The sequence below is a fragment of the Ambystoma mexicanum genome, chromosome 7q (genome assembly GCF_040938575.1).
Source record: "Ambystoma mexicanum isolate Mex_15411 chromosome 7q, UKY_AmexF1_1, whole genome shotgun sequence".
Lineage (NCBI taxonomy): Eukaryota > Metazoa > Chordata > Amphibia > Caudata > Ambystomatidae > Ambystoma > Ambystoma mexicanum.
The window spans coordinates 969,937,207-970,009,295 of NC_090941.1; positions in this window are offsets into that span (position 1 = coordinate 969,937,207).

Consider the following 72,089-nt stretch of genomic DNA (forward strand, 5'->3'; position numbering starts at 1 on the left):
TTAAGCTGGAAATTACACACGATAATCACAAAGCAAATAGAGATTTAACTCTGCACTCCTAAAAGATTAATTGTTCACACCTTTCCTAATTAATGCACACCATAACTTTTTTACTTATAATAAGTGTGAAGATACTTCCATTACAAACAAATAATTGGGACTGTTATAAGGCTGTATCAAGAGGACAAATGATCTCATATGTGGCTAGGGAAATAATTAAACTAAAACATGAAACGGAAACTATCCTAAAACAATTTTAAACTCTTGAAAGGCGATATATTCAGAATTCTGCTCAGAATATCCTCAGTAGCATTTTAAAATTAAGAATTCAATATAATAAATTAACCTGAGAATACTCTTGTGCTACTTTACTAAAGTGTAAAGCTAAAATATATCAATTCTCCAATGAAGCACGCAAATCACTTGCTTCTTATTTTAAGATTAGAAGAGAAAGAACAACAATAGCAGTGGTTAATGATATTTTGGGCAATAGAACATTTTTAGAAAAAGATATTATTGATCATTTTTCCAAATTCTATCAGAAATTATATTCTTCAAAATCAAACCCCAGCAATCCTTATAGTCAAAATCAGTGGCGGCTCGTGATTTTTTGAAAAGGAGCGGCGTAAATATTTGCCACAAATATGTAAGAGCGACCGAGCGCAGCAAGGGTGCCCAAGCCAACTAAGGATGTTTCGTTGGGTTCTGCACCCGCAAAATGATTTTGAATTATAGGTTAAAATGGTGAAGTATGCAGCACATTTTCTTTGGAAAATTGGGTAAAAAGGTAAGTTTCCCATCGGTTTTGGCGAGTAACTCATGACCAAAAGAACATAGGAGCATTTCCCAACACATTTTCACGATGCTTTCCCCCACAATATATGCCAGCATAAAATAAGTTAACACTGGCTGTGCACATACATTTCCATGCTAGCTGTACCAATATATGCCAGTATTCCCCTAAAAGAACATATACACGTTTGCTTTGCGCATAATGCCAGTAATGATACCATAAGAAAATGTACAAGCTAGTTCTGCCAATATATGCCAATATTCCCACATAAGATAATTTTCCTATTGGCTTTGTTATTAAAAAGGCCATGTCACAATAAGAGAACATATCCACATTGGCTGCACCAATTTAGGGCAGTCTAGATGTTATCATGTAGAACACATCATGTTTGATTTATTATGCTGTAAAAAATAGCATGCCACAGAAATATATTGTGTATGGTATAATGTACACCCTACTATACATTATAAGGATATTGCAAGTCACCATGCAGTTTAGGACCAAATGGAGGAACAAGGCCAAACTCCAAGGTGACTTGCAAATATTTATGTGTGGTTGGGTGTATTTTATTCTTTGTACATTGTAAGTTATAGTACATGGCCAGACACTGTCATTCCCTTTAATACCTTGTTTCTTGCTTGATATAATGTAAGAGATCTTCGTTTGCTGATCGATATAATCAATATAGAATATGTTTGGATTTAAAAAAGGAAAAATGCAGCTGCTAATGGGTTGCAGAAAAACAGTTTAAGCAATTTAATAAAATGTATTAAAACAACGTTCATTTGTGATTTAAATAAGTAATAACATGAAGATCATTGCTCATACAGTTCATTGTCAATTAGCACCTGCAATGTGTCACAGAAAACTACTCTGCAAGCAAGGAATTTGAAAAGCTTTTTGCAGCTTTAATTAAGTTCTGCAGTGAAAGCAGAAATTCTCTCTGCCTGCTCAAACAAAAAGACATTTTGATATCACAACTGAAGAGTAATAACTGATTACAGAGCAGTTGTGATGTCATTTTCATATTGCAGGCCAGTTGTCATGTCTCAACTAGCCTTTAGTAGGAAAACTTTTTCCAGGTTTTTGTACAGATGTTGCAGGCTGCCTTGCAATTATAGCTAGGCTAGCTGCACCAAAATACCGGTCTAGCCAAGTGATAAAACATATCATACTTTCTTTATCATAGATAACAGCTACAGATAGTCAAAAGGCATAATCCTCGCTTATAGTGAGGCAGCCCAAAAACAGCTAGAGACCAGCTCTGTAGCTTGACATCGCTGGGGCACAGGGCAACATCATTAGCCACCTAGAAAACCTGTACACAGACATAACACAGACTTGTTGAGGAACATCAATTAAGTGTAAGGTTGAACATTCACGTGATCCCCCTTCAAAAAAAGGAAGCTCATAAATTATGTGACACTCCTTTTCTCACAAGGGAATCACACAACTGCAAGTTGTACTGCTTAACGCATTTACATATCACACTCAAACAATTTAAACTTTTATGAGTCAGAGACGGTTCGACTCATTAAAGTTCAATTTAAGTGACTACAAGGTGTAAATACATTGCACTTTAGATCTCTTGCAATTAAATAATTTAACCTTTTTAAAGCAGCACCAGTCCAGGAGGTTTTTCTTGACTCAAGAAAAGCATCCCGAAATGGCCACGCTGCTTTAAGAAAGAAAATTATGTCACTGTGAGATGTAATGAGCACTGACAAATGTGCATTTACATCTTGCAAGGGCTGACTGACTCAAAATGTTCAAATTATGTGACTGCAAATCTGCATGACTGTCACTTAATTTAAAATTTGAATCAGTTGTCAATTAAAAAAAAGTATCACAGACTTGTGATGCATAGCTTACCAGAGCAGTTAATCATTAAATAAATGATTACTTGTCCTCGGCTCGTGCGAAACATCTCAGGACTTCCGCATCTGCTGGGCACTGGACTATGGACTGCCATGTGCAGTGGGTGGTGAATTTTCCGCCAGCAGCCTGTTGTAATCATAGCACCAGTCAGTCACGAGCTGAGGGAAGGTGGAGGCGTGGACTGTAAACCAGATCCGGCCTAAGCCTCCCTCAGCATGTGCCATCACATCAGCATCATTTTACCCCACCACTATGCTGTCTCTAACATAGGCTTGTGGGATATATTGACCCACTCAACGGCATTGCCTTATATCACTGAGCTTCCTGTGCACCTGAAACAGTAACCTGGCTGTGCTGGCTCCTGTGCGCACCATGACCTCAAAACCGCTTTTGGCAGCAACAACAGAAAAATGGCTGCACCATTTTTCCTCATACACTTCGGGCAAAATGGAACAAGGGGACACACTGCAAAAAGCCAAAATCCCCTTCAATAATAAAACCGTTTTCACCTTTTCAAAATGCTGCTTTGATGCCAATTTCATCTGTCATCCTGAGACCACTGTGAGTAAAAAGGCCCAGTTAAAACCAACACTCAGAGAAATCAAAAGCAACTTAATTTTCCCTTGCACGGGAAACACACATTTATTTCTTGACAAAATGTATCCAGGCGCAGCAGTTCAAAAATAATTTTTACCCTCTGAGCCAGGTCAAGGAAAATTGTATCTATACTTTAGATAGGAGTCCTGCTGCAAGGAAAATGACTACAGCTGCCAAGACAGTGGCAATCTGAGGAGCTGCAAACCGAATTAAAGAAAGAAATGATAGCAGTTTTTGACACATGTGGGAAAATGGGCTGTGCTGACTGAATAAAAAGATGACCTGTTTAAAACTCAATTGTTAATAAAATCCTGCTTACTTAGCAATGTAGTCAGGTTAGTGGTGACAATGCACACATAGGATATCTTCTGTCATAGGTTGGGTTAATTCTAGACAAAGTAAGAAAGTAAACATTTTAATACACATAAACTGGAGTGGCAAGCTCTCCGAAACGGTGGTCGGTCAAAAAACCGAAAACAAAATATCGAATCACAAAAATCCCGAATACAAAATCTCGAAAAAAAAAATCTCGAATTATTTATTTATTTATATGTATTTGTGGGTTCAGGTAAGTATAAAAAAAGGGTAAAATAAAAAAAAAAAAAGAAAAAAGGGGGGTTGGGGGGGAACCCCCCCATTTCGAAATAAAAACGTATTAAAAAAAAAATTTGAGATTTTTGTTTTCGATATTTTGGATTCGAGATTTTTGTTTTCGATATTTTGTCATTCGGTTTTTTCACTATAAACCCTCAGAAACCTTCAATTCCAGTTGCCAGCTATGAAACCCCTCCTAGGAAGGGGGATACACCCTAAATCCAGGACACGTAGGTGCAAAGTACCAGCTTGAAAAACTCTGAATGGGATAGGACAATGACAGTTCACATGCTCATCAGACATTTGTCTTTGCTCCAGGCTGGGACAGTAGCAGTCCTGGGACACTCATCTGTCAAGTGTGAAGGGCAATAAAACCTTTAATTAAGAGAGAGGCCCCCATCCTGCTTGGAAGAAACTGCCAGTTGGTGTTAGCTTGGAAGAAAGAAATGACAGACAATGACCCCCATTTGTCTTAACACTATTTTATAAAGAACTTTAAAAAGACTTATATCTGAGCTGTAAAAATTGCTAAAAATGTGGAATTTTCACAGCATAAAAGTGGAATTGTGGGCTGTGTTTGAAACTTGGTAGAATGTTGTGGCACACTCTGGACAGAAACAGTGATATATGTTGTATTACCAGAAAAGCATCCATGTTGCAAATGTCACATTTTGTACATACATCTCTGGGGACAATTTGCATCTGTGTATATAATTGGGGAATTGTGGGCCAAATTTTTCATGTGTAAAATTACCAAAATGTGTCAGAAAGACGAAACAAGGTCGCACAGACTGGAGGTTTGAATTAATTTGTGCTGCACACAATATGTAACCTATGTATCTGATTTACTAAGAGGTGGCAACTGCATAAATATCTGTGTTTGGCAAAATCAGATCTTCAGTAAAGGAAATGTGGGAGTTTCTAGATACAGTAAAAATCACCTCATAAACATGACATCACTTTTCTGATATCCAACCAATTGTGAGCAAGGCAGAGACGATGCCCTTGCCCAATCCTATTGTTAGGGGTGTGGGTAGTGAATCCTGCCCCTGTCATATACTGTAATGATGTCATTTGGCATTATAAATAAGGGCCCCTGACTAGCACTCAGGACACACACTGATTCTACACTGATTCCTGATTCCTATGCCGGCGTCCTGTTCCTGTCTGTTCCTGTCTTCATCTTGCATCTATCCATCTAAACTCCAGATCCCGACCACAAGGCCAAGCAATTGCTGATCCTGCTTCAGCTAGGCCTCAATTCTAAACTAATCCCCATAACCAAGGGAAGCGCTGTGGTGTTTTGGGGAAACATCCTGAATGTACCTGGCTTGCTGCCACTCACTACATACTGCTGTTATCCTGATGCCCTATGGTATCCAATCACCAGAATTGCCAGTCCAGAAGAACTATCCTTTGGTATCCAGTCCCTGCCCAACTGATTCTGCCCTGCTGAGTTTGTCTGGCTGCCCTGTGTTAGACCAGACCCGTGTGGCGACCAGAACCGCTGACTGTCCAAAACCCAAACTAAAAGTGGACTGTGAGTATCAATAGGAACCATAGAAACATAGTAAACCTTGCCTTGCTTTGTTCCATCCCAATCTCTGAGTCATCCTATCTTTATTCTGATAATTGTAATATTGTCGTAATCATTCTTGCTACCCTGCTTTGATTCCTTGTGCTTGCACCAATATCTTTAATAATTTTTTCTTGTGACATCCTAAGCCCTTAGTCCTCCCTCGAGTGATCGGAGTGTGTCCGCGAGGGCAGGCGCGGAGGTGCTAGGGTTGATTCCGCAGATCACCTCTGGAGCGTACTGTGTCTCAACATACATTCATATTTTTCTAATCACCCCATTGGTAAGTGCTGCCCCATGAATTAAAAAGTGTGGGATTTTCTTGAATTTCTAAATAAATAAATAAATATTACCTTTACCTACCAGCCTGGTTCCTGGTCCATTGTGACCCGGTGTATTTGAAAAGGGGGTGTGAGATGAGTAGTGTATCTCTCAAATATTGAACCTATATATATATATAATAAAATAAGCATTTCAATTGTGCGCTGCATACTGGGCAGAGACCAGGGTGTATCGCCTGATTGAAATCCTTGACAGGCTGGGGTGGAGTCAGCAAACTGTAACCCCGCCCTAACCTATATGAGAGACAGGATAGGAGACAGGGTGAGGTATGCAATCTATGCCTTGAGGGCTCTTCAACTTGAATGTCCCTAGGCCTCCACTTGAGCCCGGTTTGGAGACACTTTCATGTCTCAGCCAGGCTCAGACTGTAGTGAGCATGTCCATTGGGGATGGCTCTTGAGAGCACTCTCCCCGCTGCACTGCCTTTGTTAGAATATAAATCAAGCAGTCTGTATCACTGACTCGTGCTGAGCTGCTGCTTGCTGCACACGTTTCATTTTCACAGATGTGAGCTGCATCAATGAAAATTAAATGTGTAAACTCTGTTATTAGTGAGTGAGTCACTCAATTATAATAAGACATCTATTTGACGGGGCACCTCACATATCACCCCAAAGGACCAGCCGCCCCTGGTCAAAATGTCCTTAAGCACTTATCCTGATCTATTTACCCTTCACTTGATCTGAGCTTGTTAATAATTCCATTACTAAAGTGAAATCCATAAAGCAATTCGAGACCTCAAAAGAGGTAAAGCTCCAGGTCCAGGTGGGGTTTCCATTGATTTCTTTGCACATTTCAAGGATTTACTAGTTCTTAAATTGCATGAACTCTTCACTTATTTTGTTGCAGAGTGTAGATCTGAAGGAACCTTTTTGGAAGCCATGCTCATTGTATTTCCTAAGCCTAATAAAGTTCCTGAGCTCCCCCAAAGTCACAGGCCTAGTTCCCTTATCACTGCTGACTGTAAAATGTTTGCTAAGATTCTAGCTAATCGACTTTTTCCATTTTAGCTAATCTAATCAAAAGTGATCAGGTCGGCTATGTCAAGGATAGACTATCTTCCTCTAACATTAGGCTATTTTTGGATATTATTGAGCATTCAAAAGACCCATGTGCAACTGTAGCACTTGAAGCAAAAAAAACATTTAATAGGATGGAGTTGTTTTTTATGTTTGATACACTCAAGTGGCATGGGTTTGGCGACCTGTTTTTATACATGATTAATGTGCTATTTTCGAACCCGAAAATGGCTATTTTTATTGATAGACACATTTCATCACATTTCCCTCTCTTTAGAGATACAAGACAATGGTTCCCCCTATCTCCCCTTCTATTTATATTAGCTCTTGAGCCATTTCTAGATGCTATTAGACTTTACCCAACAATACAATTTAACTTCAGGGATGTGACCATTAAATTAGCTGCCTATGCAGAGGATGTTCTTCTACTTCTCAAAAATCCCAACTCAAGCATACCAAGTCTCCTGACTATCATTACATGGTTTTCATTAGATTCTGGCTACATGTTAATCATGGATAAATCAGAAGTATTCCCCCTTAATGTATATTGCTCTATACATCATATTCTTGCTTATGGTATGAAATGGTGCCCAAAGGGGATTAAATACTTGGCCATAAATATTTCCTGTTCAACAAAAAACATTATTTAGGAAAATGCAAGTATTGTATGGTCTAGAATTAAGGATCATACTGATTCATGGTGCCTGTTAGATCTGTCCTGCTGGGGTCCCGTTGAGACCATCAAAATGATGATATCTCTGATGACCTGTATGCCCTATATATGCTTCCTGTATCACTTCCTTCCAAATTTTTGAAATCAATTAAATCATGTCTGGCTACATTTTTATGGGGTAAGAAAAAACATCTAATTGGGTCAACTTAAAAGATCCACTCAGAATTGGCATGTAGGGTTGCCAGATTTTCGAAAATATCCCTCTGCTTTTGGGTTAAGACAAGCTCAAATGTGGTTTACACCCATTAACTATAACAATTAACTGGCTTGCTTGTGATTAGAGAATAATTTGTCAATCACAGATTGTGATATGTTTAGGGAAAAAAAGGGTTAATTAGATGTACAAATGCTGTTATCTCCGCCAAGCATATTAGAATGTACTTATACACTGCCTATTCATCCCACTTTATCTCGCAATATCTTTGGTTAATGTACATGGCAAAATGGTCTTCTGGAAAGCTTGGCTCGAAAAAAGCTATTACATGTGTACATCAATTATTCAATCAGGGAATGCCACTTACCTTTAATGAATTCAAACCAAAATCCTCAACTCCATCTACCTTTTGGCATCAATATTTCATTTTAATTAATGCTTTGATGGATGACCTTGAGACCCTTTCTATCAAGTATATCCTCACCTATTGATGAAAGACAACAACATATCCACAATCTTAATTTTACTGCCTCAATGTTCTAAAAAATTATTTCCGTAAGGCATGCCATCGAGCCTCAGTAGGGGTGTCAGTCAGCTTGGCAACAGGATTGTTCTTTAATAAATGAAGAATATCCTTGGCCTCTTGTTTGAAAGAAAATGTATTCAATTACCTCATCTGCCAGCTTGACTCAAACACTATATTTATTTCATCATAGAGTTTGTATTACTACCAGCATGCTCTTCAAATGTAAGTTTCCTTAAGATTATAAAAGCTGGAGTTGTGCTGATGTTGAAGGATACATTCAAACATATGTTTATGGAGTGTTACATTTTTTCTATTTGGGCATGCACTCTTGCAGCACATGTTCGAGATTAATACTTGTCATGTCTTTAATCGTTTTATCTTAGTGGCAATTCAATCTATTACTGTCAATTGGAAAAATTTCGATCATGTTAATCATACGATTTGGTGGAAATCTATATGTGATGTTCACAGATTAGAAGGATGTATTGCCTCTTCCACATGTCTACAGCACAAACGTATTGAAATGGAAATAGTTTCTTGACTTTCTTTCTACTGATGCCTCTTGTGCTAAAAATACTGTTTTGTATCATATTTTCCTGTTTCTTTTCCATCCCCCTCCTTTTGTGTATGTCTGTTTTTTGTTTGTGTTTTGTGTTTTTTGTCTTCCCTCTTATTTACAATTGGATATATCCATTACAGTTTACACAGATGGCTTGTTTTTTCTTTTAGTCCACCAATACTATGTTTTCATATTTAATCTTTGTCTCGCATGACTTATTCAGCCTTGATGATATATGGCTATATTTTACTATTCTTAATAAAATTCAATCAGACAAAAAGAAAATATTCATATCTGAAATGTGCATAATCAAGTATTCAACAAAACATCACTTTTTTAGTAAGGATGACCCCAAACTTATAATTGAAGCTCAGCACTGTCACAACAATGCGACCAATAGCGACGTCATGCCCTAGCATCGGATAAGGAAACTCTGCAGGACAGACCACCCACACTTTCAATTAACTCTCTGTCTGTCCACCTGACTCGCCATACACAAACTCAAATTAGCCACACACACATGCACTTTAAAAGACCCTCTACCCAAACTCTAAAAAACACAAATCTACACCTCTAACAGCCTCAGGCCAACGCATGCAGTAAGATTTGCATTTCACTTTGAATGTATAAATATCAAAGGTGGAGCCTGAGGTAGATTTAAAAGTACTTTAATGCTGCATACAATAAAGTTCCTACATTTTCCAAAACCAGACTGTTGTGCAATATTCATCATTTGATTGGAACCTGGGGAGTCGTGTGATCACATGTCTGTCCCCGTCCCACTCTATGCTGTCTCTCCATGCCACGCACTGTGATGGCCCAGCGGCATGATGTGGTAACGTGAAGCAGAATGCCTGGACGCCACAGGTGCGTCACTACATCATCCTCAATTGGTAATAAATAATAAAGCTCATACTGACTGAATCTCTCAGGCAGACGTTTTATTCGTTCTGGTCTTTCTTCTCCCAACTGGGTCTGCATTTATCTTCCATATCCTTTGGTGTTCTCTAAACCTCTCCTACTTTGTTCTCCATCTTGCATTCTTCCTCAGGTGATATGCCTATATGTTTGTCCTGCGTGGTGAGCCATTATGAGTTATCCCTTGTGTGCCCTCACCACCTGCTTCCAGTAATTTCTTTCTCTGGTAGATCGCTACCCTGTCCATGTGCCTTTTCTCGCCACCTTCGATAGTGATGATGTCCTTATGTACATTTGTGACAGACACTGGTTGACTGTTTTTGGAAGAGGTGTTCTTATCCTTGAGGGGCATTCATATTTTCACCATCTACCCCACCTTAATTTCTCTAGCTGATGTGGCTTTGCATGCGTTGAAGGACCCTCTTCGGTGTTGTTGGGTGTTCCCCCCTGCTCTCATGATCCTTGGAATGCACATTGACTAATCATTGTTCTTATGGTGCGCCCATTCTGGTTTCAGTTTTGTGTTGGCCGTTCGTTCTCTGATCAATTGAAATGTAGCAGAGTTCAATGTTACTCTGTGGGCTGATAAGGATTTCTGGTCTGCTTCATGACAGTTGGCACCACACTGCATGCTCTGGCCTAAAGGATTGCTTTGTTAATCATATGGTTTGCCTGTTCTATCTGTCCATTTCCCCTTGGGTGGTAAAGAGCGAGCATTTACAATTTCAGCCAAGACAAATCAAACCTCACTCCCGAAGACTTTTTCTCCAGGGCATCCTTCTATCCTAAAAACTCTTGTGAGTGATTCTATAGTCGATCTGGTGGTTATTTCTTCCATTAATTCTGCCTCCACCCACTTGTAGGTGTAATCCACCATCAGCAGTGCATATTTATGCTCAGTCGGCAATGGTCCATTGGTCCAATAAAGTCTATCCCTACCTTTTTCTGAGGATGCCCACTCCACTAAACAAACGTCATGGTTGCGGTTCGAGTAATGTGCTGATTGTCACATTCCTTGCACGCTGCACATGTACTGAGGTGCCTCTCCATGAGCCACCTGTCATGATGCCTACCCCCGGGGACCCAGACCAAGTCCAGCAACCCCAGAAGCAGGCATCAAGTTATCCCAAACAAGCCCAACAACCCCTGCTAGGTGCTATTTGGGTGCAGTCCTGGTGCCTATGGCGCCAGGCTCATATGGAGAGTCAGTCCTGGCGCCATAGGCGCCAGGCTCATAGATTAAAACGTACCTGATGCAGACCATGCTGCAAACCTACCTGATGCAGACCATGCTGCAAGAGCTCCAAGCCAAAAGAGGCTTGGAAGGGACTACTTTACCTAGGGACTATTTTTTTACTAAGGTGGGGCTGGGGAGGAATACTTACCTGGGACTACTTTGGAGGCTATTTAAACCACGCCCGAAGAGCAGCACACGCTTCGCGTTATTCTGCATCCAGCAGCGTAACGCTCACCGTGCCTGCAAGTCTGCATCCATCCTTCTGCCACGCCCGTCTCGAGTTCGGAGCTCCTAGAAAAAGGGAGAAATAAGGAGAAAAGGTTAGAACAAGAGCAATACCTTTGATCCTTACCTGAATTCCCAATCCATCGCGCCTTCGAGCTGGAAGAAAGAAGTTATTTTATGCGTGTCGCCTCGCCTGCTGCAGCGCCGCGCTGAACTCACCGGCCTTCGCAGCATCTTCACATTCCACCGCATCCTCCTGCATGTCCCCGCCGCGCTCCGTCACCTAAGGAGAAGACAAGAACAGCAAGGTGAGTCAAGGGAATACACAGAGGAATATTAGTTAGCCCCCCTAGACTTACCTGATTTTACCACCGGGGGTACTATTCCTCTTCACAGGTCGGCACAGCTTCCACTGCATCTTCGCCAAACCCCGGCCCATAAGGGAAAACAAAAGGACAGCAAGGTGAATCAAAGGGACTAACAAGGGGAACCCTCCTCACCACAATAGACTTACCTGATTTTACCGCCAGAGGTATTATTCCCCGAGACTTCATACTTTCTCTCAGCGCCTGAATAAGGGAGAAAGCAACAGGTTGCATATTGACATTATTTTAACGAACTGTGTTGGATAATACAAATCTTTACCAGAATATTACCGGTTGCCACGAGGAACTCTTCACTAGGGTCAAGCTGCAACCTGCAAGGAATCGGACAAGAATGAAAGTCAGGCATTTGAACTCTTACGAACTACATACTTACGGCGTCTTGCCGGGAATCTCGGAGTCAATATTGTTCTGGAACTCACCATTTCCTTCAAGCCAGTGATGCAACTGGTTACCTACGCGCCCCTGTGCTCAATGCAGGATGGAGAGCTCATCTTTTCAAACCATCAGGTGAGACTATAAGAAAGACATCAAAGGTGATCTGTGGGGAGAACAGTGGGGGTAGGGGGATTTACGCTCAACTCCACGGGTGGTTAATTCCCTTTCTCCATTTGCAGAAGAATATTCCTATGGGCCAAGCAAACGAAGCTAGGCGGGCCAGTCCAGTCTGTCATCTCGGCCCTACGCGTCACATTGGTGGAGACCGCAGCTGTCCAGTTCCGATCGACGCCTCTGTGGGAGCCAGGTGAGCGTAACAGCAGCACACGCTTCGCGTTATTCTGCATCCAGCAGCGTAACGCTCACTGTGCCTGCAAGTCTGCATCCAGCCTTCTGCCACGCCCGCCTCGAGTTTGGAGCTCCTAGAAAAAGGGAGAAAGAAGGAGAAAAGGTTAGAACAAGAGCAATACCTTTGATCCTTACCTGAATTCACGATCCGTCGCGCCTTCGAGCTGGAAGAAAGAAGTTATTTTATGCGCGTCGCCTCGCCTGCTGCAGCGCCGCGCTGAACTCACCGGCCTTCGCAGCATCTTCAAATTCCACCGCATCCTCCTGCATGTTCCCGCCGCACTCCGGCACCTAAGGAGAAGACAAGAACAGCAAGGTGAGCCAAGGGAATACACAGAGGAATATTAGTTAACCCCCATAGACTTACCTGATTTTACCACCGGGGGTACTATTCCTCTTCACGGGTCGGCGCAGCTTCCACTGCATCTTCGCCGAACCCCGGCCCCTAATGGGAAACAAAAGGACAGCAAGGTGAATCAAAGGGACTAACAAGGGGAACCCTCCTCACCCCAATAGACTTATCTGATTTTACCGCCGGAGGTATTATTCCCCGAGACTTCATACTTTCTCTCAGCGCCTGAATAAGGGAGAAAGCAACAGGTTACATATTGACATTATTTTATCGAACTGTGTTGGATAATACAAATCCTTACCAGAATATTACCGGTTGCCACGAAGAACTCTTCACTAGGGTCAAGCTGCAACCTGCAAGGAATCAGACACGAGTGAAAGTCAGGCATTTGAACTCTTACGAACTACATACTTACGGCGTCTTGCCGGGAATCTCGGAGTCAATATTGCTCTGGAACTCACCAATCCCTTCGAGCCAGTGAAGCAACTGGTTATCTACGCGCCCTGTGCTCATTGCAGGATGGAGAGCTCATCTTTTCAAACCATCAGGTGAGACTATAAGAGGGGACATCAAAGGTGATCAGTGGGGAGAACAGCGGGGGTGGGGGGATTTATGCTCAACTCCACGGGTGGTTAATTCCCTTTCTCCATTTGCAGAAGAATATTCCTACGGGCCAAGCAAACGAAGTTAGGTGGGCCAGTCCAGTCTGTCATCTCGGCCCTACGCGTCACATTGGTGGAGACCGCAGCTGTCCAGTTCAGATCAACGCCTCTGTGGGGGCCAGGTGAGCGTAACACCACCATTCGTGCTCTCATAGTCTTCATTTTGAGAGCGTGCAACCTAGATGACCTTAAGGAGCAAGGGTCATCATGTTGTTCATGAGTGATGATGGTGGAATGAGCTTGTCAGCTCTGCAAAGTAGATCTTCTCCTGTAAATCCGTTTTGTATTTTGGTGCAAGGATGGAGATGATGTGAAATATTTATTTCCAATGGTCATCCTGTTCTAATACATTCCACTATTTGCAGAAAGTTGTTGTCTGCTTTTGTGTGTTGAAGCCATTGGTGTGCTGATATGCTGTGAGCATTGTGTTCTTCTGCATCCTAGGGGGAAGCTACGAAGCCATCACTTGCATCCCATTCATCGTCCGGCTTGCAGGGCAAAGGAAGTCTAGACAGGCAATATGCCTGTGAATTTTGCTCCCATTCGGGAGGCGGGAGCCGGCCACACCATCCAGGCCCTGCCTCCATCCAGCTCTTTCTGACTGCCTCTCCACCCTGACGGAGCCTTCTTCCCTCTGCCCTCCAGCCCCGGCATTGCGCCTGGATCACCATCATGATGCACATTTGCTGGGGGTAAGGAACGGAACAATTTGGTGATAAAATTCCACTTTGGTGCGCGACCCTGTTTTCTTTTGGAATTTGCACCTTTAATCATGAAGCGCTTGTCTTGGCTGGTGTGTCCAGCATGGTGCGTTAATAACATTTCACACTTGGACTTAATGAACTTAATGTTGAAATTGTGTTGTGCCTCCATGCCTGTTAGGCCATTTCAAGACGGCCATGTCCTCAGTGTTGTTGCCATACTGTTGTGTTCTTGGAGTGGGCCAGCCCCTGCCTCCCTCCCATTGGTTGCCTTGGCCCCTAATAGCCAATTGCTGCAACCGGGAGGCGAGAGCCGGCCACACCATCGAAGGCCCACTTCAAAGGCCCTGTCTACCCCTGTCCACCACGGTACGCCACAGGGACGCCCCTCGTGAGTATGTGTGCCCCCCTTTTCCCTGTGTCCACCTGTGTGCCCCCTTGCTCCTGAGTCTTTCCCTTTGCATCCCCCTCACCTTTCTTTCTCTGTCCCTACCTCACCCCCTTCCCCACTGATTTGTCTCTTTGTTCCCCTACCTCTTACCCCTTGCTTTCCTTATGGGTCTCTTGACCCCTCTCTTCCCCTTGCTTCCTTTTCATCCTGAGCCCCTCCCTCCTTTTCTCCTTCCCTCCCCCTCTATCAAACTCCGGCACTAGCCCAATTGCAGCCAGGCATAGTAATTGTAGCCGCCTGTCTTTTGCAGCAGCCTCCCTCCCCTCCTCCTCTCACCCCTTGTCCTGTTTAAGTTCGGCACTGCCTCAATTGCCATCAGGCATAGTAATTGTAGTTGCTTGCCTTCTACAGCCATCTTCCCCTCCCTTTCCCCCTTTCACTTTTCTATTGCCAAAGCACTGTCCCTTGACCCTTATAATAGCTTCTCTGCCCCCCTTTCCTTCTTGTCCTCTCCTCCCTCTCCCTCCCCAGCACTACCTTGATTCAGTCGCTGACACTTTAAGATAGTCACTTGTTTTGTTCCTCTCCTCTTCCCCTCTCTCCACTCCCTCACACTTCCCCGCCCCTCTCCTTTCATCATTCTTTCACTGCAACAATTGACGTCAGGCATAGTAATGTTACTGCTAGTTTTGTTCTCCTTTTTTTGCTTCCTCACCTCTCCCTTACTGTTCCATGCACTTTTACTGTCTGTTATGATCTGATCGTTTTATTTCTTAAATTCTGATTTGTTTCAAAGACCGGTAAGAATGTAACTGTATTTTACCATGCTCCCTTCCTCCTAGAAGTGCTTTGAAACACATTGTGTATAGGCGCTATACAAATAAACAATCAATCATTCCAGGGATGTAGTCAATGGTGAACATGCATTCTTGGAGCTTTGCAGCAAACTTGGCTAATCTTGATGCAACTTTGTTTGCGCCCCTTGGAGTCAATATGTGAATGAGGGGATTGTGGTCTGTGCAGAGTGTTAATGTTCTTCCCCAAATGTAGATTCTGAAATGTTCAGTTGCTGATGCACGTGCAAGCATCTCCTTCTTGATGAAGGAGTACTTTTGCTCAGAGTTTATAAGGGCTCGGGACGCTAAGGCTACAATGGAATGGCCCTCTCTTTCTTTTTGCATCATGGTCACCCCTAAGCCATAAGGATTGGCATCTGTTGTGATAATCATGTGCTTGTCAGGTATGAAAGGGCATAAGGTAGGAGCACTCAGGAAACTGTATTTGATTGTGTTGAATGCATTCTTGTATGCTGGTGACCACTCATAAGGTGCATTCTTCTTCAAGATGAGTCTGAGCGGTTCAGTTTTTGTGGAAAACGCCTCTATGAAATGTGCATAGTACTTCAATAATTCCATAAGGGATCTGAGTTGCTCTTTCATGGTTGGTCTGGGAGCTTCTATGATGGCATCACACAATGACACTTTGGGGTGGAATCCTGCAGCAGAAATTATCTACCTAGGTATCCTACCTCTGTCTTCTTGAACATGAATTTCTCCTTGCTCAGTGTGAGGTCATTGTCTATCATTGTGTGTAGGACTTGGGCAAGAGTGGAATTGTGGGAATCTTTGTCCCACGGTAAATTAGGATGTTATCTTGAAAGACCACAGCATGAGGGATATATTTGAGAAGGTTGGTGACAAGTCTCTGGAAGACGGCTGCAGCAGAGCAGAGGAGAGGCTGAATGGCATTTGTGTATATTGAAAAGTGCCTTCTGTGGTCACGAATGCTGTGAAATGCTTGGACTCTAGATGAAGATGAATCTAATGATAGGCACTCTTCAGATTCAGTTTCATGAACATCCTGGCATCTTGAACTAATAGCAGTAGTTTAGTGAGGTTTTGTAAGGGTTTGGAGCCCAAAACAATGTTCATACTGAGGCTGCTCCGGTCCACACACAAGCACATTTTTGGACTGCCTTGCTTTTTTGTGAGTACAGTAGGGCCTGAGCAATCTGTAGCCACCCATGGTTTGATGAGGCCTTCTTGAGAAGTTAATTCATTAATGATTTTAGTTCCTTGTGCATTGTTAGGGGAACTGGCCTGACTTTATGTTTCACAGGTGTAGCCTTCCTGCAGTGTTACTTTGTGGACGTACTGTTTGAGCATCCCCAGTTTGTCATGAAATATATATCTCTATGATGGTTTAGTAAGTCTTGTCCAACTGTTTTTGGATGGTAAACACTTGTTCTGGGGTGCACAAATCTATTTTTATTTCAAGGAGTCTATGTTTGTCCCAACCCAGGGCTGCTGGTTTCCATGTTCTTTCATTGCCTGCAATTGCAACGCAAGGCTTTAGAACATGTACATTCTAACGAAAACGGGGTGACGTCACGTGCACCACACATAGAATTGCCCAATGACATCTTTGTATTATAAACATCCTGTACTGGCGACCGCAATTAGTATTACAATCGTGGTACGCTGATATGAGCACTTGCATCTTGGGAAACCTTGCAGGTAACCAATACTTAGAGTTTCATTTAAATGGAAGGGTACAGAGCCCCTAATACAACTAACAGAAAAACAAGGGTATGCAACACTCTTTACAAGATTAGATTGGTAAATTGGTATCATTTGTCTTTACAGGCACTAGGGATCTAACCCAGTATTTGAAATCTAGGACAAAAAGTGCAGAAGAAATGTAACGAGTAGCTCATAAAACAAAGCTGACGGTGAGTAATGATATACTACTATCACTCACTGATATGCACCTTGCCAAGCATGTTAATCACACTAGAGGGTTAAGGAGATATTAAAGTTCTGGATACTGAGGATCTACCAACTAGCAGGGGCATAAAGTCACGTTAAAGCATGAAAGGAAACTATCTCAATTAGCAGTCCAAAATAATAGTTGACTGTGACTAAGGGAATTTGTCATTTAAACTGTGAAAGAACAACTTTTCAGTAAAACCTTACAAGTTCTAACAAAATACTTCAGTGGTGATATCTGAACTTTAGAATTTAGTTGTTCTTATATTTGAACTGTACAGCTATATCAGCTGAAGAAGTCACTAATATGTTTTGACGCTGTTTACTTTCTCCCACAACCAATCCGACCCAATACCACTCCTCTATTTTCTGTCTAACTATATAATATCACATATGTGTGCATGTTATATGAATCTCTATTTCAGTGTGTGTGATTTTGTTTTGTAAAGAGTCAATTTGACTGGTTATCACTTTAACTAGCCCGGTTTTTGAGAAATGCCTTGGTGGCGAAACATGTGTCAAACCATAAAGGGCGCAACAATTCAACGATTATCAGTTTGATGAGACCACACTAATCTATGATCTCTTCTTCAGAATTCTAAAAAATCCTAAAAAAATTGAAAATAAAAACAAATTTTCCTAACAGGAAGTATTGGTTTATCTGCTTGGTGCATCTACCAAGTACATTCCACATTGATTAAGCTGTTTTTGGGATGTTCGGAGCTGCTCAGAGAGCATTGTTTTGGATTACATGTAATTTGTTGATTTTCTGTTTTGAGTTTCCTGCAAAGAGGGCATTACAGTAATCAAGTCTTGCCCCAATAATTGTTCGGGGTGTAGTCAGGCAGCTACTTGGGACAGGAAATGTCTAGCCATGTTGGTGAGTTTAGATGTGTAGGCTGATAAGGAGGCGATCACATTCACTTGTTTGGTAAGCGAGAGGGTAGCATCCAAGTGGACACCGAGTGTTTTTATGTCAGGGGAGACAGGTATCTAAATTCCGTCTATGATGAAGGAAGAGAATTGGGAACTGAGTTTCTTGAGCATGGCCGGCGAGCCCACTTGCAAAATCTGTCTTATCGTCATTCAGACACAAATAGTTGGTGGCCATCTGGATTGTCGAGTACATTTTGTTGATGGTGAGGAAATCTTCATCTTGGGAGCCTGACAGGGGGAAGAGAATTTGGGTGTCATCGGCATAGTTGGTGTAAAAAATGCTGCGTGTGTCCAGGAGGTCGAAGAAGGCTTTAGTGAAGGTGTTATATAGTGACAGGGAGAAACATGAACCTTGAGGAACACCACAGGGGATAGGGGTGGGTGGGGCGCTTGCCGTGTCTGAGAAGGCTCTCACAGATCGACCTTCTAGGAAAGGAGGCTATCCAAGATGTTACTTCCAAGGAGAAGTTGGCTGAAGTGGTGAGGTAGTGGCAAACAGTTTTATGATCTACCAGGTCAAAGGCTGCTGATGGCTCGAGAAGGAGGGGGAGTGCTGGTTTACCCTCATCTCTAAAAGCATCCAGTCAGATTTTTAGATCTAAGAGCTCCGATTCAGTAAAACTCAGTGTTCCCTTTGTGCTGAAGCCAAAAACCTTAAACTGTTGTGGTTATTAACCATTTTGACTACTCTCCTGTCAGTATCCAGAGTGCATCCCCTTTCCTTCTTTGAAACTGTCTGTCCTCTGCATTCCCTCACAGGGTTGTATTTTGTAGTGTTGTTAGAGTGTCTGTTGTGATAAAAATAAAGTCTATATTTTTGATACAACCTTGAGAGGACACTCCCTTTTATCATTGGGTAATAATCGTGTTTTCGCTGTGTTGCAACTAACCAATGATCCACAAACCTTCGGAGATACGCCTGCTGTTCCAACTTGGACAAGCAGACAAGGAGGTTTATCATTTGATTGTTATTCCAATCTGTTTGGATCTCTTTTGGAGTTTTAGAGGTGCAGGGCTGATTGATGGTTTAGAAACCAATATTCACCCGTAGACCACTGGTATCTGGATGTTGATTTTTTGTATTGAGTTTGAATGAAGAAAAGATGAAAGGTGGCACTGGAGGTAGATTTAAGATACTTTAATGCTACATATAATAATGTCCCTTCATTTGCTGACACCCGGCTGTTGTGCAATATTCATTCATTGATTGGTGCCTGGGGAGACGTGTGTATGTGTCTGTCTCCAGGTCTGCTCACTCTTGGTGCCCTGTGACCCCCTGGAGTTCTGCACCACGAGCGATGTGACGTGTAGCAGAAGTTGTGGGCAGCACAGGTACGCCAGTACACATGCACACACTGCAAGCAAGAGGTTGCCTCTTTGGACACAAAGGCCATAATGCTCCTAAGACATCTCACTTAAAAAGATGTCATGCATGAAGAGATCAGAGCAATCCACACAAAGCACCACATCTAGCTTGTTCTCAATCCTCCCACCTAAGTAAACCAACTCACTCTCTTCCAGAGCCACCAGAGCACCTGGAGACCATGCAAATGGCAGTGGCGTGTGGCACAAACCATATGAACATAACATAATGTAACATAACATGCATTGAATATGCTGTGCCACACAATAACACATTTTTGAAAAAGTTCTTAGCAACTCGTTTGGACACCAAACTGTATGTTGCCAGTTAGAACATAGAATTACATTATTGTTAAATGGAGTCATGACAGATGAGTTCTCAAATAAGCTAGAAGAAAGACTGATGAACATGCAAGTCAGAGGCACACATGAATGTTGCATGTTTGCCATTTAAACTGGAAATACAGAGAGATTTCTTGAGCTACACAGCATAGGTCATTAAGCAAAAAGATTGACTACATGTTGATTTACAATTTCGTCTTAATGGCTTTGAAGAGGTCAATTGATGGCTGGCCTGCACATCTTGCACTGCAGGGTCAATACTCCCTTTCAGTTGCAATTTGGTGCTTGTGCAATACTGCACACATTTTAGTCATTGCTGTCACATTTATTTTGTATCGTTTTAGAGGGAAACCTACAGAAAAAACATGGCTGTAACCAGCAACAACGTTGCAAATTTCAACTAATATTGTTTATGCCAGACCTGGGAATGTATGGAAGGCAATGATGAAAAGTAATTCCTAACAAAGGAACACCATCAATAAGACATATGATGACATGTCTTTAGGTTTGCTGCCAAGCCACAGCATGGAGTCCTATTAAACAACAGATGAGCCATTGGATGCTCTGATAATGAACTTTAGATATTTCCACCATCACAGACACACTCCAGGAAGAATGATCTTTGCAGAACAATCAAAGGCTTCAATTCTTTAAAGCAAGGACACAGAAAGGAAGAGGAGGGTGGCATTGTTCCTCACACATGTGACATCTGGAACACAGGCCTGGCTGAGAAAATGGAGACAATCATTCACAAGTGCAGTCATTCTGGATTTAGTTGGAAACAGACTTAAACATAAAAGAGACACTGACAGGACCATACTGGAACAGAAGCCCCAGGACTGAAAGATAGGACTGGCTACCGAAATGAGTCAGTCAACAGGAAATGTAAGGTGACTGAGAATGGAGCATATCAACCGGCCCGGGATGATACTGGGAGTGCCAGCAGGTTACTTTTCCCAGGTTTATATCCTCTAGAGAAGACACAGGGAATGGGGCCCACTTAACATTGTTCTATATTCATTGACTTGATGATTAAAGACAAATAAATGCTATTGTTGCTACACAGTTGTAAGCATGACCTCGGGCACTAACCTCTCTAATGTAAAAAGTTCTGGGAGAGGATCGCATACATGACGCCCTCATTCGTCATGGGCCTGTTTTCTCCTGGCTTCCGCATGTTCTTTGTGGTGTGGATGGGCCCCGCAAGCGGGGATCCTACATGTTCATGACAACACTGCATACATGTCCAAAACTGCAAACTGATTCTCCATGTGGCAAATGCATGATCATTCTAATGACATCAGAATTGTCATATATGTGTGGTATGTTTGAGGAAAAATCTGCACCAAGCCATAACTGGATCATTCATGATAAGTAACTTTTTGTGAGTCCCAGGTTAGTTTTAACAAATGATGGATAATGCAGTGTAATTGTGTTGATGCCAATTGGAAAAGGAGTTGGAGGGAGGGTCTTCCAGTGATGTTCCCTATTCTTTCTTTCTCTTTTGCTCAGGCGCCTCACATTGTTCCTGGCAGAGAGCGTGCAAAGGTTCACCATGCAAAGTAATCCTTGGTAAGAAACCCTTTCAGGGAGGATTCACCGCAGGCATGGGGTGAATCGTGGCATAGGATGAATGCAATGTGGCTACTGAGGAAGATAACATGGATTTAGCCGCACCACTCCCAGGGGGATTGGGAGGGCAATAATCCAGGGTGTTCCACTCATTCAAGAGATGGAGGATGTGAGAGTAGAGTCGAACAAAGGGAATCGTGGAATCCAGGAAAATTGCTCTTAAAAGCAGCAGCATATGCTCACCTTACTCGCAATGGGGTGGGACAGAGCCATCTTATGGGTTTTCTGGTGCCCAGGGTAGATACATGTTTGGGACAATCACCAATCCAAATAAATAAAGCTATCCAAGAATCCCTGTTAGCCTGCGTGCCCGCCTGCCCCGATTCGTCCAAGTTACAACCTAAAGCATGATAGGCTGCCTGGGCATTGGAGCCTAGGCATTGGAGCCTAGGCATTGGAGCCTATGACAATTTTGAAATATTTAGGTCTGGCGATTTTGGCAGGTTAAGTGCTATGAGATTAATTGAGTTGACAAAGCTCACACACTTTTGTTAGGTAGTGAAGCCGGTGTTTGAATTGCTTTGGCAACCTCAGCATTGACCACATTGTTTCCCAATTCTTGTTGTACGATACGGCGCAACTATGTGTGAATGTTTGACTTTCAAGAAGTAAAATAATACCATGTCTTGAAGCCCTGGCTTGGAAACTACACAAATCACGTAATAAACCAACATGACAATATTAAATAATAAATCCTTGCAAAAAATACTATGTAAAAGAAGCATGACTGCAGCTTTATTTTTTGCAACAGACATTTAAGTCTAAAAATACCAGAAACTTGATTGAAGTCTAAAAAAGCCACATCTTGGTTTTACTGATATTTTTTGAAAGATCCACTACAAGTAACGAACCACATGTATCAAAGGGTAAACAGTTTGTCTTTATTATTTGACACATGCTCGACGTTTCTTATTCATAATGTTAAGAAGAGCATTTAAAATTCTCGAAAAAAGCGAACTGTTGTTTTGTGTCAATAGGCATGTATGAATATACCCTGTCCAGAGGCTTGTGACATTTCGTTGGTTCACCCCTACTTATGGCGTTTTCAACACTAATGCAAGAAATAGCAAACAGTCTCTAAAGAAGGCCACCTGAAGGTGGGGCGGTACATCTTTTCTTCGAAGACATCACGGTACTACACATTGACATGAGAAGATCTATCCAGGACCTGAGCATCGTCTTGTGGCCAAGCTGGGGTATGGGCCTCGACACGTTGGTTTCACCACCATGACATAGGTCATTTAATCCAACAATGCTCTTATGTAAAGCCGTCTTACACTGGGACTGCCTCTGCTCTCTGTCATTGCCTGCTCTGTATGTCATATGTTTTAGAAATGACATTCAATGACAAATAAATATTCTTTCTTCATAAATATAGCAGCCAGTCTGTAAAACTGACTGGATCAATCCTGGAAAGTCAGAAGGCATGCTACTCTTCCCAACCCATCTGATATCCTCCTAGAGGCCCCTGTGAACCAGTGACTATGGATGCCACTTTACCCACTTGATCTCAGTACAGACCAGTTAAAACACTAAAACACTAAATTCTATTTATCAATAAATGTAAAGATTGTGGTTCTAAGTTCATGATGATATTTGGTCATGCCAGCAATTGTAGCTTCAGGGCACTTGGTAACAGATGTTGGTGTGCCCTAGCACCTTGAAGCGTCTCTTGCGCTAGATGGAATTTCAAATTAAGATCTCAGACCAAATAACCGGACAGACTCAAGGAATATAGCAAGGCACTACTTTATTCTCATTTATTAATGCAGGGAGAACTGACAGTCATCGGACTGATGCATGCACACTCACGTACTAACTTGATAACATAAAGGTATTGTACCCAAATATGCGTCATCTATGATGTCATCCTACGTGGCAAATCATAAAACCTATCGAAAGAAAGGATTGGTTAAGGGAACATATATACATGTAGAACGTATAAGAATGAATACATCATTGGCTGCCCCTTATCTGTAGGACACGCCTTGAACTACCTCTAAATACGTATAGTACTGATTATAGTGGACAGAATAGCAGCAATTTGGTGTAGGCAACATTGTATGTTAGGTTGCCCCTTAGACCCACTGATTGGTTGGCATACTATCCCAACCTAGGCTTTTTAGCAGTACGTGCATGAAAAAAAACGAAACCTAGGTTCTTTGAATTGCGGCAGATTACCCCCTGTTCTCCCAATTAATCCATCGTCTCTCATCGGTTGGCCATAAGCCAAAGTCTTCCATCTGTAGTTGTCCTTGTAGCCTTCCTACTCTTCTGGAACATTTGAGGGAGTGTCAGCACACCACTATGTTTGTCTGAGGCTCTAATGAATAGCCCTTGTCTTCGACTTCTGAATCACATGTGAAGTGGCCACGAATGTATCAATTTCAGCCTCTTATATACTGCTATTTGATTTAATTACGCAGTGTGTGCTCCTCTTGGCCTCTAGAGACTGTCTCACTCTATCTTGCATAGATTTCATACACTTTTAAATGTCCAATACTTTGGCTGTTACAGATTTTTTCTTCTTCCTTAATCTAAGAGGAATGTCTCATATCCAGGTCTTATCCATGTAACTCTCCAATTATTCCTTAAAATAGTATCCTTGATCCTAAACCAACCTCAACTCATCTCTGTTTTGCACACAAACTGTATTTCCAGCATCTCCTTATTCTGCAGCCTTGGTCTGTCTCTGAGGTAGCTTGGTTGAATTCGACATTTTCCTATCATGGCCGATCTTGCCACATCATGTATTTCTCTATAGCAAGTTTCTATGTGTCTCATCACTCCTGTGTTACTGCATATTTACAGTTATTCACCAGTAAGCTACTTTACTCTTCTTTATATCCATGATTACTTTAGCTTTAGGTACATATTTCTCTTGGTGCTTCAGTTACATCGTCATTCTTAAGTATTTTCATATCGTTTCAGCATAGGTTAATATATCCTCTTTATGACATCACTCTGCCCTCGTCAGATTTTACTTCGTTCCACACTTTCAGTGCAAGGGTACATTCTATATGGCTGTTTGAGTGCATAACGTCTCTTACATACTCAAAGCAGTAGTGGGAATACGCAAGGGGCATCAGCCATAGCTCCTCATCTGCTGTTCCAATATGTCGGTGGTGAGGGGGCGAGAACTAGTGAGAAATCATTTACCTTCTCCTGTACATTAGTAATGCCGTCAATATTACACACATTTGCATTACTGCAGTTTCGACCTTGGAAGGATGAAGGATTGGGTCAACCTGGAGGCCGATCCTTCTCATTGGAGACAAACATGCAATTTGCAGACCTATCCTTGCACTCATTTTCCTTTTGTTTGAAAGTTACTCTTGCTGCGGGAAGGAAGCGTGGGACAGGATCCCGAGATGAACATATGCAGTCATGTCTCCACAGTTACTTTCCCTGAACATGGTGACATCTATTTATTCTGGGCACATCAGTGCTCATCTTCTCATGTGCAGGTGTAAAATAAAACCTCGTTTGCTTCTTCTTCTGCTCTGTTTTATACATCTTATGGTCAAGGACCCTATGAAATTATATAGAATTGCTCTTTTTCATCTTAATGATTTGCTGTAAGTATACCAAAGAAACCCACCCACCATGTAAACTGGGTTATGTTGTACATCCACAGGTTGAGAGGGGGTCTTCTTCTGTTTGCTTCTCTGCAAACCAGTGCTTCAGACGCTGAGGAGGAGGATCTAGTTGCTAAAATCAGTGCACTTCAAGTTTAAAGTTGTCATCTATGTAGAAAGAAAGTAAGTCTCAAACACAAAGCTTCTTAAAATATTTCTTCAGACAGGCTGCACAAGGCAGACATGAAGACACACATACACGCACACACACCACACATCCACTTATAGATGTTTCGACTGTCGCCAGTATAGTGGCATACTCCCATCTTTATGGTCTTGATGGTGCTCACAACTACCTGGCATTTGGTTTTGCTAAAATCACCCCCAGTGGGATGGGTATGCCCAGACGTGGTCCTGAGCCTACTGGGCCTTGAGACCCAAGCTACTCCTCACTGATGACGCCTAATGAGGCTGAAACATGTCTGTGGTCTCATACAGAAGGGATGTGACCTAGAAGTTTGGGCTGGACTACCCATTTTGGGTTGGGACCAAGCGTGATTTGCACATGGTCTTTCCCCTTCTGTAATGGCTCGGCAGGTGATGAACGATGGTCTGGAGTGCTGCCTAGAGCTGTGCCAGTGTTTATGATTGATTCAAAACCTTCCAGCCATCACCTTTTTCTGCATGTGGCGATAATAGGACAGTACATCCAAGGAGTTAACACCAAATATGTTTACCATTAACCACACTCAATCCTGTGGCATTACCACAGGGCTACAAGTGGTAGCATGGTGGTGTTAGTACCCCCTTTTTGAAGTCCATAAGACCACAGGGTTTTTTTTTCAGAATAACCGTGCTTGGTAAAGCCACTGCGGTAATTAGGGCGGTTTTCGGCTGAAAGGTGGAAGATTCACCTCCAGCTGTTTGCCCATTTCTGTACGGAAAAGGACAAGCATTGTAATTCCAAGTCCAAAGGTTTCCAGTACAGGTGCAAATGATAGGAAATCAAGTGTCGCGATGAAAGAGGCTTTACAGATTGCACAGGACATTCACTTTCCTAGCTTTTCTTTAATGGAAAGGTTCCAGAGAATCCAGTGAGCCAGTAGCACTCAATTCAAAAGCATGAAAGCCTGAGTAGATGTGCCATGACTCATTAGCGTGTCTGGATCCCAGGCCTCTGCAGCAGGAGCACTGACCCGCTGTGCTACAGGTGCTAGACAGACTGCGCCCAGACTAGGCATGAGCACATTGTGTGATGTTATCATTCGATGAATCATTAGGGGGGAGGTGGGGAATAGAGTGGAAATGATCAAGGATAACAGACGAACAGATTTTCAGATGAGTAAATTGTTTGCTTAGCAGTGCACACTCTGTCACAAGAACATCTTCCGAGAGCACGCACAACTTTGCAACTTAATCAAAAACATCACGGTCTCAAATCATGCATATTTGTTAACGGACATCCTGTTTCTATAACAATTAAAATCATCAGGAAATTAAATGAGCAAGGCACATTTTTTGCAATGTTTTTGAAACAAATATATATCACAACACAACAATCCACGTTGTCTAAAGTATAGAAAACCACCAATAATATGCCAAAAGGTTACACTTATGGTTTTGCCCATTAACACAACTTTCCACGAGCTACAAAAGGGTATTTTCCTAAATGGCGTCAAACTTCCCCAAAGCAAAACAAGGCACCACATATTATTATTATTTTTTTAATTTTATTTTATTTAAGTGCATATGGTAAATTAACCTTTCACACTCACTATATGAAATCATTAAAAACAATTTACAGACAGATTAAAACACACATATTAATACTTGATAAAATACTTAAACAAATCCATTTTGAACATTTACATGTAGGAAATAAGTAACCACGATAACAAAGGAACTCACACTTTTAATCTGGATTTCACCTTTCCCTGATATGATACGCCCACATATACCAAAATCACAAGGAAGTACAAAACATTATTACCTGAAGGTACAAGAAAACTACTAATGTCTCTAGGCTTCTATAGCGACTCTGTCTTTACCTTCAAGAACCATGGAACAGAACGCATAGCCAACCTGGGACCAGTTGAGGACCATGAGCAAGGTAACATCCTTTCTAGTGCCGCCAAGTTTCAATATATCATACAGCACTAGTGCTGTCATGGATTGAGGTTAAAGGCCCTCTCTAATGGCCTACCAGCCTCCAACCTGCTCTCATGCATTGAGGGGAAAAGCACTGCATAAATTACCTGCCAGACTCTACCTGATTCTACTGAAGGTCATGACTAGTCACCAAGCTGTGCACTGTACACGCGCCAGGTCTGACCAACTGGACACCAAAGCAGCAGTGGTGGCTACTTATTTAGGGCGCGTGTCCACGCCGTCCGCCCACGGCGTTGTTGCAATGTTTGTTTATTAAAATAAATAATGAAATGACCATAGCGTGGCTGGTCCTGATGGGATTAGGCCCGGTATGCATTGCCACACAGGAACAGGGGCGAGTCCCATTTCATGCAGTTTTCACTTTGTAATACTGAACGGAGCGTGCAGGTCTCTGCGCAGTTAGCGTAATCCTACAATGTTAGGAGGCTGGCGGGGCGCTATAGATGTGGCCCCGCCAGCCTTAATTGATGCACAAGCAGCGCAGTGTCCACAGCAGACAGGATGAACTGCGTAGTAACAGAATCAGCAGCAATGGTTAACATATTTCATTGGCTGTTTGTCAGCCAATGAAATTCATATGAGTGAGTGAGTGTGGGTGGGGTCAGGACAGGCTGGCGCAGGAGAGCCAAAGTGGTGCCAGTGCCACCTTCACTTGTTGCAGAGTCTCTTGAGCCAGCCGGGCCATGTGACTGCAAGCCTTTGCGTCGTCGGCCTAGCTGAACAAGAGAAGGAAGCTGAACAAGAGAAACATTAGAGCCGCCCCAACCACGTGCGTGGGGCCTTGCATTTTTAACTTATGTGGTAAGTAGTAGTAGTGTAATGTACCCCCGTAGCCCCTACCGCGGCTGGACTGGAAAAACCCTGTCTTGTCTTTAGTTCACCGCTTCCTGTCTCCCTCATCTTGTGCCTCGGCCAGGCCTGTCTCTAACTCTGCTCTGTGTGACTGTGTCGCTCCATTTCAGTCGGCAAGGACTGGACTACTGGACTGGACTGAGACAGTCACACAAAGGAGTATACATGACTTGAATGAGGGGTTCCGGCTGGGCCATAGCATGAGAGATGAGAGCACTTGATTTTTTCAGAATGACACTATCCTTTTCCACACCCTGCTGGGGTTGAGGCAAGCTTTGGGTGTGCTGGACATTTGTTGATCTGGACAATTATTCTTGCCGCGGGGTGTGCATGAGTTGCCACGTCCCACCTGAGTGATATATTCTAGAATATCCTATCCATCTTGAATGCCTAGATCCAGTGCATTGTTATTTAGTTCTTACTCCGGTACATGGCTCTTCGGGAAACAAACATGCGGATGGTGGACAGGAATTTGGGTTCTCCCTCTGCTCAACGATTTTAGGCAAATTGTGTCGACAAAGCATAGCAACTTTTCCAATGTATATAGTTTTTCATACTGGTGGATGCCAAATTGGGGGCTTAAAAACAGTGGGCACTTCCTAGATAAAATGTGTAAATCATGCTGGGAACAAGCAGATCATGTTGTAGTTTCCCTTATAGCATTTACGCGGGCAATCTGTCAGCAATAACAAAATAATTGTTCATTTGTAATTGCAACTACATGTTTTTGCTAAAGTGTTTGTGTGAAAGTAAGGAGCAATATCAGAGGTGTCATGTGTCTGATTATATAGAGAGAATGAGCATTAAGCGTGGCTAGAAGCAAGAGATCTTCATCTTTGAAGGTTTTCCAAGGAGAGGCACAGGGGCGTGGTACACAAGTCGGAGGGTGGGGCAGAGAGAGGACCAAGGAGTAGCAGGAGTGGAGAGGAAGTTAATGAGGGATGGCAGGTGCCGGTCAAAGAGGAGGAGGTTGTAAGGACCATGAACCAAGATAGTGCCAGTGAAATAGACATCAATGATAGATCTGGCTGATGCAAAGCCCAACAAGAGGACTTCCCATCTAGTGCCACTATTAATGGGCGAAGATGTAAGAGGAGAGAGAGAAGAAACGAGACGAGGAGTCCATATATCTGCAGAGGGGACAGAGAAGAGGATAGCAGTATCTGTCTGGAAATTGCGCTGACATAGGTGTCTGCGTTGGTAGGCCAGAGTTAGTGGTCAGGAGTTCTTTTTTAAGATTTTTTCTTCCAGACTTTTTGAGAGAGGGAGCATAGGTGATAGTATAGCAGTTACAGAAAATAGGGGAGATGGTGAGTGCCACAGTGTTGGAGGAAAGAGGAAGAAAGAGGAGGAGCTGCACAGCATAGTACACAAACTCACCAGGCGGCCCAGTAGCCAAGGGAAGCAAGAAGCAGAAGCACTGGAGTAGAAATCAAAGCACACAATACATATGTAGGGCACCTAAATTAGATGTTTGATGCAGGGCACTCTCAAAACACAAAATGAAATTGGCAGCACAAATGTAAAGGCACCTGCATTCGATTTTTGATGCCAGGCACTCTCAACACAAAAAACTAAATTGGCAGCACAGATGTAAGATGCATGGCGAACCTACTGCCAAAGCGGATATGGAGGTGGCTCATCTCCACCTTCAACTGCTCTCGAATCCATGCCCGTGACACGTAGACCGGTTGAGGTGCTAAAGATCACTAATTTCTTTATACCGTGAACCTCCTGAAGACGCACTTGCTGGTCACTCTGGATTCCACAAATGTTTCTTTGACACAAGATTTCGGCTCTATCTATCAACATGATTGACAATAACAATGTGTTACTTAACAAGTGCCTCGACCTGCGAAGGAAGTCCCGAGGCAGACCCCACCTTATCTGGAGTTACTTCCAGTAATGTGTCTGCCAGCCCTGATTTGACTAGGATCGGAGCTGGGGCTGACAGTATTTTGGAAAGCGCCATTATTTCCACCTCCGACCCTTCGGGAGACACGTCAATAATGCCACATCACTTAACATATACACCTACTTTGAGTTCAATAGCAGCAGCGGTGGATGCTATTTTCGGCTTATGTTCTGCTATGACCAGTGAGCAGAATGACATCAAGCGCATATTGGCTAGGGTTGTAGATATAATCCTGTCCAAGAGCACCAATACTTCCTCTTATGGAGCTACAATCGATCCAGAAGATCAAGTTTGATGGTGCCAGCATGCTTGATTCTCCCCTTACTATATCGGGTTCCACTCCACTGCTCGATGTGATTAAACCTCCTCCAGCTGACCATGTCACCACGCTGCAGTCAAATCTGTCCATGTTTTCCCCACATAAACAGAAAGCTCTGAGCAACACTAATGAAAATACTATGGGGGAGTCAAGAAGTATGCGGAAACGAGCGAAAAAAAGTAATTCTTCTATTAACTATTCAACTAACTAACCCTCATTCCTCTGTGCTTAACCCAGGGACTCAGGGGGTCCCTTGCAGGAAGAAATGTCAATGTTTGTCCGAAAAAAGGCAGAAGAAGCTCACTCTGAAATTGACTGAAAAGAAGGGAAACTTACTGCCTGGCACTATGGATAAGTGGCTGCAATTTCCAAAACCCGCCATCACAGTTTTCGCTCAAATCTCAGGGGTAGGACAACCACGGCCTGAGAGGATAGCTAAAACAACTAAAATTCTACTTGGCAGCCTACCTACGGTTGTTCCTTCTATTATGCCTAAGTTACTGTCTGCTATTCCCCGTGATCTGCAGCCACCCACAAACCCACAGTGGGAAACCTGTGCTGCTTCTCAAGCACCCCAGCCGAGATAAGGTTGGGCAAGTACTGCTCAATATCCACCGTACGTGCAAGGGATGTTCTCTGCTCCCATGTTTAATACGATTGCGATGAGCTCGGCACAATCTATTACATCAGCTCCCCATACGCCCAATTCTAGCACATCCCAGGGGGTCTAATTGCTAGGACTTCTTTGGCTAACTAATACATGTGGGGCTCTACTGAGCCTGATACTAGAGAACATCTAATCTGAACATCTAAATGCTCAGAAACCTTTCTAGTGTTCCACAAACAACACTTATTGATAGATGCACAATGGCACCACAGTCTATCAATCTCAGGCACGGCCTACTTTGGATTGAGGAGATTGCACCTGCAAATGAAAGCTCCTGCCTCAATCATAAGAATCTTATGTTCTCCTTCAGTCAAATTCAGGGGCTGCAAATATGAACGCTGTGTTACATTGAATCTGTGAAACTGCCACCCTTTTATAGCCCCCCAAATTGGGCAATTGTATCCTTTGTATCGCTGGTGGTGGTACACAGCATCTGTTTTCCTGTAAACTGGGTTTCGATATCCAGGTTTGTCAAGTGGACACATCAAATGGCGACTTGTTTTCTTTTGGGGTTAATAACATGGCAGTCAGAAAGCCTCAATGCAATTAGCCCAAGGAGCAAAATGAATGCATGGCCCAAGATCAATCAAAGACTAGGCAATGCCATATGAATTTGAACACATGGCAGTCTGTGAACGTTGTCCGTCAGTACTGAAGAACTGTTATTAGACCGCAGTGCTCCATTTTATCTTGGAACAAGCAGGGCTACAATTCTTTTTCTTCTCTTACGGCAGGCATTGTCGCACTAACCTCCGTGGACATATTTCTTTTACAAGAAGCTTGGCTAACATCAGACATACTTCTGGATGGCTATAAGATCTTCACCAAGGCCACCTTAAAAAATCTTAGAGGCCACCCAGGGGGGTCTTTGCATTGGAGTTTGATCTTACATGGACGCTAACATGATTAGTATTGACAGGAATTGATTGAATTGCATGTCAATTGTTATTCATAATTTTCCATATGCCAACTCTAGGATGCTGATCATTAGCATTTATGACCCTCCTGATGGATCGAAGACAACATCTTTATGTGGTGGTATTTAAGATGTTTCGGACAGATGGCAACGTATGCATCCAGGTGGCGAAAATCCTTGTGGCCGGGGATTTCAATGCCCACTCCCTATCACCTTGGGAGACATGCTTGCCCAATAGGGATCTGATTCAGTTTGAGAAACAAGCAGTTGTGGCTAGCAAATATGCGCTTGATTTGTAAATAAAAGACTATGCTACCATATCATTTAGAACCTCTCCTACCTAATGGGAACACTTCTTTAATTGACAACATTACCAGGCAGGCTGGAGATTGCATATTTGCTACCAATACTCTCCGTAAATTAACACATAATTATGAGATCACTTTAACCATGCTAAGCGATCATGCCATGTTAAAGGCCACCTTTATCACTAATACACAAGCTAGAAGCAAACTAGCACTCAGTAGGGCAATTGTGTCTGCCTAGAGTAATTGTATCCTCTGGACGGAGGCTGACACTCATAGAATTTGTGAGTGTATTAAGAAGACTTGGTTGGACTTCAGACGATCTACTCAGTAAATGTAATGGCCAACTGCAGCTCGTGCTGCAGATAGTATGGCCTCCCATCTCTAGACCCAAGCAGGTTCGCTCTCAGAATACAGTAATCTCTCCTTTATTCATGAGAAGAAGATGGCCTTGCGGCGTGAGATCTCTAACCTTAAGCGTAATAAGCTAATTTCCTTGTCCACTCAAAAGTCCAAAATTGGCACAGTGAGATCTGTATATAAAAATTGGCTGGCTCAACACAAAAGAAGCACCGTATTAGCCAACTGGTAGATGGTCTTTAGTTTAATTAGGACCAACGATTCTCTCAAATCTTGGCATCTATACAGAACTCACCTTGCCTCGAAATCCTCCAGAGAATTGTGTGGGATCACAGAACAGCAATGGATTCAACATTTATGTGAGCATACTGGGATCCCAATTCACACAGTAGCATTGTTACCCAGCACGTCCTAGGTGCTGATAAATTACCAAGTACCTTGGGTAGTACGATTATCGCTGATATTATTACCAGACTGAAACCATCCCATGGGTCTGGGACTGGGTTAGCAAATATTCTATTGAAAATGAGCACTATGTTCTGGGCTAATGTCGTACATATAATGTATACTGGGATCTTGCATAGTGGAGCGATCCGGGACAACTGGCGGTACTCAATTCTCATCCCAGTATTCAGGAAAGGATCGATTTTGGATCCCCGCAATTATCAATTGCTTGCCATGCTTGATTCCAGTAGCAACATTTTTGCTACAATAGTTTTAAAACTTCTGGAGGAATGGGTCAAAACCTGCCATCTTCTCAGGCCTCAACAACTTGGCTTTAGGAAGGATTTCTCGACAGTCCCAGCCATGTGGGCACTTCAGGTTTTGTTGGCTGATGTTTGTAGTGGGACAGATGGAGCACTTTACCTTTGCTATGTTGATTACTTGCAAGCCTTTGATTGTGTAGTGCGAGAACGACTATAGAGTAAATTAACATCTTATGACATAGACCCACAGTACTCCATTTCATTCAACTTCTATATACTGAAACTTCAGTCTTAGTATGACTATTGCAGGCGAGATCTGTCACAGAACCAGTTGCCACCAATAGGGGCCTTAAGCAGGGGTGCGTTTTAGCACCCCTGATGTTTAACCTATATGGTGCTAACATGGGCAATGCCCTTGATCAATGTTGCAACTTTCCTCCATACCTTGGGGGTATCTCTACCACTCGGATTAGCTATGCGGATGATACTGTTATATTAGATCACACCCCGTTGGGCCTACAACACTCTCTGGACGCTCTTTCGTAGTATGCGAAAAATAATCATATGAAAATCAACCATGAGAAGAGCAACTACTGAAGTCAATGTTAGAACTACCGTAAAACAGTCACAGTTGAGGCCCAGAGAATGGAGCTGGGTGGGGTTTCCTTGTCCACTCTATGGAAGATGAGATGCACCAAGTTCTTAATGAAGATCCTAGGAGCTGATTCTAGCATCTCTCCAAAAACACTTTACTCCCGTTTCTTGGTGCACACAGGCTGTTCAAACCAGGGTATCAGGCTAATTTGATTGTGACTAATACGGTCTCTAAGCTTTTAGAGGTCATTGGCATGTAACTTGAGGATATATCCACCCCTGGGCCATTCCTGTCTGAATTAAGAAAATAGTCATTATTATGGGATCGTGTGATGGCTCTAGATGCCCTCTCCCTACGTAAGCGCTGTGTCGAGTTTGTAAAACAGGGCTTCCCCTGGTATGAACCTAACAGTTTCCTTATTAAATACTGCAGCTTGCCGCTGAGGTCTTTTATTTTATATCTACGTTGGAACATTCTGCCCATTCGTAAACTCACTGGGGCTTGGGCACAGGAACCACGTGAACTGCGGCTTTATCGTATATGCGAGGCTAAGGTGGAGTCCTGTAGACACATATTGACGGGATGTGTAGGGTTAAATGATGCTTACGACAAGGGCTATGGCAGATTTTGTGCAGTTCCAGTGGGGTATGCAACAGATCAATTTTGGTCCACGATATTCTCTGCCGAGCCCCTGGTTATTGTTGCTGCGGCTTTCAACATTTGGAAGACAGTTAAAATCAGACTTAATCAAGGAGAGGCATAAACTAGTAGGTCTAACCCCTAATTTACATAGCAAGATGTCCAGAAGTTTTTATTTGGTTGTCATTCTATTTAGTATCATGTGAATGACACACAACTGTTTTACCTATTTTATTGTAATTTTACTTTAATTTCTTTCTTATATAATAGGTTCAGACTTGTTGGGATGAATGTCTGAAGGGGATTTATTTGTGTGTTTTTTACTTGTGTGTTCTTTATTTCTGTGTTGTATTTTTCTCTTTTAACTGTTGCAAAAGGCTTGAATTAGCCATAAGCATTAAATAAACAAATTTAAAAAAATGATTACATTTATTTGTTTTCATGATATGATATGATAGTTTATTTATATAGCGCCTATACACAATGTGTTTAATAACCCCTTTAAGGCAAGGGAGGGAACAAGGGAAAATACAATGACATGCTTACAGGCCATGAATAGTAAGGATGTGAAATTAACTATTGTACTCGGCCTGACAACATTTCAGATAGTGCAAAAGCTAAGACATAGATAAGGAAGGGAGAGGAAGAGTGGGAAGGAAATGGAAACAGACAGGCAACTACCGTACTAGGCCTCACGACATTTCTGGTAGAGCCGGAGAAAAACAAAAGGTGAGGGAGAGGGGTAAATAAAGGGAGGGGAGGAACAAAACAAGCGACTATCGTACTAGGCCTGGCGACATTTCAGATAATGTTGGGGGGGCAAGTTAGGGGAGTAGACAGACGAGGTTGCTATCATACTAGGTCCACGGACAATTCTGATAGAGTAAGTGCATAGAAGAAAGTAAGGGGAGGAGGGGAGGAGAAAGGAAAAGGGAGAAAGGGAGAGGAGGCGAGAACAGACAGTAAGCAGTCAAAAAGAGTGGAGGAGCAAGTAGGGAGAGTGAATACAATTGCAGAAGTCAGTAGTAACACATAATGTTGCAAGCCAGGATACAAGATGAAGATGGGAACAGCATGATTCAGGGCGACCATGAGCACGAGATGCAAAGAAAGTCCAGCATGAGAATTGAGAATGGGTGACACACCATGAATTAATGAAGTCCATAAAAGTCAAATCCAGTATTAGCCACAAGACGGTGATGGTGAAGCCAGAATGTATCAGGACAGACTCCTGCAGAATTAGGCTGGGGGGAGGGGAGGACAGGGTAGAAGAATCAAGCAAAACAGGTAACACCTGTGTGCGAGAAGGGTGGGGGTGCACAAGGGCACATCACAGGGGGATCAGAGGGGGTGGGGATGGCCTGTGGGAACAGAGGGAGTAAACACATGTTGGTGCATGCTTACCTGCTGTATGAGCAGAGGGTCAGACCCTGGGTCCTCCTGGTCTGAATAGGTCCAAACAGGCATTGCCCTTTTCTTTGTCCGCCTTTCCCTTCGGAGGCCTGGGCAAGAGACGCCCTTGATCTAAGAGTTAAAAGCAGAGTTAAGAGCAGGAAGGAAGAGGCAGGGCTAAGAAGGTGGGTGGTGCTTAAGCCAGGTGATCTAGATCCACTTGCACCTGCTCCCCATTTGCAAAGCAAAAGAGGCTGGAGGGTTCCTTAAGTAGGGAAAAATAGTGGCAACCAGGAAGGCACCAGGTGGGCGGGACTTGTTGAGTGGGGAAAAAGAGCGGCAACCTGGAAGGTGCCAGGTGGGCGGGGCTTAGGCCAGGTGACCTAGATCCACTTGCCCCTGCTCCCCATGGCCAAAATGTCTCAGAGTTCAAGAAATGTGTGCGAACAAAAAAGACCCAAAATTTAAATAGTTCTGTGACTCTCTTAACACAATCGCCTAGCACTGTTCATGACTGTCCAAACTTCTACCCCACCACCTTTCTCCTAGTCCCCGTCCCCCTCACCTCACTATCTTCTCTATCTCTCTCCACTCCCACCTGTTCCACTGAGCTGATAAGACCCATCCCCTGATCGGCCAACCCATTCAACACTTCCATTGACCCTTTTGCAAAACATACTATAAAGGAACATGTTCCTGTCATTAACGCCCACCTTTCCTCTCTGTTCATTTTCTCTCTTTCTACTGGCATCTTCCCAGCCTGCAACAGGGTGACCACAGTCTTACCCACCTAGAGAAAACGACTTCTGACCCTAGCAATCCCTCTTTCTATCGACCCGTCTCTCTTCTGCTCAACACACAATCCATGAGAGGGTAGCTGTCAACTTGTTTGTAAGCCATCTTGAGGAACATTCACTATATGACCCTCTCTAGATTTGATTCTGCAGCAAACCCTCCATTGTAAACAGCTCTCACCCATGACTCCAACTTTGTCACCAGTGCCCGCTCTCCCACCTGTCCTTCATCCTCATTCTGTGCAATGTCTCTTCCACCCTAAACACCGCTGATGATCCCTTAATCTTTCAAAACCTTCCCTCCATAAGCCTCCCCACGTTTCAAAGAACCATACTTGATTGGGTGGTCTCCCATTTCTCTGACCACCCCTCCTCCATCTCATGCATTGCTGAAACTTCCTCTCATCTACTCTGGGTTCCCTCCTCTTCATCCTCTATACCTCCCCCGTGGGCAAACGCATTTCATCAACTGGCTTTCGCTATCACTTCTATGCCGAGGACATGCAGGTCGTCTTTCACTTTCCTCCCTTCAGTGCAGACATCCTGGGGTGTAATACAAATGGCCTCCCTGCTGTGTGTCTTTGGCTGGCCCATGGTGACAGATTCTCAACTCCTCCAAGACATAAGTCCTCTTTCTCATGGCCTCCAAATCCAGCCTCACTATCTCCTCCACTATCTAATTTCTTTTGGACCATCTCAATTTATTGTCTATGAGGCTACACTGTCGGGTCCTCTTTAACAAAAAATCAATGTACCCAATGTGTCAATGCAATTGTGTGTGACTAGGATATTTATCAAGAAAATGTGTTTGCAATTCATCCACACTCAGCCAAAAGGTTAGTTGCTTCAATGTTTCCTAAAAAAAACCTCGACTGCTGCTGTGGCCCACTCCTGGGCCTCCCCTATACTCCTTTGCACCTCTTAACAAAGTACTTAACATTGATACATGCAACCTTCACAGTCTGCCTCTATCCTCTGCCACCAGAATGTGCCATCACCATGCTGGACGGCGTGTAATGCAAAGCCACTTTCTTTTCTAGTTCCTGCTCCTTAACTTCCTGACTGCATTTTCATTGAATCGCCTTCCTGTGTTATCTGACCCCTGCCAAACTGCACCCCTCTGCTTCTGACCCTTCACACTTTACTTGAATGCTCTCCTCTCTGGCTATCAAAGCAAAGCAATAAAATCCACTGAACTATTCATGAGAAGGAACAGGCTCCACTTGCTACCCTGCAAAGGAGCACTCTTATCCACCTCAGACCCCCCAACTGACCATGCTGCCGCACCACCCAGACATGATCCACATACACATATGTATAGTGGACCTTTGTCAATAAAGGCATTAGGAATATCGTATATCGTATAGATGTGTGTTCCCTTATCACACATTTCGCCTTTTGCATGTAATACAGCACCAATTTTAAAGCACTTAGCATCACCCATAGAGTACTACATGGTCAGAGAGCAGAATTCCTTCAATCAAAAACCACCGTCTTCCAACCATAAAGTAACCTCAGGTCCAGCAATGGCAAGTTCATGGAAACCAGTTGCAATGAGAAAATCAAATATGAAAGTGCACCTTTAGCCACGCTCATAGCAAAAGTGGAATCACTTCCCCAAAGAAATCAGGAAGACAGAAGACCATTTACTATTCAGAAAACTGCTAAAAACCTGGCTTTCCAATACACATGAATAGAGACAAATACATTACAACACATCAGCACACAATCGACAGCTTATTACAACACAGCACCCAATCAACAAACGTCACACTCGATTGTCCACAATGATCACATACTAAACAAGGAACAACTGACACAATCCGAAATCACAGCAACCAAATTGCATCAGGCTACCTTGCCAAACAGGCACGGCCTGTTCAGAGACCACCACTGCAACCAGAGGACCATGGAGTCACGCACGGAACTAACGAACATCAAGAAACAGATCTACAGCAAACCACAAACGGCAGCCACTCAAAAGCTCTGGACAGATCACAGGATAAGAACATCTAAAAACTTTAGAACAAATAGCAAACTAGAAGAAATCTACTACACACTGCAGCAACATTCCCCCCAGAGACAATCGCACTCATGGCCAACAAAGGTGTTACTTAGGTGAACAAAAGGACAGACAATCAATGAGAAGGGTAAATAAATACATAAATAATGAATAAAACGAAAATATTCCTTATAACATATAATTGTTTTAGCACAAACTGCTATACAGGCGCATCTCTCTAGCAACATCACCTTTGGAAAACCTGACTTCCATCAGAAAAGAAAATCTCACCATTAGGAACAGAACCAACAAACCAACAGACTGAAACAAACGCCTAGGAATACCCAAACAGAAATTAACCCCAAACCCCTTTATACTAACACATTACTTAAGCACAGTCCATTAAAACGAATCAGCCTGCATTTCCTCAAATGCCAGCCAAGACAAGAAACTCAGGAACTTGAAACTTCCCTAAAGAAGTTCCTCCTCACCAGGAGCAATGAGAAATCAAAGCAAGTCAAAGCAACTTTGCCTGCAAACATTGCACTAAGAACATACACTACTAACAACCTCTTATTGCATCCACCCTCAGTTAAAACATGTTCACCTACTCGCCAACACAATGGCTAAAGAAAACTCAGCTAACTGTAGTACAGTCACAACTCTACACCTCTCCAAACAACATGCAAACCCTAACACAGGCAAAAACACTGAGACCTTCAGTCCCTCGAGGCTTCCCTGCTGGGAACAAAAACACCTCCAAGATACTGATCAAAACCCACCTGGAAATAGCACACAGACAGTAGTCATATGCTTCTAGTTCTGCATGCAGCAGCAATAAATACCCGCATCTGCCTTTTCCCTGGACTTCCCTAACATCCCCTTTCTGTTTTAGATTCACGTTAGCACCTACAGACCACGAAAGTGACAGCCGTGCACGGCACAAATCTCAATAAAATGTCATAACCATCCTGTCGCAAAGTAACGTGTTCTCAACTCAATAATCACTGTGAAGTTGTAAAGAGACCACACTTAGGGTCTCCCTTTGCTATCTATACGGTTGTTCTACGAATGGCATTGCTGGTAAAAATGTCTTTCAAATAACCGAAAAGAATAGCACCATAAATGAGTTTGATAAAGTTCTTGGCCAAATAAAAATTTGTTACGATTTTGAGGTTTTATATAGTGGCGCTATCAGAGAGCTTGTAAACGGATGGGTGTTTTGGCTAATCTGTTTGCATTGATTGTTTTAATAAAAGTCCTGTATTAAAGTTTGTGTATTTTAAAGAACCTTGATTGGAATTTTATTTTTTTAAACCATTGTACTAACGTTATTTGGGTGACTACTGATAGCAGCTCACACCCTCCTGAAGAGTACAGCCTGCTCTCAGCCCACATTACCAAAAGAGGCGAAGGAGGCATACCTATTGGCTTGAGCCAGTTTCACCTTTATGAATGGGAACTCTGCCAGTTTAATAGTAGTGTATAGCTGAGTCTGCAGTTAAGCCACTTCTTATCTCTGTACTCCTATATAGCATTTTTCATTTTGCCACAGCAGTTCTCAATTTATCACCTGAGGGTATGGGGGTGTTGAATGGCTAAGTCAACCTGTCTGGGGCCATGGAACCCAGGACCATTGGCAGCCTAACACTTGCTTGAGTTGCAGGTCACCACTTCCTCTGAGTGGCAGGCACCACAGTCCCCCATAGGCTTCATTTAAGCTGATCAAGGATGCGTCCCCACTACGCATTTTTCTTTTAATTGTTGCAGGGCCTTTACAATGCCGAAACAAACAAAGCGCATAATAATGGGAGGTGGCGGGACGCTGAAAGACTAGTCCTGCCACCTCTCTTTATTGCGCTATCAGCACAATACGCTTGTCCTCTCCTGTTCTCGTTGTGTAGACACAGAGATTCACAACGTGAACACACTGACTCTCCAGTCAAGCAGCGTATTTACGTTGCAGAGAGGAGGGAAGAGCCACCCACTCCTCCGTGTGGCTGCATAGGTGTATGTGTGTACAGAGTGCATGCAGGTATGGTATGTTTTTTTAATGTAATGTGTATGTATGGATGCATGTATGGATTACATACATGAATGTATGTATGTTGGAGTTTGTTTGTATGATGGCGTGAATGCAAAGAGTTGCATGAAGGATGTGTGAAAGTGTTTGTGTGCATGCACGTGTGTTTGTCAGCCACCACCACTAAATGTAGGGGTGGAGACTGCTGGGGGCATGGCATTCTTTTTTGCATTACCCTTGATGCACAGAACTGTGCATCAAGGGACAGTACCATGAATCAAGGGCACAGCAAACATGGTAAGTAAAGTGTTTATCCTTAGCTAAATTGGCATGCAATTAATGTAGTCCAGTTTAGCCATGTAATACAATGTATCTTTGCTTTACCCTTGCTTTACCATTGATGACAGTGTGTATGCATCAAGGGTAAAGCAAACATGATCAATGTTATTTGGGGGTTAGACTGTCCTAAATTTGTGGTGGCGGTCAGCATATACGTTCTTAATGTGGCATGACATGTTTTACTTGCCTGCAAGGGTAATGCAAACACGATAAGTGTTATTACCTGACTAGATTGGCCTACATTAAAAATAGGTCAGTCTTGCCACATAATAACAAATATCATGTTTGCTTTACCATTGATGCTAAGTTGAAGATGCCATGCCACATTAAGAAAGTATATGCAGACTGGCACTAGTTGGGTCAGTTTGCTTATACTATCTTAATGTGTCATGGCATTTTTTACTTGGGATGAAAGGAAAAGCAAACTTAAGTGTTATTACGTGGCTAGACTGATTTACATTAGTAGTGACAGTCTGCATTTGCTTTCTTAATGTGGCATGACATGATTTACTTGACCTCAACTGTAAACCAAACATTCTAATTATTATTATGTGGCTAAACCGGCTTACATTGTTAGTTCCAGTTTAGTCATTGAATTTTTGTGTGTCATGGCATTTCTGTACTTTACATCTAGGGTAAAAGCAGACACAAGGGCAGGGGTCAAGTCCTAAATAAAAGTGGGGGACTCATTAACATATCAAATGAATGTGGCATCACCAGAAATAAGCATTTCAAGGTGCCCTCTGACAAACAAGGGGGGGCTACATAAAAAAGTGGGGGACTCCGTCCACCTGCGTATACCCTCAACTTGAACACTGCACAAGGGTGATTACTTTGTACACTGGCCTATGTTGGTATTGCCAGTCTGGAAACACTTTATTTCTTTGGCATGGCATTTATTACTGGCTGGGAGTCCTTATATGGTAATACTGGAATTTATTGGTACTTGCATATATTGGTGCAGCATGCATGGACATGTATGAGCACAACCAGGACAAAAATGTTTTGAATACTGGCATATGTTGTAGGCAAAGGCATAATGAACATGCGTTGGAAAATGGTCCTATCTACTGTTGGTGACTTGCATCTATTGTTTTTTTCATGTGCTACCATACAAAATTGATTCCAAGCTGTGTGGCTTTTTATGCAATTTTTCGCAGAAAGTGCTTTAAAATGCACCTTTTTAACCAATTATTGTCTGAGCTTGGTCCCTCCCTCATATTAAACACATACATTTAAGCCCCTCCAGTACAGAAATTCACCCGCCACCAGTGCCCTTGATGCAAGGCATCACCCTATTTCCAAGGTGAGCATGTTGCACTTGACCTATACTCAGGGTCAAAAAGTAAATGCAACCTTTTTTACGGAAGGAGACTGGTTGAGAGGAATTTTCCATGAGATGTCAGCGGATTGACCCAAACTTATTACATTGACAAAAGAAACATACATTGTCGAAAAAGGGGACGGCAGTGTTTTTCCTTCAATTAACATGTCAAAATTAACTGCAGCACCTGATTTCTCAATAGCTGACTGACATTAGCTTTCAGTGAAAGCCCCGCCATCAGCACCTGTTCACGAGTGGGACATTCCAGACAGCCGCCATAACCCTAAGGTCACGAATGAAAGAAAGAAAAACAGATTCGGGGCTTGTGGTCGCAATGTGCTTCAGAGGGATACAGTGTGTCATTCTGTTTTCTATATTTGAGGAGACAAGGGTGAAATCAGTGCGCGGTTCTCTTTATTGAAAAGGCCTGCTCGCCTGCCAAAACCAGACTTTAAAGAGATATTCAAAGGACTGCTTTATTTGACGTCCACGCACATGTCCTGCAATGCGAGATTTTGAAGAGCGCAGCATTTTTCGATCACAAAGGAATTTATGGAGGGTTTTAAACGCAGTGAAGCCAATAAATGGTTGCTTCCCTGAATGAAGATCCTTTCATTGGTTGGATGAAGCGTTGCATGCCTTCCATCGGGCGCCATGTTGTGTCTTCCATTGGGCGCCTTGCCATAGCTGTCATTCAGGCTTTCGGTAGAACATGAACATGTGAATATAGCCTGCATGGGATAACAAAGTAGGGTAGGGTGTATGAAGCAGAGTGAATAGGGTGACCACGCAGTGAATGAAATTGAGTGTGGGCTTAGTTTGAGAGTTGTGTTGATTTTTTATGGCCATTTTTTATTTATTTTTTAAGGATACTAAGGAAAAGGAATAAGGGAGCCCCGGACCGAGTAAGGGGGGAGGGTGGGGCCACATGCACTGTCTCGACCAGTGCGGGAGAAAAATATAAGGAGAAATATAGGAGCTCTGCATACTTAGAGAGCTCGATACATATGGTAATTGTTATTTTAGCTTGTTATTTTAGTTTGTTTTGTTGGTGTATTTTAATGTGTATGGAGGAGGCCCAGCAGGGACATGTGTGATGTGTGTGAGCGCATCAGGAGATCGTGTAGGGAGTGTATGAAGAAGCTCTAGTGGGGAGCATGGGAGGGGGAAAATTAACTGATTATTTTTCTGTGAATTAATTGACAGCATCGACATGTACTAAGAGTAAGACAAAGTTGTGTATGTATCAACTGGTTTAGACAAATTCCGTTCTGACTGTGGCACAGTAGTATAGGCGCAGTCCAGACCCAAGACACCTGCTAAACATGACCATGGGGATAAACACACCCCTAGACCATATATGTAAAGCCTTGCCCATGTATGGAGAGAAAATTAAAAAAGTATCACAATCACTGAGACTAAAGGGGAGGTAATGCCCCACTCCTGGCTCGAACATGGGTCTTTTGACAGGTGCGCCCTGGAACATATGTCAACGTACTTGACCGCAAAGTATAAGCAGAGACCATTACAAAATAGGAGGGACCTCTGGAGAATGTTCAAGGAAATAGAGGACCGGGGGACCGGGTGACACCTGACAGTACCAAGAAGACGAGTACAAAAGAGATTGGGTAAAGCTTGGAGATGAAAAAGGGACTATACCCCTTAGCAACGCGCCCAGCAGAAGGGTATACAAACCCGACATATGTATCGGTGGGCACTATGATGGCCACACCAGGTACAGCTCCACCATATGTCTCACCCCCGGAGGTATCGGCCCACACTGGGATAAGCACGAGAGACCTAGAGGTAGCACTAGCCTCAATGCGCACTGAAGTAGCAAGATGACGGGCAGCATGCGAGACGAGAATGGCAGAGATTCCCATGCTGTGCAAGGGGGCACCCCAAAAACCACCCGGGGATGAATGGAAGTCAGGCGACTGCCTGTTCAGGATAGACGGTGCGCCCATAAGAACAGTCCACATAGAGCAGGACGGGAAACAGACAGTTTGGGATATGAAAATGTAGGGTCCCAGGGAGAGGGGATGAGGAATACTGGAATGATTTTGATGACACAGAAGAGGACGGAGAGGGAGGGGCCGAGCAGGCACCCAAAACCACACCAAGATTAGAGAGTCTATGGGACAGAAGATTACAGGAAATGTTTGGAAGAATAGCATTAGCACAGAAAAAAGGAAGTACGACTAAGGGCGGAAAAGGAAAGGCGAAGCTGCAAATGCACCTGATACACAAGGGCACAGGGCGGCCCCATTATGTGCCCTGGGCACAAATGGATAAAAATAACCTCCTTAAGCCACTCACACCAGGGGCAGGGAAATGGATTTATGCATTTGAGAAAAACACAGCAGGGGTACCCTTAGCCATAGGGGACATTAAGAGTTTGTTGGTCGCAGCAGTGGGAGATCAAGCAGAGATGGTGTGGGTTAAAGCCGGGTACCGTGGAGTAATACTAAGTAACAATGCCCATTGTGGAACATCGTTCAAGAAGATAATGCAATGCACAATGGGGGATGAGGAAGATGTTGCGCAATACATTCTTAGGGTTCAAGAGACGTGGAGAGCAGAAACGGGCAGCATCTGGGATCAATCAACATCATTATTTTATTTCATTGTAAAAAGAGGACCCCCCCAAGGAAGTGCAGAAAGTGCTTGATAAAATAGCCGGGGTGGAAGCAAAGGGGTGGCCCGAGACTGAACGCATTATAGTTCACCATTGTAGGAGGATCAAAGAGCCAGAAAAAGAAACTGTTCAGAGGCGGCAGACAGAGGAAGCGAAACTCGTTCAAAATAACTTAGTGAAAGTAGCAGCCATATCAACAGGGCAGCCCCCAGAGCAGGCAGAAGAGGAGTGGTGTGCCTCCATTGTGACCCAGGCAAGGATAGCATCAGTTTGGGTTGAAGGTGGGCAAGGACACTGGGGAGGAAACCAACATGTTTCAGGATCCAAGTGGTAAGGAGGACAGCAATGAGGACGAGGTGGATTCTGAGGGCTTAGAGGAGGGGGGTTTGGAGGTTCAGGACCAAGGGGTGGCGGGCCCGGACATTGCTGGACATGTGGGTAGTGGGGCCACTTTTTCGAGAGAATGCTGCAGCAGGCAGGGACGGAATTATAATTACAATCAGCAACCATATGAATACCCTCACCCAGGTAGCCCCCAAGGGCCCACCCCCTGAATGACTTCAATACCCTACCAGATTCACCAAGCCTACATGCAGTTACTCCCTCAGATCCCCAGCCCATACTACCCGCCACACAAACAACAAGGAATGAACCACACCATCCCCGCCCTAACCAGCAGCCCACCGAGAACAGACACCCTTTCGGTTCTGCACCAAACGGTGCAGCAGCCGCATACCAAAGAGCGACTGTAATAGGGGGGAACCCTTTCTCGTTCCCTGGGACAGACACGTACCATGACTAATACAGCACACAGAGAGCACTGTGTGTCCAGTACTGTCAATTACCCTAAATCCAGAAGAGAACCACTGGTGGGGGCAGAGATAGGGAATAAACAATTCATCTTTATGGTGGATTCTGGAGTGGAAAACTCATGCATTAGTTAAGGCAACTTCGAGCTATCAGGAAAGACCCTCAACATCCAGGGATTCCATGGGGCGGTTTTGACGGCTCCTTACACAAAAGATCTAGATGTCAAGGTGGGAGGGAAGGTTGTACGAGCCCCCCTCCTCTGTTCTGAGAGTTCTCCTGTCAATTTGCTGGGTAGGGATCTGTTTAGCAAATTGAACATAACGATTTCATTTACAGACAGAGGAATCGTCTCCACCACACCTGGCATGTGCTCTCTAAGATCAAGGCTGGAAATACTTGCCGTAGCAAGTGAAGCGGCAGTGAGAGGTGTCCCTGTCAATCCTGCCATGTTTGTTGATGGCATCAAGGTACTCACCTGGTCAGTCCCCCAGATTACCAGAAAGAGTGGAGAGTACCCACTGACTTCATTTTCTGAACTATAGTACTCCCAGAGTTGGTTGCAGGCACAATCTTATCCTTAGATCTGGAAGGCCTAGTGATCCTCACGGGTGCCAGTGGCGCACTGTAATATGCATTGACCCCAATGTGCCTCTATAGCAATTGTCTGATGAATAGCTCTTCGAGGATGGTAATAATGATGGGGAGATCATCCTTGAGTTATGTATACCCTGTGAGATCATGGTGCAATATGGGAAAGTTCAGAGCCCCCTGATGTCTGTAGTGGCACCACTGCCATTTAGCCAGGCTGACTTGCAATACGTCCTTACACATTTATGGACCACCAACCCACACAATGTAGGGGTGCTGAGAGAAGTGACCCTTGTAAAAATCAAACTTAAACCAGGAACAGTACTACCACGGGTGAAGCAGTAGCCACTGTCCAGGGAAGCAGAGGAAGGGATTCAAGAAACATTACAGACACTGTTGCCCCAAGGGATAATAGTACCCTCCACCTCACCAAGCAATACCGCTATATACTCCATTAAAAATGCAACAGGGGGCAGTTGGAGGATGATCCAGGATTTGCAACCCCTTAATGATGTGGTACAGAAGGAGTTTCCACTCGTCCCAAACCCTGCATCCATTTTGTGCAGCATCCCTAAAGAGGCAACTCATTTCTCTGTTGTGGATTTGAAGAATGCCTTCTTCTCAGTTCCATTGCATTCACACTCACAATACCTCACAGCCTTTACCCTGGGTGGAAAGTGCTACAAACACACTTGTTTGCCCCATGGTTACTGTGAGAGCCCCAGCATCTTCAACAGAATACTGTATGAAGACCTAGGGTGCATCCAGGTTCCCAGTACAATAATTAAATATGTAGATGACCTGCTGTTCTGCAGCGACAGCAAAAAGACCTGTCAAAGGGACTCTATTGCATTGCTGCAGTTGCTAGCAGGAAAAGGGTACAAAGTCAACAAGGCAAAACTCCAATACTGTCAACTGGAGGTGCTTTACCTAGGGCAACTCATTTTCAAAGACAGAAAAAGACTAATTCCTGATAGGGCAGCAACAGTACATTCCACTCCCAAACCACTCACTGTAAAAGACATGCAGAAATTCCTAGGGTTATGCAACTATTGTATGGCATGGATCCTAGACTACGGAGCATACATAAGACCACTCCTACAGGGCATCAAGTAGGCACAAAAAGAGAGCAAAAAAATAGAGTGGACACATGAGATGATCACTAGTTTCAATGACCTAAAAGAAGTAATTTCAACAGCACCAGTCTGTGCCACCGCAGATTACACCCAGGAATTCTACATCTTCTCACACTCAAATGGCACCCTCATGATAGCAACACTCACACAGACGAGCACAATGGATCATAAACCACTAGCATATTACAGTGGCACACTCGATTCTGTCATGCAGGGACAGTTTGCCTGTGAACAAGCTTTTGCAGCTGTAGCCTTTGCCATTGAAAAGAGTTCAATAATTGTCATGGGTGCTCATTAACTTTGTATGTGGAGAATTCAGTTTTTGCAATCCTAGACTGCTCCAAGTCCACACTCACCACACAAAGAGCATCAGCATATGAGATCATATTGTCTAGCCACCACATCCATGTTGTGAGGTGCAAGACAGTTAATCCTGCCACGTTCCTCACTCAGCCATGCACCGCTGAAGATTTGCAAAAGCATGGCTGTGGATCTTATGAAGAGGAAGATGATGATATCCTCAAAGCCAAAGACAGCCACCTAGAGGAGGGAGAAATCCTCTTCGTTGGTGGGTCAGCAGTGGTATCCCTGGAGGAGGGAGAATATGAAATGTTGGTAATGAGGAGACTACCCACACATTACTCTGAACAAGCAGCTGAATTGGTAGCACACATAGAGGCCCTGCAGGCCTCTAAGGGGTGCTATGATACCATCTATTCAGACTCTGCCTATGTCACCACCACAGTGCACATAGGTCTGTCACGTTGGCGAAGGAAGGGTTTCTGAAGGGCAGATGGCTCACCAGTACAGCATGCTGCCCTGCTCAACACATTGATTTCCGCCCTCTCTGAAGCATCGTGGTGACGGTCATCAAATGCACAGCACACACACACAACACAGACAAAATCTTGCTGGGAAACACAGCAGCAGATGCGGCAGCAAAAGCTGCAGCACATCTCCCGTGCCAACATCTGCTAAATATGTTGTGACCACTGTAAACACAAGGCTAGACACAGATGCACACACAGCTCTACCTACCACACAGATTATTGAACTGCAGCATAGGGCACCTCCAGAAGAACAGGACATTTGGCTTAAACATGGGTGCATGCAATCACCCACAGATCTCTTATGGAGACAGTAGAGCACATGGAAAGTAGTGATGAATGTGGAATTATAGCAGACAGCCTTCAAACAATTGCATTACCCATCCCATAGCTCTAAGCAACATATTGCAGCAGACCTTCAGGAAGATTGGTTCGTCCCAAACTTACATGAGCACTTCCCAACGATGGTGGTGCAAGGTACAACATGTTAAGTATTCAGTACAGGCATGACACTAAGAACACTGAGAGGAACATTCCCCCGCCCTGTTGGCCCATTCCGTGAACTGCACAATGATTATGCAGATATGGGGTAGCGATGCAATGGGGCATGATATCTAATTGTGGTGGCGTGTCCATTTTCCTGATGGGTTGAGGCTGGCCCATGTGCCCACCCAGATGCCAAGTGTGCTGCAAAATTCCTCGTCAGAGAGGTCTTCCCCCGGTGGGGAGTGTGTGATGTTTTAAGATCTGATAATGGCACTCATGTTTTCAATGAGCTGTTCAAGGAAATAACTGCCTTCTTAGGGATAAAACATTGTATGTGGTCAATTTATCACCCACAAGCGAATGGTATGGTAGAGAGGATCAACAGCCTCCTTAAGAGCAGACTCTCTAAACTATGCAACACCCTAAAGAAGAATTGGGTGTACTGGCTGCCCCTGGCCCTGTTTCATTTGTGCACACAGCCCAGTAAGGACCACCACCTGTCCCCCCATGAAATGTTTACTGGCAGGCATATGCAGTTACCCCTATCGCCTGTAAGGAGAACATAAGATGCTCATAGAGTTGCAGCAATTATGGGAGAAGAATTTAAACAATACCTGTCCCATCTGACATGTGGGATAAGATTAATCACAAAACAAATGGCTCCACCCCACACAGAAGAAGCACAAACGACAACTGCCTACCAAACTAACAGCAGCCCCACACAGCCATTGTTGCTTGGGGAACAACCCCACGGGCCATGGGCGCTATAAGGTGGTGTTTTCCACCCTCCTTGCAGTGAATGTGAAGGGGTTGAGATATTGGATACACCTCTCAGATGTTCAAAGGGCCCCACTGGATGCAACACAAAGTGTCCAAATGAAGACAACAACACTACCTCAACTTGCATAGCTTCTTGCTGATTATATTAAGTGCATGTGTAAAAAGTGAGAAAAACATGCATTGCTGCTACAGCATCAGCTGCGTAAATTAAAACTCTCTACCTCTCTATCTCTCTCCCTCTTTTCCTTTTTCCTTCCTCACCCCCTCCCCACCTCGCTTTTCCTCCCTCTCCTAGTTTTTTCCAAATTGCAGGTATGCCAATGATGGAAATTACCACCCACAGATACCCATTAGCAACAGTAGATAGTAGTACTAGAATGAGTAGCTACAATTGTGGCCTCCACTTTACAGCCATTTTGTTTGCAGTAATGATGTTTGCATTAGGTATTTATTGGGGAACGTCATTTAGCTGGGCTACCCATCTAAAATAAGGGGGAGGGGAATACTGGAATATGGAGCATGAGTACACTTTCCAATATCACTGGAGAACTTTCAAATGAAACTGAAATACCTTTAATGTCACTGTGTTTCCCTCTAATGCAAATGAGGTACATTCCACTATTGCTAGGTTTGCCCCTAGATGCCCCACAGTAACTCAATTCATCCCAACCCCCTCGTCCTCTCCTGACATAATGCTAAGTTCCAGCCCAAGCCTAAACATGACTGAAAGGATGAATGAAAGTGTATCATTCAATATCACAGAACCAACCACTGTAACAAAAGCAGGATCAATGTATAATGTGACCCTTGCAAACAGTAGCAGCTCCCAGACCACTATATGAAATAGCAAAAGGTTTCAAATACTAATGCGAAATTCAAGAAATTCTTTATGTAACGGAAGCAGCAATGTAAATATTACTAGCATCGGAAGTACAATAGCAAAAAATCACGCAATATGTAATAGAAGACAGAAAAAAAAAGCATGCCAACATATTTATGTTGCCTATCATGGTTTAGGACTAGATGCAGTAGAGGATATTCATTATCCTGAACACTCGAACAGTTGGTACTCCGACATGAGTGCAATGGGAAGGCGGACGACTAATGAGATATTTTTCTTAATACTGCACGCATCTGGGCACCCAAGGTCTTAGTACCACAAGAAGTACCCATGACAGGGACCCAATTCCTAATTCAACTTGCGCTATGTAGAATCAAAGGCAATTTTCAGGCCCGCAATGTCCACCTGGAACTCATCGATCTGGACCCCCGAAAATGCAAAACCAGTTCTACTAACCTCAACTGGAGATGGAGAAGGAAAGTTGGAAAGAGGAGAAGTCACTGAAAGGGGAAGGGAAGGAAGAAAGGGAATGGAAGGGAGGAGGGATGGAAGAAGGAGTTTAGCGCTTCATTGTCCCAGCTAGGTTCATGTTTTATCAATATAATGGTGAAAAAGAAAGACAGAAAGAAAGAAAGAAAGAAAGAAAGAAAGAAAGAAAGAAAGAAAGAAAGAAAGAAAGAAAGAATGAAAGACATTCTTCCACTGTGCAGCCTCTGATAGGCCACTAGCATTGAAAGGAAGAAAGAAAGAAAGACATTCTTCCACTGTACAGCCTCCGATGGGCCACTAGCATCCTTGTCCCTGCAGTGAGAAGACTGTAGGCTTGGGTGAGGGCTATTTCAGCATTTTTGGCAAAAACCGCAAAAACTCGGGACTTTATAATGAAATGCATTTTGTCATTAAGCACTTGTTCAACTTCCAGTATTTGGTTTCACTTGCCCTGTGAAATCTATAATGGGCCATCCCATTATCAAGTTGATCTAGTCATCCATTAAAAAAAAATTAAATGGCTTCATTAAGTGGCTGAAGACCAATCAGAGATGTTGAAAAGTATGGATGCATAATGGCCCTAATAACTTACAGGTAATCTTCATTACACCAAGTCCTGTTCTTTGTCGTCACATATCTAAATGCCCACCCACCACACAGTGTATTACTGCTTCATGGCAGACCTTAGAGGAGGTGGAGAAATTTGTGGTAAAAAAAGGATAAACATTGAAAATGGACTGTAAATGTTCTAGTGTCCCTCCATGTTAGAATGGGGTAAGGTAGTTTGGGGAGTCTGTCCTCTGAGGCACAACCTCAGCTAAGTAAGGACTGGGATGAGGAAGATGGACGAAAGGGTAACATTATGGAATAGAAAGGTGGATTGATCAGATGAATAAAAGTTTACTTAGTTTTACGTGCTGCACATGCTGCAAGAAAATCTCCCTTTTCTGGGCCACATAGATCGGCCACATATTGCCCATCATAGTGGGGTGCCGCCCATAGATCTCTCTTTAGTTCACGGGCTTATAGTAAAAATAGTTAGAGTAGAGCTCACCAATGGTATATGTGGTTGTCCCACTAAGTGGCTGTCAAATAAACATTTCAGTATATGCCCCGGTACAAGGCAGGCTAACATTGGCTGCATGCTTTTCAGTGTCGTTTAAGACAGTGGGCCTCATTACGAGTTTGGCAGTAAATCTGCAGAATTGCTGCCAAAATCGGTTAATGTTGCTGCCACTCAGTCCCGTGGGTTTACCACAGGATTACAAGTGGAGGGAAGGTCATGTAAGCCCCCATTTTTGGAGTCCGTACATGGAGATTTTGTCAGAATTACCACAAGCAGAAATTCTGCCGCAGTAATTTGGCTGATTTTTGGTCTTAAAGTGCAGGATTTACCTCCAGGATTAATTGGAGGTAAATCCTCCACTTCAAAGTTCTACTGGGAATTTGGTGAAACTTGTAATGAGGCCTAGAGTGTTTAGTGATCAGCTGTTGGCTCTGGTCTCGCCAGTCTTAGGACAGGATGCTGAAATACACTTACACTGAGCATAGGATCACAACTCCGGGCCTTGAGAGCCACAAACGGGTCAGGTTTAGCCATCACAAATATTCCTGAGATACATCAGTGCATCCCACTGGCTCACTTTACATTCTTGCACATCTGTTTTATCGGTCTGATAAAGCGGCCCTGCGTTACCACCGATGACAGTGCTGCCAAAAATGCATACAACAGCAAAACATATGGTAACCCCACCTGACGCACACAATATAAGAGAATAGCACAAATATAGCAATACTGAAAAGATGTATGGCCTCCTCTGGGGATGCTCCTCTCACAAGGCAAGGCCAGGTCAGGAGCAATGTGACAATCTACTATCACCATGGCGACGCAGGAAGGCTTCTGCCACCTTGATGATCAGTTCAGCGTTTCACCTTGCCCCCTGTTTGATGACTGCATATGGCAGACTGTCATAATTCATAACTGAGCCTTTTGTTGGATAATTTGTTGATGATGTGCAGATCAAAGCCTATTAAGAGCCTAGGGCTATTTTTCGAAGGTAATTCTCCTAAAACGGTTCAGATCCTGTGTCAAGAGTTCGCCCTGCTGCTTATTCATCCCAGCACAGGCAGCTACTGTGCATTCAAGATTGTGGACAGGGCAGCCTTTTTCCAATCTCTGTGGCCGTCTTTCCAAAGCAGAAACGTGTTTTTCTAAAAACAAAATATACTAGAGTGGGCTTTGGTATTTTGTTCCGAATTGCTGAATGTTATATCTGAAACAGCAGTGGACATTACCCCCTTGTTCCTCCCCTTTTTCCAATTCCTTACTTAGTGACGGACCCCGTATCGTTTAGGTCAAAACACGGGCTCCGCAGGCCCCACCCCCTGACCAGTGACAGCCCACTCTGTACACGTCCTGTTTTTTGGTCTGTCCTTTGGGCAGGGGGGAATTGGAGCTGGGTCAGGCTTTCTTTTTCCCTACATTTCTCAAATCGATGGTGCTCGACCCATGCAGCATACAGCATGGCCGTGGTCGTGACAGCATGCCTCCAGATTAGTCTGCAACGTCGGCGGGACCGCCATTTTACACAGCAGGTCGGGTTCAGCCAGGGGTGGACTGGGCACCAAAAGAGGTCGTGGAAATAATTTTCAAACGGGCCGCACAGTACACATTTTTAGCAAGCCCAACACTTTTCCTATGAGAACATTTGCAAATGCTATAATATGATACGCTAGGTTATTTATAACGTAATTAATACCATGACATTGAACCTGTGTTGCTCTGTGTCGTCTTACTTCCAAGGTGAGCACGTTGACCCTGAGCTATCCTCCCGAGACCATAAAAAAAAGTTACCACCCAATAGAGGCCCACAGTGCAGAGGCCTACCCTGATATCTACAGAGTTCCATATAGGCCAGTCCACCCCTGGGTGCAGCAGGGCCAGAACATGGATTGTGCTACCACTATAGAGCTGGCATTAGCTGCCCCATACTGAGATAACTAGAAAGAAGAGAGTGATCAACAGGAATAGCACCCTTGGAGATAATGTTTATGTAGCTGCTGCCGCATTCCCACAAATCACCGGAAAGGCGGGTAAGGCTAAGATATTTGGGCCTGACTTTTGGAGCCAGTCTTCATTTCTTGGATGGGCATTTTCAGACCACAACCATGTGGAAGCCGGGCCACCTGAAAATATCACTTGTCCCGTGTTAAAGGAGCTGTGGAAGCTCTTAGAGGTCACAGTCTAAGGAAGTATCCATCGACTGCCACCTTTTCTGTGAGGATTGTCAACCGTCCTGCGGTCAATTTGGATCACTTGTCCACAGCAGCTGTCTGTTTTACTAACAGCTGTGTTCAATAATTGAACCTGTTTTGAGAAATGTCAGGACTGTTACCTGGTACATAATTTCCTTTGTGACAGTGCTATACTGCTGGGCCATACTCAGGCCAAGCTTGCATCATCATTCCTGCTTCAAGGACAGGGTCTGTCTGAGGTGATTCTATGTTCGGGTACAAATGGAGTGAATTCCTGAACTTGTCTTCGGTAATATCAATGCCAGGTCATTGTTGCATGTTGGAAGGATCTAAAGTCTCTGGGCTACACACCCATGCATGCAGCAACCTTTGCGTCATCTACAGAAAGTGGCCGAATCCTTCCCCTCCACCTTGTGGTCATCTTGTTATGATATGATATTTTATTTCTATCGCGCTCGTATACAAGTGTTTCAGAGCGCGACAAGGAAAGGGAGGGGAACAAGGGAGAACAAAACAGTGATCTTACTAGGCCCAGTGACATTGAGAACGCACAAGTGCATGGGAGAGGGGGGAGGAGAAAAGTGCATGGAAGGGGGGAGAGGTGGAAAGTGCGAAGCAGAGGAGAAACAGATAAATAACAATAAATAAATAATAAAGGCAACAAACAGTGGTAAATGCAGCCAGGATTTGCAAGTGCTAGGTTTAAGGCAGCAGACCGGGTAGGTCTGATAAGTGCAGGAAGAAAAAGGGGGGGCTGTATGGGTACAGATAAAGACCCCACTGCGAGGGGTGGCCCGGAGGCAGTGCGGGAGGGTGGCAGGATGAGCAGGTACCTGGGCCCAAAAGACAGAGGGTGGCCAGGTGCACGGTGCCAAGAGAGAACAGATCAGCAGGGGAGAGGGGGAGCGAAGGCAGAAGAAAAGAGGAAGGTCTTGAGGTGCTTCCGGAACCGGAGATGGTTCTCCTCAAGTTTTAGAGTGGCAGGGAGGCTGTTCCAGAGGGAGGCCGCAGCCGAAGACAGACATCTACCCCCAGCTTGTTTCTTAGAAAAACAAATGACCCTGAGTGAGTTGGAGGTAGAGGAGCGAAGAGCTTGAGAGGGGAGGTATTTGCAGACGGATAGCTGAAGGTATTTTGGACCCAGGCCCCAGAAAGCGTTGTGGACAATGCAGAGGGTTTTGAATTTAATCCTTGCATCCACTGGGAGCCAGTGGAGAATTTCAGAGCTGGAGAGATACGATCCCAGGGATTGAGACCAAGGACAAGCCTCACAGTCCTGTTCTGGATTAGTTGCAGAGGGAGGAGAGTAGAGGCAGGTAGATTTAGAAAGAGGCTGTTACAATAGTCCAAGCTAGAGAGAACCAGAGCTTGAGATACCATGAGCTTCTGGGGGAAGGAGAGGAAAGGCAGAGTACCTCTGAAGAGGTGCAGTCAGAAATTAGACTTTTTAGGGACCTCAGAAATGTGGGCGGAGAAGGAAAGGGTGGAGTCAAAGATGACCCCGAGATTCTCAGCCTCGCAGGTGGGGGTAGGAGGAGAGCCAAGGGAGGCCGGCCAGAGAGTGAGGGGAAAGGATGGTGAAGGTATGCCGATGAGGAGGATCTCTGTCTTGCTGGCATTCAAACAAAAATCATTGGCGGCACACCAATCTTGAATGGCAGTTAGGCAATCAGAGATGAGAGGGGGAGAGGAGGTGGCAGAGGGAAGCCTGAAAATGAGTTGAGTGTTGTCAGCGTAGCACTGGAAATATGAGCAGAAAATGGCAATGCGGTGGGCGAGAGTTGCCAGGTATTGGTTGAAAAGCCAGGGCGAGAGGTTAGATCCCTGGGGAACACCACAGGTAGAGAGGAAGATAGATGAAAGGAAGGACCCAAGTTGGACCTGGGAGGGTCGATCTGAGAGGAAAGAGGTCAGCCAGGCCAGAGCCTGATCAGTGATAACCATGTTTTCACAGAGACGGTTGAGCAGGATGGTATGGTTGACCGTGTTGAAGGCAGAAGAGAAATCGAGGAGGATGAGGACAGAGGAAATGTAAGAGTCAAGGTTGGTGAGCAGATCTTCACTGATGTTTAGGAGAGCAGTTCCCATGCCTCTGGCAGCTCTGAAGCAAGACTGGTGGTCATGGAGACAGCCAACAGAATTGGAATGAAGGTTAAGATGAGAGATGGGCAACATTTCCAGGAGTTTGCCAAGGAAGGGAGTAATGGAAATTGGGCGATAGTTAGCTGGACAAGAAGGATCAGCTGTGGGTTTCTTGAGAAGAGGATGCAGAAAGGAGTGCTTCAGAGGGGAGGGGAAGGATCCAGAGGCAAAGGAGTGGTTGCAAAAATCAGCAAGGGCCGGAGAGAGGGTGTCAATGTGGTCCTTGATGGTTTTAGAGGAACAGGGATCAACCTGTTTTGAAGAGGCTTTCATAGATCGGACTTGTCTAGCAACCTCGTCAGGGGTGAAAAGAGGAAAGGACGAGAAGGATGGTGGGAGGGTGGCTAAAGGAGGGTCAGCAAGCACAGATGGAGAGGGAAGAGGAGGAGTGTGGGTGGAGAGGGTGGACAGGATGTCCTGGGTTTTTTAAATGAAGTGAGAGGCAAGGGCATTGGAAAGAGCCTGGGAGGCAACAGGAGGGGTAGAGACTGCAGCAGGGTTGGCCAGCTCCTTGCATATTTTAAAGAGTTTGGCCGAGTTTTTAGATGCCTCAGAGACACAAGCTTGAATGTGGACTCTCTTCTTGGTGAGGACAGAGAGTCGGTATTGCCTTTGTAGCAGGTGACAGGCCAGTTTGTCAGAGGATGAACAGGAAGTCCTCCATTTCCTCTCAGCTGCCCTACACTTACGTTTAAGTGTAGCTAGGTCAGAGTCGTACCAGGAATTGCACTTGGCTTTGGACTTCAAACGGATCCTCATGACAGGGGCAAGAGCATCAAGCGTATCAGAAATTGAAGAGTAGAGCAGAGACAGGGCTGTATCAGGATGAGAGACAGCCAAAGGTGGAAGGGGGGAGAAAGTGGTGGCAAAAGCCTCAACTGACACACGCTTCATGGGCCGGATGTCCGAGAAGGTAGGTGGCAGTGTTGGGGTAGGCTTGGCTTGGGGGGAAGAGAGGGAGAGATGAGATGAGAGGAGGGAGTGATCACTCCAGGAGAGAGGAGTGGTCAGAGGGATGGAGAGGGGGAGGTCAGAGGAGATCAAGACATCGAGTATGTGCCCTGCAGAGTGAGTCGGGCCAGAGAGGAGGATGGACAGGGAGAGGGAGTCGCAGAGGTCATGGAAGAGTACAGAGGAAGAGCAAGGCGAGCTAAATGTATATTTAGGTCACCAAGGAGGAGGAGTTGAGTGGTATAGGCCAGGAGGGAGAAGGAGAGGTCTGCCCACTCAGAGAGACATGAGGTGATTTGACCAGGAGGCCGGTAGATGGTAACCACAATAAGAGAATGGGTAGGCGAGAGAGAAAGCCTACAGACAAGTCATTCAAAAGAGGAGTAGGTCTGAGTGGGAATGATAGAGGCAGGAATCCACTCAGGAAAGATCAGGGCTACCCCCCCACCGGACCGGGAGGATCTGGGTGCTGAGAGGATCTTGTAGCCATCAGGAAGGAGAGTGTCAAAGCTTGTGACAGAGCTGGCCGTTAACCATGTCTCAGTAAGACCAAGGACATCAAGGTCTAGTTCTTCAAGGAGGTGGCAGATGTCAGATGAGTGTTTGACAGCAGAGCGAGAGTTAAGAGTGGCAATATGAAGAAGGTTGCCAGCCTTAAAGATCTCCCGGGAGGGGTACAGATCAGAGGTACGCCCTGCGGAGGAGAAAGAGCTCTAGGAGGGGCAGAGGAGGAGGAGGAGAGAGAGGGCAAGGTAGCCAAGGGGGGAGAGGAGGGGACAGCAGGAGATGAGAGGAAATTGATGAGGTGAGGGAAGCGCCTATCAAAGAGGAGGAGATTGGCCTGAGGGCCTTGCACCATGACAGTGCCATTTAGGTAGACATTAATGATGACTTTAGAGGAGTCGAAGGAAGCCATGAGAACTTCCCAGCGAGTGCCACTATTAATGGGAGAGGAGGGGATAGGGCAGAGCACAGAGACCATATGAGGAGTCCTTAGTTCTGGCAAAGGAACGACAAAGAGGATGTCGGTAAGTGGCTGTCTGGCGGAAACATTGGAGTAGGTGTCGGCGATAGGAAGACCAGGATTAGAGGCCAAGATATCCTTTTTGAACTTCTTCCTACCAGACTTAGAGAGAAGGGAAGGATAGTCAATGGTGAAGCAGTTGGAGAAGATAGGAGAAACAGAAAGCGCCATTGGGGTGGAAGTATGGAGAGGATGGAGATACTGGGGGTGCTAAGGCAGGTAGGTGTAAGACAAAAGAGAGTGGTGAAGTCACTGGGCTGGCAAGTTACAGAGAAGAAACAGTATACAAGCAAAATACAGAGAATTTTGCAATGGGCATCAAGATTTGACTTTTTAGCACAAAGCAAAAAGAGCAAGATTTGACTTTTAAGAGCAAAGCAAAAACAGCAAGATCTGACTTTTTCAATCTTGGAATCAGATGTTAGAAAAGGGTTTTAGGAAGCACTGTGCAGCAGGATGACAACATGGGAGCAACAAGCAGAAAGAACAGTGATAGTCAAAGGCAGTAGAAGTGAGTCCATAAGGAGGGAACTAACCCATACTTCTGGAGGGCGCAAAGTCAAGGCAGTCTGGATTTCTTAGAGGAGTGAGGTGGCAGCATCATTGTTGTTAAGGTGCAGGGAGGACCCCAATTAGCGTTCCAGAAGTGGACAGGGAGCAGACAGGGGCCTTGGAAGAGGGCCTTTGCTGAGAGGGCCGGCGGAAGCCTTCCGGTCCCTGATTGGATGGAAGAAAACACTCAGCAACCAATTGGAGTGCAGCACAGGGAGAGGTGATTGAGCACAGCCTGCCTACACAACAAAAAAAACCATGGCGGCCATCTTGGAAGGGCCAAAAACAGTCAAATAAGCAGCAATAGTAGGAAAAAAGAAGTGCTTTCAAAATAGTAACACAGCTCCAGGTATTAAAAAGCTCAAAAAATGGCTGCACGATGAAAATGCCAAATAAAACAGTCTTTTCCAACAATATTATGCAAATTTCCTCTATTTTTCTTTTTCTTCTTTTTTTTTCAAATTTCGATTTTTTAGGTTCAATAATTCCCCAGGAGGTGCAGTAATGCACAGAAAGTGCACCTACCTAATGGAATGGTCAGCGCCCAGGCACAAACTCCACATGTGCAGGAGAACAACAGATGGCCAGGAGGGTGGAAACAGAACTCACTCCCAGTGAGAAGCAGATGAAAGAAACCAGTTCCAGCCAGTGGGCCTTGCTGAGAGGACTGGCTGAAGCCTGGCGGTCCCTGATTGGATGGAAGAAAACACTCAGCAACCAATTGGAGTGCAGCACAAGGAGGGGTGATTCAGCACAGCCTGCCTACACAACAAAGAAAACCACGGCGGCCATCTTGGAAGGGCCATAAACAGTCAAATAAGCAGCAATAGTAGGAAAAAACGAGTGCTTTCAAAATAGCAACGCAGCTTCAGGTATTAAAAAGCTCAAAAAATGGCTGCATGATGAAAATGCCAAATAAAGCAGTCATTTCTAACAATATTATGCAAATTTCCTCTATTTTTCTTTTTCTTCTTTTTTTTTCAAATTTCGATTTTTTCAGGTTCAATAATTCCCCAGGAGGTGCAGTAATGCACAGAAAGTGCACCTACCTAATGGAATGGTCAGCAGCCAGGCACAAACTCCACATGTGCAGGAGAACAACAGATGTCCAGGAGGGTGGAAACAGGACCTCACTCCCAGTGAGAAGCGGATGTGGTGCGCATTGTTGTCATGGAGGAGACCTGCCATTGGGATTCGCCTCATTGCACGGGGGTTGATGTTAGTCCATTGGGTGACTCATTCTTAATGAAATTGCTCTCTCTTCCTCCAGTTTATAGTAATCTGGAGTCTTCTTTTCTTTTCAGAGATTTGCAGAAAGTGACCCCACTGGCAACGAATTGGTGCTTGGTACTGACACCGGCTTCATCTTGCGAGTTGCAGGTTAATTTTATGGTGGGAACAGCTTGGCTTCATCCTCCTTGCAGGGCTCAATGGATTCAGTATCATTGCATTAGGAGAAATTCGTCTTGAAGTTGTGTGTAGGTACCAGCCATTTTGTCTCCTTTTTCCACTGTCGGTTACATCTGAACGAGCTAAGGATGTGAATAGCTTCCCATCCTTTTATTGTTTTCAGGACGTCTGGTTGGATTTGGACAGAGTATACCATGACGAGTTTGTGAACTTTGAGAACTGGAACCTGGTCACCTTGAAGCAAGGATTTGTGCAAATGAACAAAGGGGTCTTCACTGATTTTTCGAACTGCACAAGGGCTTCACATTCCAAGTGGGCATGCTGAGCATCTTGTTTCTCTTTCTGAATCCCACTATTGCTATGCACTAAATTCCAGGAATGTTACAGGGACCATGACATTAGTAATAGCGTGTATCTGTGTCAGATACATGTCAATACTTTTTTTTATAGATCTTTATGACTCTTTCGATAGAAAAACCACCTGAATTACAGATGAATTTCTTAGATATCATATTTTATTTCTTTCGTGCTCGTACATGAAGTGTTTCAGAGCACGACAAAGCAAGGGAGGGGAACAATGGAGAACAAAACCACATTCTTACTAGGCCCAGTGACATTGAGAACGTGAAAGTGCATGGGAGAGGGGGAGGGGAAAAGTGCATGGAAGAGGGAAGAAGTAGAAAGTGCGGAGCAGAAAGATAAATAGTAATAAATAAATAAATAAATAATAAAGGCAACAAACAGTGGTAGCGCAGCCAGCAAGTGCTGGGTTTGAAGCAGCAGACAGGGTAGGACTGATAAGTGCAGGAAGAAAAAGGGGGGACTGTATGGGTACAGATACAGACCCCAGTGCAAGGGGTGGCCCGGAGGCAGTTTGGGTTGCAGGGTGAGCAGGTTCCTGGGCCCGGCGGACAGACGGTGGCCAGGTGCACAGTGCCAGAAGAGAACAGATCAGCAGGCAAGAGGGTGGTGGAAGCAAAGAGGAAGGTCTTGAGTGTTTGCGGAACCAGAGATGGGTCTCCTCAAGTTTTAGAGTGGCAGGGAGGCTGTGCCAGAGGGAGGAACCAGCCGAAGACAGTGATCTACCCACAGCTCGTTTCTTTGAAAAGCAACTGACATTAAGGGAGTTCGAGGTAGAGGAGCAAAGAGCTCAGGAAGGGAGGTATTTGCGGAGGGATAGCTGAAGGTATTTTGGCCCCAGGCCCCAGAAGGCCTTGTGGACAATGCAGAGGGTTTTGAATTTAACCCTTGTATCCACTGGGAGCCAATGGAGAGATTTTAGAGCTGGAGAGATACGATCCCAGGACTTGAGGACAAGGACAAGTCTCGCAGTTCTGTTCTGGATTAGTTGCAGAGGACGGAGGGTAGAGGCAGGTAGGTTTAGAAAGAGGCTGTTACAATAGTCCAACCTAGAGAGAACCAGAGCTTTGCAGACAGTGAGCTTCTGGGGTAAGGAGAGGAAGGGTAGAGTACCTATGAGAAGGTGCAGTAGGAAGTTTGATTTTTTAGAGACATCAGAGATGTGGGCGGAGAAGTAAAGTGTGGAATCAAAGATGACCGTGAGATTCTTAGACACATAGGTGGGTGTAGGAGGAGGGCCAAGCGAGGCCAGCCAGAGAGTGAGGGGAAAGGATGGAGAAGGTGTGCCGATGAGGAGGATCTCAGTCTTGCTGGCATTCAGACAAAGATCATTGGCGGAACACCAATTTTGAATGGCAGTGAGGCAGTCAGAGATGAGAATGGAAGAGGAGGTGGTCGAGGGCAGCCTGAAAATTAGTTGAGTGTCATCAGCATAACACTGGAATTTTGAGCAGAAAATGGCAATGCAACGGGCGAGGGTTGCCAGGTATTGGTTGAAAAGCCAGGGCGAGAGGTTAGACCCCTGGGGAACACCACAGGTAGAGAGGGAGATAGATGATGGGAAGGACCCCAATATGACCAGGGAGAGTTGATTAGAGAGGAAAGAGGTCAGCCAGGCCAGAGCTAGATCGGTGGTACGCAGGTTATCACAGAGAAGGTTCAGCAGGATGGTATGGTTGACTCTGTCAAAGGCAGAAGAGAGATCGAGTAGGATGAGGACAGAGGGAATGCTAGAGTCAAGGTTGGAGAGAAGGTCTTCATGTATGTTCAGGAGAGCAGCTTCCATGCTTCTGGCAAGCTCTGAAGCTGGACTGGTGGTCGTGGAGACAGCCAACAGAATCAGAATGAAGGTTAAGCTGGGAGATATCCAGCTTTTCAAGGAGTTTGCCCAGAAAGGGAGTAATGGAAATTGGGCAATAATTGGCAGGACAAGAAGGATCAGCTGTGGCTTTCTTGTGAAGAGAATGCACAAGGGAGTGCTTTAGAGGGCAGGGGAAGGATCCTGAGGCAAAGGAGTAGTTGCAGAAATCAGCAAGGGCCGGAGCGAGGGTGTCAATGTGGTCCTTGATGGTTTTGGAGGAACAGGGGTGAACCTGTTTTGACAAGGCTTTCAAAGATCGGACTTGTCTAGCGACCTCATCGGTGGAGAAAAGAGGAAAGGATGCACATAGTGATAGATCCGAGTATGGATGACTCACAAGGCTGATCTGCACAGGGCCCTATCTCTTTGATGAAAGTAAGGCAGGAACTGCCGGCTTGGGACTCTGGGACATGTGGAGAGAAGAGCGACCCTCTGAGAGGCACTACCAGAGTTTATCCCAGGATTGACTACTTACTAGCTTGGGACGCTCTGCAGAAGGCGATACCAGATACCAAAATGGAGGATATCACCATATTTGATTCACTGTCTAGTGAGCATAAGGCTGCCAGTGGACACTCAAGGGGACCAGTCCTGCACATAGACGCTACCTAGGCACCTGTTGAGAGATGCAGTAGTCTGTGCAGAAATCTCAGTTCAGAACAAAGAATTCTTTTAACTAAACAAATCATCTGACACATCCTGTAATAACAACTGGCATGCCTTTAAAGCCACAGTGTGTGGGAAGTATCTGGCACTAGCGTCTGGACTAGCCAGCGGGCAGAAGTTGGAGGGGGAAAACTGAGTGAAGAACCTAGGGCAGTGGGAGTGCAATATAAACAATCAGGGGTCCTGAAGCTGTTGAGGAAAATAAATGTGATTAGGGGAAAAATTAACACACTGGTAACAAATAGGCCAGAGAGATCGCAGCTGAACATGAAGCGTCTGTTTTATGAAAAGGCAAATAAGACGGATAGGCTCCTGGTGTATGCAATCAGGGTCAAAACTGAAAGACCGAGAGGGGAATCTACTACACAAAGACACAGAAATACTGGGGGCCTTTAAGGACTTCTATAAGGACGTATATAGGGCAGAACCAGGGAACTGTGACCGAATAGTATATTAAAAATGCATCTATGAGGAAGGTAACGCTATAATAGAGAGCGGGACTGGGACAACCAATTACGTCAGAGGAAGTGGTGAGGCCATAAAGTCACTAATGGCTATGTATGGTACTCCCAATGCTAGCGCAAGGCAGAGGAAGTAGACAAGACTGCCCCTTGTCCCCCTGCTGTTTTCCCTTCTTATGCATCCATTGTCCAGGAAAATAAGAGTGTACATGGACATTCATGATATAAATGTGGGAATACTGAATATAAGTTGCCTATGTTTGCAGATGATGTCCTTTTGCATATCAGGAACCCACTGACATCCTTGGCAGTGGTTAAGGGTGAGTTGGAGGCAGATGGTCAAGGTCAGTTCAAGGTCAATCTCAATAAGTCTGAGGCCTTGAAACTGGTGGTGCCGCGGGAACAGAAAACCCACCTACTGAGTGCATACCCTTTCAAATGGGCGAATAAATGAGTGAAATACTTAAGTTGGCAGCGAACAATGTTGTCATTATACAATCTAATTAACAGAGGCTTTTTAGCTCAGGTTAGAGAAGATTTGCATGAATGGCAAAGATTTAAAATATTCTGGATTGGCAGAATCAACATAATAAAAATGAATATCCTCCCGAGATTGCTGTATTTGTTTCAGGTGCTCCAGGTTCAGATCCCCAGGCAGGAACTTAAAATATTACAGAGGGAGGTCATGGGCTTCTTCTGGCGGTGGGGGTGGGAGGAGCAGAGTATCTAGGCATGTCCTTATGATGCCATTAGATAGAGGGGGACTTCAAGGCCCTGATTTTCGGCCCTACTGCGGCGCATCTCAGGATTCTCCAGAATGGTGTCAGGTAGATTCTTCTAAACAGTGGTGGGTGATGGACACAGCAGTGGGCTGAATCCCTCTCTGGTGAGCTTTATGGCACCTAAAATGGGCGAGACCATAATCTCTCTATATTATCCTGATCAGTAGGTCAACACTAACTACATGGCATAGATTAAACTCGGCACTCCATCTCACAACATTTCGCTCGCCGTTCACGGCCATACACAACAATCCACACCGGGAGCCTTCTCTATATGGAGAGAGGACAGGCGGTGGTGCATTTCAGACTTGTTTAGGAATACCGAGGTAAAGTCATCCTTTAACTGCAAGCAGTACTTTTTGCTAGGGGAGGAGGAGCGCTTTCAATACTTCCAAATCAGGCACTGGTTAATGAACAAAGGGATCTGGGAGGCAGCTAGGAGAACACTGACCCACTTCGAAAATATCGTGGTCACGGCGACCTCAGCTAAAGGGCTGATTTCCGCACTATACAGGACCTGCATGACTGCAAAGAAACCGGTACAGTGAGCATACATGAAAGCATGAGAGAGGGACTTGGGGAGAGTGATCACAGAGGTGAAGTGGGAAGGCACGTGGCTACGAAACAAGAGGGCCTCCACTCCAGTTCAGTTTAGGGAGGCAGTTTATCAAATCCCATATAGGTGGTACGTGACAATGCTACTCATTAAAAGGGCAAATAAGAACATATCAGGGGACGGTTGGAGAGGCTGTGGGGGAAGGGGCACAGTACTGCATGTTTAGGGGGGATTGCCCTAGAATAGTCCCCTTTTGGGGGGAAGTGTGGGAAAATGTGTCACAAGTGGGAGAACAGGATTTCCCTTTTCACCCGGGGCGAATACTACTGAGGATCCCGGTCAAAGGGGTATAACCGCTTTATGCCAGAAAAGGGAAAATGCTTTTGGAGGCGAACTGGTAATAGTGGTGCATTGGAGGGATAAAGATCCACCAGGCACCCGGTTATGGTGGACGAGGTTGTGATCAATAATGACCATGGAGAAAATGACTGTGACTCTCTCAGAGCACTTCTGCATGTGTTCAAAAGTGGGGCCCGCTGCTGAACTGAATGACCTCGGACTATAGGGTGCTTTTGTGCCCCCACAGAATGAGGGCCTTGAACTTGTTTGAAACATATAATGATCCTCCTCACTGACTGGGGCCCGCAAGGGCTACATGAAGGACATTGTCTTACTGCGGTTGTTTGTTTGTTGTTTGTTTATTTATTTATAATGCGCACCAGATCCGAAGGTATACAGGAAGAGGAATATTTACGGTTTACAAGGTTACAGAAATACATAGTTATAATGTGACAGTTAGATTACAAAGGTGAACTAGATATGTACAATACATATATATAGAGAGCTTACAGGTTATAAAGTACATAGTTATAAAGTGGCAACTAGCTTACACTGGTGCCCTGGATAAGCACAATACATATATACATGTAGGAAGTTTGGAAAGGAGAGATGGAGGTGATCAGTCTGGTTAGGAGTGAGAATTTCGAATAGCAAGGAGATGGGGGAAGGGGGGGAAACTAGTGAAATCTCAGAGTCATGCTCTAGAGGTCAAAGTAGGTAGTGATAATGTCAGTTCTGATAGTGGTCATTTTATTTGAACCAGTTAACGATGTTGCGTCTAAAGTTGGAGTAGGTTTGGTCTGCCCTCAGAGAGGGGTGTAAGGAGTTCCACAATTGGGCTGCTTTGACAGGGAAGCTGTTGCCTCCAACATTTGTCAGTTTGAAACTTGGGACTGTCAGACAATTTGTACATGGGACAACAAAAGTTGTACATGGGTATGCTGGTTCCTTGCAGTTCTAGGTTGGGGAGTGGTTGGGGGTCCTGGGCCACAAGGGGCTCAACCATACAGAAATACTGTTATGGGAGGTTGTTTGAGAAGGCACATTGTTGTCCTATAATGTCTGTATTGAAATCAATAAAATGTTTTTGACAACAGAAAATATCAGGAGTTTTAAACCAAATGGGGGTGTGCAAGCTCTCTTTTCTCCTCTGGCATCTACATAGCAATGGGGTTCAGAGACTCGACAACATCCTATTCTTTTAATTGATTCAGTATTTTATTTGCTTTTCTTTACAGTGCACATTTATTGGCTTGCGGCAACCATCTGTTTAGAGCATGGTTACTCTTATGTTGCCTAGCGATGTTTTGCACTACAGTTCCCATGATCCATCAACGCAGGCTATTCTGTGTAGTGTTCATGGAAATTGAAGTCCAAAACATCAAAAGGGTCACATAATATGTTACCTGGGCTTAGAAGTTTTTAGCACATTATGCTAAGTGCAAAGGCGCCCTTCCAACCCGATGCCTGCCAAACAGACAAGGTGAAGGGGTGAGTGTGTGAACAGGTGTTGCGCGTCACCTGGACGCATGGACTTTTTAAAATTACGACGTCAAAGGTATGATGGGAGGTGAACAAACATCCCTGTACACATAGATCTGTACAAGAGTGCATAATTGTGTTCAGTTCACTGGCTTTCCCCGTACACGTTCAGTAACTGGTACTCAGTAACTGGTACTCCGCCAGTTGTACTATCACAGCTGGTCAGATAGCACAGTGAGTAGGGCGCTCCCTTTGACATCTGTGCAGAGCCTGTCGACGCAGGTTTGAATCCCGGCAGGGCTGAACTCAGCCTTTCGTTCTTCCAAGGTCGAAGAATGAGCATCACGCACTATTAGTAATAAGCAGCACTCAGATGCCTGAGGGTTAGTAGCGCTATATAAGTGCAAAAAATAAATAAATAAAAACAAATAAATACTGGGAATGGAGGTTCTAATCTGAAGGTAATGCAAAAAACTCTGCAGCACTGGGACATTAAGTGCAAGCAACCTCAACATTTCCCCTCACCCCTCGACACCCCGCCTGAACCCTGCTGTCCCTCACCCATCGCAGACCGTCTTTTCCATGCTTGTACAAATGGCAGAATGATTAGCTTTGCTAAAGCTTGTTTAGGTGGAAATAGCATCTAGTACAAGCTTGCTGCAGAATTACCCCTCATAGTAATTCCACTGATATCCTCATGGAGTCCTATGCATTCCGGGGATCCACACCGCCCTACCACCACTTGTAATCTCGTGGTAAACCCACAGGACCAAGTGGCAGGTGGGTTTGGTGGTAATTCAGTGAGTTTACCACCAAACTCATAATGAGGTTCATAGATCCTTCTAGTTGGGTCAGATAAGCCTGGTGGTTCTCACGTGGTTTCCATGAAGTAAATCACTACGTGGTAGTTTACTTTGTGGATAGTACATCGACAGTTTACTACGAAATTTATTTTTAGTGTGTTAAAGGGTAAAAGGGGGTGGGCAGGGGTTTGGGGTAATGGTTATATTGAAGACGGAAGGGGGTTTGGAGGAGGACCCCCTCATAAAAAAATACATTTAGAAGTAAACTGTTGAAGTCATTTCCAGGAAGTAAATGATTACTTCGTGGAAATGACATGGAATCTCCCGGTGTGTGTTCTGCATCTCATCTGCCTCATTCATACAATATACATATGTGTGCCACTTGTTACTATCTCTTTATGGGTGGGCAGCCTAACGCCCCCTGACCCTCTGTGAGAATCAAAATATTTCAGCATCATTACCTTAATCTGGAGTTGGCATCTGCCGCTCACCACCACCGCCCACCACCGCACACGTCTTTGTAAAATGGGGTTTGTCAGGCATTATATTCAGAATAACAAGTGGTAGGGCCTATTTGAGCTTGCCTTGGGATGTCAACTCCTCCATGTTTTAAAGCTTAATAAATGTGCCCATATGTGTACTATTGCTGTGGATGACTATATACAGTAGTCACCTAGGGCCATTATGTCCGCTTACTGCCCTTTTTTAGTGTCTTCGTGGGCTTTACTCACTACTTATTTTCTGATGCTCAATCCCTTATTATGATCATCAACCCGAGGTGTGCTCATCTGGCAATTGTACTGCATGTGCAATGTACTGAATGTAATACCACCATACTCATTATCACCACAAAAGGGTGTGGTGAGATTGGTAAAACATGTGGCATTTTAAATATAACCCACATGTCCCACATTCAGGGCTTTTTATGTCCCCATGATATAAATGTCCCATCTGATTTCAACTCATAATTTAAAGGTCAGAGGAGTGGGGTTCGACCTTGAATACCAATGCGCTATATTATGCTCCTAGAAGTAATGGCAAGAGTCAAGGCATGCTGCGTGCACACTCCCACAGCGCCTACCCCACCAAGGCTCGAAGTTGGATAGGAATCGCAATTGGTAAGGGAATGTAGTCAAACGCGCAAAGGCCACGACGCATATACTGTCTAGAGAAATGGGATCTCCGGGGTACAGTCACAGCTACAGTTGTATCGTTAATACAGATGCATTTAATCAGTTTTGAAACAGCCTGATTCCTATCCAACTCATAATTTGATGGTAGTTTAAAAATAGAAGATACATAATATGTATTTACTTAATACATCGTTTTATATGTACCAAAATTCAGAAAATATACCCCACGTGATTCCAACTCATAAATAGGTGGCATTTCAAAAATCAACTGGTACTTAAAATAGCACATGTTTTAGTGTTACCATTTACCACCATGAGACATGCCTAATGAGACATTCAGCTTTGCTGTCTGCTTTTCTCCAGTGAGAAACCTTATTTGCCTCACTAAGGAGTTCACTATGAATATGGCGGAAGGATAGCCCAGGGGCAATGTGTTTGCCTTGGAAACAAAACAACGCAGCACTACACCGGTTTGAATACCCATCCTATGCTTGGATACCACAACGCTGGTATTAAGTGCGTTATAAATGAACAATTCAAATAAATCAAACACTGGTGGTATTTTACATAACTCCTATTTATTCAAAACAATGTTATTAATTATGGGATCACATTGGCTATTTACCGCATGAGATGCATTGAAGTACTGCTTGAGGTAGAGCAGCCATATTGAAACCATGTAGTACTTTCTGCATACCCCATAGGGCAAGTAAGCCAGACGATCCCATTTTAGCTGGTATTTTTAAAAGCAAGCGGTATTTAAAATACCACTTTTTAGCATTACCACCATACCCCCAATGAGGCCCTTACGGTCTACCGCAGAATCCTAATTCCGGGTGCCACTGACAGTGAACATGTTGGTTTTTGATCTCTTCCTAGCTCAAGATGAGGTACAGTCAATGCATCACCCTCATGCCATTTATTTATTTATTGTACATTTGTAAAGCGCTCTAAACCCGTAGGCATCAAGGCACCAGTTGCGGGAATAGTTACAGGCCAGCATTAATACAATGCATCTGTTACGGACACGGGAGATACACTGGAGGGGGAAACATGCAACTTGCTGGGGTGATTGAATTACACATGGGGAAGGAGAATTTAGGGTGCAGTGAAAATGGATTGCAGAGTTGTGTCCTGTAACATGCAGACACAGAACCCCATACTAAATCTCTCGAAATAGTTTTCACAAAAAAAGGTGTCAATCTCGTAATCCTGCCGAAAGTTAAAAGGGCCTGAAACTAATTTCCCCAAAATTCCCAACAGTGCCACAACAGCCTAGAGTACCAAAATCATCTGAAACCTGCTAGGCTTTGCAAATTAAATTGTTAAAAAACTTTTAATTTGTTGCTAGGTTTCACGAGGCCCCTAAGTAGTTTTTCTGCAATTTCCCCCAAACAGTCAGAGAGGCGTTAGTCCCCTCCCAAAACGCAATCATGAGTGCTAGATCGTAGCTGGTCTGGCTTGCTTTGCCGCTGTCTGGCTTACACGGGCCACAATGCCTTCTTGCGATGTGAGAGTGCTCGGCAACGGTTAAATATATCAGTATGTATGGCTAACATTCGAGGCATAGTAAAAGACTTTGGTCCTGATTCACAGAAGTGTGTTACAGCGGCACAATCCCATTGGAAAATGATTTGTCCTATTGTTTATAGAGGACAATTGAAGGGCCCCAATGAGCCTTCCCAGAAACTTACATAAAATCAAGTTCAGTTTGTTTGAAAGCTACTGTTTAAAAAATCTGCTCATGCTTCCCTTAGCATACCCATTGAGTACAAATTTGGTATGTATGGTGTGCTACTCACAAATAATTAAACGACAGTTGAATAACTATTGGAGATTATTCAACTATCCTCCTAACATACTTTTGGACATTATCTTCAATAGCAAAGACTCTTCTTTTGTGGGCGCTCGATTTCTGACAATTATACGGCTAATAAGCCAGGGAGAAGTCTAGTGGGAACATTTTAATCTGCAACCCCTAACGGTCAACAGGGAGACTTTTAAATCAGATATTAAACAAGCCATCGCTGTTCATGATTGTGACCAGATTATAGTGGATTTAGCCAGTAAAAGCTTAAGTGGTGGCTTTTAACTAATTTTCTCATGCGTTAGGCGATCCCATGCTACCGCAGTGAACTTCCTGATAGCAGGACCATGCCCAAATATCTAAGAATGAAATAGAATCTGATGGGGACAGTTGTGGGCCTAGGGGTAAGGAGAAATCTACCAAAAGATACTTGCACCACTCGATTATGTGGCTCCTATGAGGATGAATATGTTAAACACCTCATATTAGATTGTATGAGCCTGCATACATTACGTAGAAGAACTGCACTGATTTATGGGATACTGGAAATTCCAGTAGCCCATAAGTAAGCTACTTGTGTTGGTAGGCAGATGGTACGTCTTCTATAGATACTACCCCTGCCCCAGCCCAATACCACACTGGTTAGAAACGTTACTGACTAGGGTGGCTGTACTGCCCATATTCCCGGCAGGTACAACAGGAGATGGACATGATCTAAGCTCAAAGCTGGCAAGAATAAATGTACCAATAATGAAACAATACATGTGCATGCATTAGACATGAAGCAAATGTGCAGTCAACATGAAGGACACAAACACTAGGCAATATATGCATTTATCCATGCAGAATATGAACAAGGCATCCATAAAGACACAAAGAATACTAACATGAGCAATGTATAAACTGAATGCAACATGAACGATACGCGAATATAGGTCACTAACACAGAAACACAAGAGTAATGACCAGCCATCTTTTCCAAAATGGAAGCCGCAGCATGCTGCTAAGCAAATAAAAGGCCTTAAGACTTCATAAGAGCTCTAAATGCTGAAATGGCAAAATACAGATGCATGCAGAGCTCAAACAGTAGCTAACAACCCAAGCCAAGGTTACCATGAAAAAGAGAGGAAACGAATGTTGCATTGAAAGCATGAAATAACGATTCCCAAGACGCAAGCCATATTGTCTTAGATTAATTAAAAGAACAACCAGTCTTTGTAACCCAGGTGGAGGACAATTATAAGCCCAAAGACTCTATAGAGAATAGCTTGAGTGTCTCCCATGGAAAGAGGAACCATAGCACTCACACCAAGCTAAAATCCCAATAAATACAGGGTGAAATAATTCCAGATGCGGTCTCACCACACGTGACCCATAAGTGAAGAACACTGTCTATTCATTAGCAACAGATACAGATAGGACACCTGCCTCAATCCTTACACACATTTCCAGACACAAGACGCCGTGCCGTACAAGGCCAACTACAAAGAGATCACCCTGGCTCGTGGCCTAGGAATACGGGAAGGTATTTTCTTTAATTGAAAGGAA